Below are 67,835 nucleotides of genomic sequence, written 5' to 3'. Positions count from 1 at the left end.
AGACCTCAAGGGGAGAGGGCAGGGGGCACTGGGGCTGTGGGAGGGCCTGAGAAGGGGCCCCAGCCAGGAACCCTTCCTGCCCACACAGCCACACCCTCCCCTGTGCCCCCTGGGAGGACCTCAGGTCACCTGCCTGCCCCCCACCTTCTGGGTCTGTCCCCCACCCTCCTCACCCCAGCACCCTAGTGCTGGGTGCCGTTTTTCTTCCACAGCCTCCAGGACAGCCTCAGCCCTGCATGTCTCCGGGACCCCAGCCTGCCCCCCTGCTCACACTGGGGGGAGCCCCAGATCCCAGCAGAAGCACAGGCCCGGGCATGAAGGGAACGTGCCAGAGGTGCTGACTGGGGGTGCGCCCACCTTGCTCATGAGTTTCCCGGCTCCAGAAGCTGCAGATGGCCCCAGGGCTGGCCCTGGCACAAGGGGTCCCGTGGGGATGGCGGGCCCAGACTCAGTCTCCCTGGGATCCTCCCTGAGCGGGAAGGAGGAAGGGCTGACTCCCAATTTCCCAGATGCCGCCTCTCTGTGGACAGGATGGGGGACCCCTAGGCCAGTGGCTGTGGCTGGTGAAACTCTGCTCCTCGGTCCACCATGTGTGAGCCAGAGCTGAGCGTGGCGCTCCTGTGGTTTCTGTAACAATTTCTACACGCTGGGGCTCAGAGCAAGAGAAATCCACTCTCTCACAGGTTTGGAGCCAGAAGTCAGAGATGCCGGCAGGGCATGGCCACACTCCCTCCGGAGGCTCCGGGAGGGTCCTTCCTGCTCTTCCAGCTCCTGCGGGATCCGGGCGACCCTGGGTGTGTGGCCAGGTCCCTCCGATCCCCCCATCATTATGGGGCTCCTGCCAGCCTTCGCCCCTCTTCTAAGGACACCTGTCGTTGACTTAGAGTCTACTCTCATCCAGGATGATCTCATCCTAAGATTCTTCATTTAATGCCATCTGCAAAGACCCTTTCTCCAAATAAGATCCTCTTGGTAGCTCCTGGGATCAGGATGTGGATGTGCCTTCTTGGGGCCACCCCTGGACCCACCACAGTGCTGTCCATCCGCCGGCTCAGAAATAAATGGCAGGACTTGGGATCAGGAGCAGGACCAAGAAAGGGCCCCGGCCCAGCCCCTCTCTGGCCGGCCTTCCGCCTCTGGACAGCGTCCCACCTGGCCACTTGAGGGTCTGTCCCCAGAACAGCTAGGGATGTGGGCATGGACACAGGGAGGCCTGGAGGGGTAGGGGCCGGAGCCGGCACTGAGGCAGAGTCAAGACTCAGCCCAGAACCCCAGGAGCAGCCAGCCAGCAGGAAAGCAGGACCCCTCCCAGCTCCCTTTCGTGGGGACTGAAGGGCAACACCGGCAACCGCCTCCCCCTGCCCCCCAGCTGTCTCTCTCAGGTGGGCGACCCAGAGAGTCCCCTGTTATGGGACCCACGCTGCCCACACCATTCCACTCAGCTGCAACACCCTGAGGCACAGGACGCTTCTGCCTTGGTATTTTTTTCCGAGCACAGACTGAAGCCTGGGGAGGGGGTGTCTGCAAACAGCAGCTTCTCAGAAGCCAGCGCAGAGCTGGGGAGGCGCAGGGGGGACCTGGAGCACGGGGAGGCTGAGGCTGGTGTCAGGCTGGTTTCCCGGAAGCAGACTCGGACAAGAGGGCTCTGGTGAAGGCTTCCCAGGAAAATCTGCAGGGGCTGGGGGTGGGGTGCGGCTGGGTGGGCGCAGACAGGAAGCGAAGCAGGCCAGGCCAAGTGCAAAGGCCACGACAGGGACCCAGGAGCACTAGTGTCCCGGTCAGGGGACAACCATCCGGTGGCTGGTCAAGGCTACCCCCCCCGTGCATAGGCAGCCCCCCTCGGTGTTCAGAGGTCAGCCATGAGGGTCACGGTGGGCACACCAAGGCAGCAAGGACCCCTGGCTCAGTCAGTCCTCACTTACCTCCTCCCCCAAATGGGTTCTGGGTGCCTGCTTGTCATGGCACACGTGGCCTGATCCCAAAATAAAATATTTGGTTTCCAGGGCTGATGGCCTTGAAATGCAAATACTGCTTTTCTGTTTCCAACAAACAGTCACATTTGGGCCTCCCAGAGCCCTGTGCCGGCTCCTGGCCGAGACGCCTAGTGTCCACTGCCCCTCACGGGAGCCAGGCAGGGGCCACTTTTCCGACCCCCATGTCAATCCAGGAAGTGGGTGTGGGGCCCCCAGCTGTGTAACAGGTTAGGAAATGGAGGCTGGCTCTGACTTAGGAAGTCCATCTCAGGACCCGTAGGCTCTCAGGAGGCCCACCCCCAGCCTGGCCCACTGGATATACCGGCCCATCTCTGCAAGACTGTGGGCCAGATGGTCCCACCCCCGGACACCCCTCCCCACCGCTGCCCTGGGGTGTTGGGTGGAGTGCCTGTCCACACGTGGGCAGGCTGTGGGGACCTCAGCGCCACAGGGACGGGGGTGGGGGTGCTGTGGCTCAGAGCTGGGACACCACATGATTGGGCAGGTAGCAGCCTGGAGTGAGACCCCACCCCCCTCCTCTGGGGACCCGGAGGCCGACCCATTGCCCAAACCTAGCCAGAAGCCCTTGGAGGGCAGAGGTCAGCCTTGGGCAGCATGGGTGGTGAGGGGAGACCTGGGGGATGCGGAGGGCCACAGGGGCCCTCTGGAGCCTGCCAAGTGGCCTCTGGGTCCCCCGCATTGTCACATGGCCCATTCTCTGAAGCCCATGCTGGGGCGGTGTGTGCTCCGTTGTCTGCCCCCCTCTCCCCCCGCACCCCCCCCGGGGGGAAGCAGAGAGAGGACAGGTGTGTGGGGTCTGTTGCTGAGGACTGAAGCATGACAATGCAGGGCCCCACAGCCCCCCACCAGACCTGAGGTGCGGCCTGGACAGCCCCTCGACCGCTGCCTGCAGGGCACAAGCATCAGGAACGATCAGCCTCCTGTCCCATGGCCTGAGGGCACCAGGGGGCACATGTTCCCGACACAGTGGGGTTAAGACATCTGTGGCCAGCCTGCTTCCAGACAGGACCTCAGCAAAGAGCCCCCAGCCCCTAGTCAGAGCGGGGCTGCAGGGAGGGAGGGCCCAGGCCCTGGGCCAGAGGGGGCCGGAGGCGGTTAGGCATCCCAGGCTGGAGAGTGGGTGCAGAGGTGAAATGGGGCAAAGGGGTGAGCTCCGGCCCGGGGTGGGGAGGGCGCTCCTCTGTCTCGGGGCCCAGTACCAGCTCCGGCTGCGGGGTCACCTCCGGGTTTGATGGTGGAGGGAGCCTGGCCCTGGCTCTGACGAGATCTCTAACTGGGAGCATCACACCCGAGCGGGTAAGCCTCTGATCACACTTGGCGCGTCTGGGGGTACGCCACTGCTGGCCTAAAATCAGGTTGCCACCTCTCAGAGGAGCTGTCTCAGCCTCTGATCCAGGCCAGGCAGCCCTTGACCTTGACGGGGCCGGCTGCTCTGCTCTGGTTTCCCGGTCTGAGGACGGCCCAGAGGCCTGAGCACCAGGGGTCATTCCGGGCTCAGGCGGGCCGGACGCCCTCTTCCTCTTTTTGGGGTCGGGCGTCAGATGTTGAACATGGGGGGTCAATGCGCTCATGCCCCCCACCAGCCTAGGAGCCCATTCCACCCTGCAGCCTGGCCCAGGGGTGCTCGGGGGCACATCTGAGAGGCTGCGGTGGCCTCCACCCCCGTCCCCCCAAGACGGGCTGAGTTGGAGGTGCTGCACAGAGCAGGCGGCCTGCGTGGGCGTGGGGGCTGGGGCGCAGGCAGCCAGGTTGCCAGGCAACCGCGGTGACTCGGCGGCATCTGGGCTCTTGGGGGCCAGGAGCTCGGGGTTCCAACACTCACACTTTGCCGCTTGCGAAGGCACTGTCAGTGGATGGAGCAGGGGACGGTGTCCTTCGGTGTGGGTGGCAGAGTCCCTGCAGGGGGAGATGCGCGTCTTGGGCCCCCCGTTGTGCTCTCAGACACGGGCTGGGAAGCCCCATGATGACAGAGCGCCAGGTGCAGGGCCCTTCCCAGCACCTGGCCAGGTGAACCAGACGGCCCAGCCCCGCTCACTCGGGACCCTGCGGGCAACCGGGTTCTCCAGCACCTTCTGTGATCCCCATCCTCCCCAACCTGGGCCTCCCGCCAATCCGGTGCTCCCTGCTGACCCGCTGGGCAGTGAGGGGCCTGGGAGGAGGGTGAAGTCTGCTCGTGTGGGAGGGGGCTGACCGGTTGTGACCATATCCTTGACCACCCCACAACTGCCTCGGTCTCCCCACCTGTCACATGGGCCCAGACCCTCTGAGCAGGTTGGCCGTGCCTGATCTGCCCCCACTGAGTATCCCCCGGGCCCTGGGCTCGCTGTGCCCCACGCACACCGGGACCCCCGTCCCCTTCATTTCCACATCCTTGTGTAGACCAGGGCATCTCTGGTCTGAAGGTGCCCCTGAGGTAGGGGCTGAGCACCCGGGCACCCCCACCGAGGAGCAAGGCCAGCAGAGTGTCCTGGGGTCCTGGCACACAGTGTCTGGCCGAGCCACATCCAGACATCCAGGCCTTGGTCCCTCCGAGGCTGGCAGGCTCAGCGGAGTCCCCCTCATCGAGCCCGGGGGTTCCCAACACCCCCACCTGTGAAGTCACAGCCCCACACGAGCAGATGGACCAAGCGCTGCGTGGCCCTTAGGAGGTGGAGCTGCTGATTTGCACATGTGAGTCAGATAGATTAGGGATTTTCCCTTTATTGAGCATAAAATGCTTGCGTTAAGATTTCAAACAGGACACGTTCGCTCTGTCTGGTCCTGGGTGCTGGCGGCTGACGATACCCTTCCGAACTGGGGGTGTCTGTGCGGAGGAGGCCCCCACCAGCCCCCGCCCCGTCCAGGGCCGGGAGTGTCCGCTTGCCTGGCCCGCTGCCACTGGCTTCCCCAGCCCCTGCTGGCCTGCGTCTAGGCCAGGGGTGGGCTCTGCTGCCCATGTGCTGATGGGGAGCCCTCCCCCTCACCGGCCTCTGACTGAGGGGCTCTCAGCCCCTAGCACCAGCCTTCTGGGTAAACCTCGGGTTCTGTGGCTTTTATTCCCTCAGGACATTTAGTGAGCATGTCTGGGCACTTTCTACAGCCCCGGGGTGCAGTCTGGGCGCCCGGAGACTGTGCACCGCGGGGCCCTGGCCTTGTCAGGACCCGGAAAGAGCTAGTCAGGGGGCTGGTCAGCGAGGGGGCAGGAGCTGAGGCCCAGAGAGCCCAGGCTCTTGATCCTCGGCCCCTTCAGCCAGCAGCAGCCTGATCTGGCTCCCAAGGGTGAGTGCGGGGCTTGGCAAACCCTTTCCCCCAGCCCTGGGGCCTCTCTGGGAAGCCCCCTGCAGACCGTCCTACGCTCCCCTCCGGCAGGGGCTGGCGGCTGGGATGAGGCCTTTGTGGCCTAGGGCAGAAGATTCAGGAGTTTCCCTTTGGGCTGATGACTGGCCCTACTCACCCTGGAAATTATGGGCAAAGCGCTGCCCTGGGGACAAGCCCGTGCTTCTAGACCTGAATGGAGAAACAGAGGAAGGTGTCACTTGGCAGGCCCAATGTGGGGGCCACGCCCCCCCCCCCCCCCCCACTGCTGGCCCAGCAGCAGATGCCCCACGGAAGCCCCGGGGCCGTGAAACACTCTTGGCTCAATCAGTGCCTGCCCACCTTGCCCACCACCCTCTGTGGCTGTCACTGTTGACCCGGCAGTGAGGCCCTGCGACCCCTCCTCTCCTGGGCTCTCCAGTTGCCACAGGCACCTTGTGGGGGTCCTGAGGCCTCCGATGCCTCCAGGAGAGTCAGAGTAGGTGCAGAGACCATTGGTGGGGGCTGCAGGCCCATGGCATCCAGCTCCCCAGACCTCGTGACATGGGGGTCCTCCTGACCCCCAACTCTGTCCTTCCAGAGATGATATCCTGGGCCACTGGGTCTCCAGAACCTTCCAGAGTGTTGGGGCTGAGCTGGGGGTTGGGGCAGATGGTGGGGACTGAGGTGGCGGCTGACCTGGCAGTGGCCCTGCTAAACCCTTCCTCTCCCTATTGATCTGGGGACCATTGCTCGATGGCAAACCCCATCAGGTCCTCATGTACCATTAAAGAGTTTAAAAATAACAATTTATCATCCACTTCACTGGCGGGCCAAAGTTCAGGGCAGGTTGCTGTGCGCCTGGTTGTATAAAGGCGTCTGCCCCTTTGATGTGGGGCAGGGATATTGTAGATCGGGTCCCCCCCCCCCGGGGGTGGGGACTTTATCTCCCCAGGCAGCTTGGTCCCTCCTCACCCCCACTTCATGGGCATCCAGCACGCCCAGAAAGCAGGGCATGCCTGGGGGCGGGAGAAGAGACAAGGGCTTGGCCTCCGCCCCCTCACCCCCCCCACCCCCGTCCCCGGGCCTGGTGAGCAATTCTCCACCAAGATCCGGAGACCCGTCGTCATAGAAACAGGCCGCATTCCCAGAGTAAACCAGGGCCATCTGTGTCCCTCTCTGGCCAGGGCTGGGAGTGGGTAGGGACAGGCGGCCTCTCCCCGCCCAGATCTGTTAACAGGACAAATAGGGTCCTGTCCTGGCTTCCGTGCCCACAGGTGCTATAGCTTCCCATCAAGCTGGAATCAAATCCCACAGGCCCCCTGCTCTACTCTGTCCCCCTAACGCACTGCGTGGGGCCCGGGTCCTAGCTGGCCGGCAGACACCCCGGACCAGAGCCCATCCCAGCTTCAGGACCAGTGTGAGCCACAAACCAAGGGACCCCAGGAGCCACCAGAAGCCGGACAAGGCAGGAAGGATCCTTCCCTGGAGCCTCCAGAGGGACCATGGCCCCATGACACCTTGATGCAGAACTTGCGGCTTCCAGACTGGGAAAAAATAAATTTCTATGTCAAGCCATCCCGTTCCTGCTCCTTTGTTATGACAGCCCTTGCAAGCTAACGTGTCTTCTTAAATAATGGTTATCGTGGTAATCTTGAACACGGACAGCTAATACTTTATGTAGAATGTGAATAAATGCGTCTTTAAGTCTTTCACTGCTTTTATTAATTTGTAATATACAAAGGAAACTCTGTGGACTCAGGACAGCCCCACCCTCCCTCTGCACTTTTTCCAAGCAGACAGGCCCTCCTAGCTGCCCCCCAGGCCTACCCCTGGACCTCTGTGCCAGCCCTCGGGGCAGCAGGAGATGCTCCAGTGCTTGGCTGGGGTCTCAGTCTGTGACCGTGAGCTGGCCGGTCAGCTGGGTTGGGGTGGCCAGGGTTCTGCCAGCCCCAATGTACCTCACACCTGCTCACCTCCCCTGGCCGCTCTCAATCAGCCAGCTGTGGCCCCTCCAGGGCTCTGGCAATGGTCACAGCGTGGAGGAGGGACGCTGGCTCAGTGCAGGGGGGGCTGTAGCCTCTGGCCCCATGAGTCTTGTAGGTCTCTCTGCCTATCAGGCCCTTGTGCTCATGGGGCCACTTACTGTGGGAGACAGGTGTGGGCGGCCCTGGAGGCCCAGCTGAGGACAGCCCAGAGAGCTTCCTGGAGGAGGAGACCCCAGGGCCAAGTCCTGAGGATGGAGAGAATTGGAGGAAGAAGACGGTGTGGGAGGGAGAGCATCCTGGGCGGAGGGGCTGGAGACAGTGACCTGGGCCCTCTGGGCCCGCGAGGTCAGCCTGACCAGAGGAGGAGGCCAGGGAGCTGTGGGAGGTGGAAGCCGGAGCGGGGGGGGTTGGGGGGGAGCTCAGCAGGAAGGAGCTTTCAGTAAATATGAGCAAATGGTGTCTGTGAGCACGAGGCGGCCGCTCTCTCACAGAGGCAGGGTCCCCAGAGGGCCTCACTCTCCTCCAGGAAAGCAGGACTGGCAATAATGCGAAGTGCATTAGCTCGGCCGGAGGTCTGAGCCCACCCCACCGGCTGGCCAGCCCTGACCACCTTCGTGCGGGCAGCATGGCGGCCGGTCGATGGCTCACCGTTGGCTGTTCAGAGCTGCCCAGGGGCAGTGAGGGCAGGGAGTCCCTACTGGGGGGCTGCCGCCCCACGTGCCCCTCCCACAAAGACCCCAATCCTTAGGAACCAGCCAGCCCTGCAGGGGTCCCGGAGGGTGGACATTAGCTGGGTCCGAGGTCAAGCCAAGGGACTCCAGTGGGCAGATAGCAGGTCTGCAGTGGGTCTGTGGGGTCAGGGCCTGGCACCGGGACCTGGGTGCCCCCATGGCCCCTGCTCGCCCTCAGGGATGGTCCTGCAGAGGTCCTGGCGTGCAGAGGGCAGTGACAGAGCCCCTGCCTCTTGGGCCCTGTCCCTCTGGGGACCACGCTTGTGCCTGCACTGACCCTTGGAACTCCTCCAGCAGCCAGGCCAGGCAGAGGAGGGGGGTGTCCTTGGACTCTGAGACCCAGGAATCCAGGGGTCCCGGCCTCACCTTGGGCGGCCTGCCTGGCGGGGGGCATCCATGCCCAGGAGCTACGTCTACATCTGAGGCCACTGCAAACAGCAACACACAAATCAGGATTGGAGAAATGTGAATGGGAGATGACCTGGGGGCTGAGCTCCACCTCTGACCTCTGCGGTCAGGACTCCGGGCAGGGGTGGGGCTGGCAGGGCAGGAGGGCCCAGGCTGGGGTGAACGGGGAGGCCTGGTGGGCGGAGGGCCCCTGCCCTGTCCTCCCAGCACTTGGCCTGCTGCTCCTTCTCCTGGTGGAAACACCATGACTCCGGGCGGCCTGGGTTCCACCTGCTACGTGGCTCCGCGCTGTGTCCATCGCTCCCACGAGGACTGTCTGGGCTCAGTGCCCCTGTCCAGCCGATGTCTCTGCATCTATTTCCAGGGTATCTTCAGGCTAAGTGCTGGGCGGAGCCCGGCCCCCACAGTCCTGAGAGGGGCTGGAGCTCGGGGCTGTTTGCTTGTCTCTGGGGCCATGGGCACATGGTCTGGGCTCCTAGTGTTGCCATAGGCCTGCCGGCCCCTCAGATGCCCTTGGGATGCCCTTGGGCTGGCAGTTCTAGGGAACACCGTGTCCTCTTTCCTGCTGGCCGAACGTTATCTTAGAGAGAAGGTCTGTGAACAGAGCATCTCTTTCTCAGGACCTCCCGCAGGAAAGAGCCGATGCGCCCCTCCTGGGGCAGGCTTGTCCCACCTCAGCACTGCTAGCTCTCTGGGTGGATGATCCCTCGTGGTGGGGTGGTTCTGGGCACTGGAGACGGCTGGGCAGCACCCCTTCCCCCACCGCTGACAGCCAAAATGCCCCCAGACGTGGCTAATCGTCCCCTGGGGGCGATGTTGCCTCTGAGCAGAACCCTGCTGCAGAAGGTCAGGCTCCCAACCCCACCCCTGCCAGAAGAAGGGCCCGCCGCGGGGGTCCCCACAGCCCCTGACCCTCGCAGGCTGTGGGAGGGCCATGGACTTCTCCATCGAGCTCCCTAACGGGCCCCCGGGACCTGGGACTGAGAGGTCAGTGGTGGGGGGACAGGAACCGCTGGGCTTCCCATAGCCCTGCAGCCTGCCAGGCTGAGGGCTAGACACTCTTTCGTGGACACCCCGGCCAGGACACCACAGCTCCTGGTTTGCAGACAAGGCACAGAGAGGCCAGGGGTTTGCTGGAAGTCACACAGCACATGGGCAGAATGTGGGGCCTGCGGGGCGGCCTGACTTCAGGGCAGCTCCGCGCCCTTGACCACTAGCACCGCAGGGACAGGACGAGAGGGAGGGGCGGTCAGGAGCAGGGAGAATGGGAGAGAACACATTCCCTGCCATCCTCTGTGTCTGCCCTCCAAGTGACCCGCCTGGCTCTTATCTGGTGCCCACACACCCCTAATCGGCTCCATTACCCACAAAAGCATTTGCAGATGATGTTTCTGGAGGCTCTTAGCACCAGAAGCGGCTCAGAGCAGGGCTGCTCCCTCCTGACACCCCCCCCCCCCGGGCGGTCCAAGGTCACTGGGGCCACAACTGTCCTGGGGCTGCTGGAGACCTGGGGGTGCGGTGCAGAGCCTCCCCGACGGCCCCCCACATGGACGTCTGAGAGCACGCAGTCAGGGTCAACCAGGGAAGGTCCCAAAGCCCAGGGGCCCAGGGTTCCCCTGGGGATACTGTGCGTTGTGCCTTCTTGGAGGCCCTCTGCTGTCCCTAGGGCTGGGTCCCTGAGATCAGGGTGCATTCAGGCCACCCCCTAGCCCCTGTCACCTGCCTGGGGTCTGAGGGCCGGGAGATGCCCTGACCTGGCCAGGCCTTGGGTTGGCTGCTGGGGAGTGAAGTGAAATCCTGGCCTCTCCGTGACAGGGTCATGCGTGCATCCACCCCAACAGGGCCTGGGGTCCCGCCCACCCATCATCCTCACTCAGGCCCCTGGAGACAGGCAGCTGGGCCAGGTGGGGGGCTGGGGCGCCCCCTCTCCTGCCCACCCACAGCCCCAGCACCAGTGGCCTCACCACGTCAGCCTGTTCCTGGCCCTGCTTGGGCAGACACAAAAGCTCTCCTAAATCCTGTATTTAATTTTGTTCTCTGGGAAATTGTAGGAGGTTTTGGAGATAAAGCTGAGCTGATAAATCAGGGATTTGGCTGTTCTTGCAGAAACTCTTGGATGAGGGGTGAGTAGCGGGCCCGGGTTCCCCAGGTCAGCCGGGCCCTGCACAGGTACCCCCGCAGAGTGAATCACGGGGCCCCCACCAGCACACTAGGTCAGCAGGCTCCCCGGGGGTGACAGGTTGAAGGACACGGGGTGATGATGGTACGCATGGGGGGGCAGACCACAAGGGACACCCCCAGGTGCTGTTATAATGTGGGTCCATGCATCGCAAGAAGTTGGGGGGCTGAACCACATGGTAGAGTTTGCTGATGCTCTCAGCCAGCCCTGAACCCTCCTCCCAGAGCTGTGCCTCTGTAGATCCTTCCCCAAGGGTGTGGTGTCAGTCCCTGCCCTTGCGGACTGCTCTGCCTTGTGCCTCGGGTATGCCCCATTTAGCCAACACCCACCTTCTGCAACATTCTCCTTCAATCTCCCAAGCATGTTCTGGCCAGTGTGGTGTGGAGTAGGGTTATCACCTCCCTCATATGGGACACGATACCTCTTCTAATGTGACTCAGAGAGCATTGGGTTTGTTAGCCTTGAAACCCATGGTCTCAAAAACCCCCAGGGGTACGGAAGTTTCCGTCTGGTTTCCTCATTACTGTTGGGTTTGCCCTGGGCATTTCTTTCATTTCGTTAGCTGGTCTGAGTTCCTTTTATTCCCAGCGAAGGCTTATAAATGCCAGGATGCTCCTGTGTGCTCTGGACCACTGAAGGCAGACAGAGGAGACATGATAGTGGAGAGGCAATCAGGGCATACCTCCTTGAGGAGAGGTGAACTCGCAGGAAGTGGGGCTGAGGGCATTCCAGGGTGGGCCCAGGAGCGTACGATTGTGGGGAGGGTGGGTGTGAGAAGCCTGGATGACCTGGATCCTGGCTGGGCCTGAGTCAGTTGGGATGGGCCGGGTTTCCTCGTGGTAACAGAGGTCCGGTCACCTCGAGGGCTTCCCATAGCAAAGGTTTATTTCTTGTCTTGCCCCAGGTCCCCCATGGGCTGTCGCGGGCCCCATGACATCCTCATTCAGGGACGTGGTGTGTCACAGGTCCCCTGGCAGGGGCAGGGCAGAGGGAGAATCAGGACCAGCTCTTGAATGCTCTGTCCACGAGGGACTTGGGTCCCTTCCCCCATGTCATCCACCCGAGCGGGGACACAGCCTCACCTAGCTTTAGAGGGCCATTGGGAGCTCCCCTGTGCCTACAGCAGAGCAGAGGATGTGGGGCCACTTGGGGTCTGGCTCCAGCTCCCTGAGCACCAGGCTGGGTCCTCGGCCCCAGTGGAGGGGACAGGTGCCCCCCATCAGGTGCGTGGAGCCTGGGGTCCATCCGGGAACTTGGGGCCTGCAGGTTCCCCCCACTGGAGTTGAGCTCTGGCCTCAGCCCCTGGGGTCAATGAGGACAAGAAGCCTCACGGCCGCAGGAAACTCACTTTCTAGAAAGAAACCTGATGGAAAAATCTGCCTTGAAGCTCCTGATGGGAACATTCCGCTAAAACTGACTTTGGAGGCCAGTGAAGTGATGTGCTGTACTTCCCCACTGCTCCTGGGGAGGTTGGGCCCACGCTGGCCCCGGGGCTGGCCCTCGGCCCCCTCTCCCCTCAGCTCCTGAGCAGTGGCAGCCCCCCAACCCCCAGAAGGTGGGAATTAAACACAGGGAGGGTATTGCCCCCCACAGCTGCGCCCAGAGCAGCCCCGGCCTCAGAACCGGGAGAGGGTTCTGGAGTCTTCCAGACTCCAGGGACTTCCAGACTCAGGGACTGATTGGTCCCTGCTGTCTGACCTTGGGGTGACTTCACAGCTCCGTGTGTGTTTCCTCCTCTGTGCTTGGGGACCCAAAGCACCCCTAGAGTGAGCGTCCGACAGATGTAGGTAGGTGCCAAAGGAGGCTTGGAGTGGGGGGTTGGTTGGGCAAAGGCTGGGTGCCGGCTGGAGTGGGGAGTGCAGCTCTGGACCCCCACGGGCTCCATGATGAGTTCTACCTGCCAACATTCTCGGGGGACGTTGGTTGGAGCCCGAGGATGGGAGCCCCAGGTCTCAGCCCCTGTGTGCCCTGCAGAGGCCACGGTGGAGTGGGCTGAAGGGACAGAGCCCGCTGCCCCTCAGGTCCAGGAGACCGGACCAGGCACTGAGTGTGGACGGGCTGCAGAGCGTGGGCGCCCGGCCTCGAGGAGCCAGTGGGCCAGGTGCAGCTCCTCTCGGCTGTGTCTGCATGCAGGTGTGTTTAAGCAGAGCGAGGCAGGTATGCTGCACCTGAGGCTCGTCCCCTTCTCCCCCCAGCTGCTTGGACTCTCCCAGAAGCCGGTGGGCACATGCTTCACAGGAGCAAGGAACGTGTGTGTGCGGGACGGCTACAGGGGCCCAAGTCCCGCGGACATTGGCGGGAAAACACCTGGCAGGGATGGTGGCTGTTCTGTGAGCTGCCTGGAGTCCCCCGAACTGTCCCTGATGCCTCGGCCACTCCTCGGGGCCGGCAGATGGAATACAGCTGGGGGGGGCGCCCCCAGGACTTGCCTCTGACACAGACTGGAGGGAGCCCTCCCTTTCTTTGCGTGGCGTCCTTGGAGTGGGGAGCTCGAGCTCTCAGGCATCACGGACGGCCTGTCCTGTTCCAGGATTCTCCACCGCATCCTGACAAGTGATGGCTTGAACTCCTCCAAGGACGAGGAGCTCACTCCCTGTGGGAAGCAGAGCCTGTACTCATCACGGGGTAATTAGAGCCCCAGGCGGCTCTGTGCTCCACGTCTGAGGGAACGCTGTTTTGTGTTCACGTCTCAGGCACCATCCGTCTGTGTCCAGACACCAGATGCCCTGGGGCCATGGAGCCGAGTCTTGCCAGTGGCTCTCCTGCCCAGTCGTAGGTTATGTGGCCTCTTTCGTCTTTGTTCTGACTATAAATCCCACTGCTGTGTAGTTTGGAAACGTGATATTTCCCTTTCCTTTGAAAAATATCCCCTATTTGCCATCATGCTCTAGGGCCGGTGTGAAGGGACTGGGATGGCTTATGTCCCTCAAGGCCACCTGACAAAGTGCTTCTAGAAAGCTCACGGATTGGCCAGGCCACAGGACAGACACGTGCGGCTTCCCCCACAGCCCTCCCACGCTGGGCATCCAGTGCTCTGCTTTCCCCTGGGTAATAGGGTGTGGGCGGCAGCGCCGGGTCATTCGGGCCCCTCACCACATCGCCATGGTTTCAAAGTCCTGGGCTTCGGGAGTCTTCAACTGGTGAATGTACCCCAAAGAATTGAAAATGATTGTTCAAACAAAAACCTGTGTGCCCAAGGTCACAAGAGCTCTGTCCACGACAGCCAGAAGGTTGTCCTTGGAGGATGCACGGATAAGCAGGCCGCGGCGCGCTCACGCAGGGGAATACGACTCAGCCATGAGAAGGAGCGCAGCCCGACACCTGCTGCCCCGTGGACGTGCCTGCTGGTGGCAGGGGCCAAACCTTGTGTGATCTCAACTCTATGACACGGGCAGAACTGGCACATCCAGAGACGGAGCAGGGGTGACTGACGATGCGGACCATTTCCATTCGGGAGGCTGAGAAAGTTCTGGAACCAGAGACTGGGGATCAGTCTGTGTGCCGCTGCGTCCACATGGACTAACTGGCCTACCTGGCCCACACCTGGAGCCTCTCCCGGGCCGCCCGCGCCACGACGCCATCTGCCTCCACAGCTCGGGTCCACACCCTGCAGCTTCGCTGAGTCTTCTAAAAACCCCTTAACATGGACGTCTCCACATTCTGGATATTGTATCCATGTAGCCACGTCCTGGGAGCTGGTTCTGCAGGATAGAGGGCCCAGGGGGTGACGAAGGGTGAGGGGGCACAGTGGCCAGCTCCCAGCCCCCTGTGACCCCTCTCTGGGTGGACGCCCAGGACAGACTACAGACTGCGCTCGGGAGGACCTCTTGGGAACTGAGGCTGACCAAGAGCCTTCCAGTGAGAACGAGGTCAGGGGTCAGGCCACACTAGGAGCTGCACACACACGGTGTCACTCCATCCTCAAACACCCATGAGGGAGGGACCGCCCTTATCCCCAGCTCACACATGGGGAAACTGAGGCATGGTCCGTGCAGCCTCCAGTGCTGCGGTCTAGATCTGCCGTCCACGCCACAGACCACCAAAGCCTCGCTTGGCAGAGCCAGGCCACGGAGCAGGGGACATCTTGGGTGACTGGGCCATGATGTCTTCAGGTTGCCAGGGGCTGGGCCGAGCCCTCAGGGGGACACAGCTGCCCAGAGTGGAGGCCACACACAGTGCCAGCTTCAGGCTGGGAACCCAGTCAGTGAGTGGTGTCGTCCCTGGGTGCAGGGTGGACAGGGGAGCATCCGTGGTCCTGAGTGCCCACCTTCTGCCTGGGGGGGAAGCCCCCAGCCTCTGTCAGCCTCCCTCCTGCCAAGTGCAGGGACGGACATGGAGCCTGGACTGGCGGGCAGCCGCATTCCCCTCCAGCATGTCGGCCCCCACCCGCATCTCCTCGTCCCCTCCTGTCACGGGTAAGGGGATCTCCACAGGTCTCGGCCCCGTCCACACGCTGAGCTGCTGGACCAGGAGGAGGGAGTGTGCTCTTCCTCCCTCCTGCCCGGGATGGAGGGCAGCCCTCCTTCTTCCCTGGTGGCACCTTCTGGGACTGGGATGTGGGGCCCGCCAGGCTCAGGGCTGTCCAAGACCCTTCAGCTCCTCCGGTGATTAAAATGTTCCGCGGCCCCGGGAGACAGGTGGGGAAGCGCTAGGAGGCTGAACACTTCCTTGAGTTATGGCCCCTCAGGGTGGCTGGAGTCCGTGAAGCTGGGCAACCTCGGGGGGCACAGAGCAGGCCTGAGGAGGGCTGGGCTCCTTGCCAGGCCCACCCAGTCCTGGTGCCCGCAGGGGGCCTGGGAGACGGGCGTGGCATGGATCATACTCGTTCCGGACTGGCCCCCCCATCTGGGACCAGAGTTGCAGGCCTTCCATGAAGACTGGTGGAGCGCGGGTGTGCCTCCCCTGGGCTGCCCAGTGTCTGGGGCACCCTTCTGCAGAGCTGGGGTCAGGGGCTCTGCAGCCACCACCAGGCTGGCTGGAGGCCAGGTGCCCGTGGGATGCCTGCTGGGAGCCCGAGGTGAGGGGCCAGGTGCCCGCGGGATGCCTACTAGGAGCCGGAGGAGGGGTCAGGGCAGTGTCTGGCCGTCCTCCAGGCCCCGCCAGTCCCCCTCCCTGTGGGTGGCTTCCCAGAAATGCCAGGGCCTACAACCTTTCTGTGTCCTTCCTCCTGCTGTGGTCCTGGAGCTGAGGCTGAGTCGGCAGCCTTCCCCCACCCGCTGTGCCCGCCGTGACGCAGTGTCCCTCTGTGCAAAGAGAGAGTAGCAGCCTGGGGTCATGTACAGGTACAGGCCCCAGGGAACTCTTGGGGGGCATCGTTACTCTGTCATCCCCTCCCCTGCTTCCCCCTGCCTCAGCTCACTCTAGGGATCAGGGCCCCCAGCTACAGGCCCAGGCCAGGCTGCCCACAGGCGGGGTTCATGAGAGGGACCAACCCCAGAGGCAGAGGCATGTGAGGCGGTGTCCTCCAGAGCAGCCCTGGGAGGAAGGGAGCTCCCTGTCCCTGGGAACATGCAAGCACAGTCTGGAGGGAGTGTTGGGGGGCCTCAGGGCCTCCCTGACCCCATGGCAGGTCCCAAGCCACTGTCTGAACACGGCAGGGGAAAGGGCAGCGGGCGAGTACCTCAGTGTGTCCTGAGACTCAATTTTCTCATCCCAAATGCAATTTGGAAACAAATCCAATAAGCCTGCATATCGCTCAGCCTCTGCTTCAAACCCCAACACTGGCAATCGGCCTGACTGAGGATTCAAGCCCAGACACCCTGCAAGGCTGGGGGGCATGAAGGGGCCGGGGGGTGCTGGTCACTCTCAGCACTGGGCACCGGGCCAGCCATTTACCCACAGCAGCCCCATGCAGCGGACGGCGTAACCCACCTGCGCAGACGAAGAAGGTGCGGGACCACCTGCCCGGCCTCAGGGTAGACAAGGGCAGGGCCGGACTCCAACTCAGCCATCTTCCGTGGCATGTTCACCTCTGTCTCTAGACCACGGGCGGGGAGGCAGGGGATCTGCACTGTCCGGGGTGGGGGACCCAGCGCCCCTGACAGGCACCCAGGCAAGTCCTGTGGACCAGCCTTGCCATGGGGCCCGGTCATCCCGGAGTACCTGCCTCGGGGGCCATGTCCGGTCACGTCCCCAGGGTCTCCTGAGCGTGGCTCTGGCCCCGTGTTCAGCAAGCTCCCTGGGTCAGCAGTTTCTTGGGGGACACGCCCCAGGCAGCTCTGGGCTCGGGGAAAAGATGCTGTGTGGACAGGTGGGGCCAGTGGTCTCCCCTTTGGCCCCATTCTGAGTGGGCCCTGTGTGTCCAATGCCATCAGGAGATACAAAGCACAGAGAGGCCCCCCCTGACCTCTTGCCCTTGACAGGCTCAGGTTCAGTCTCCGTTGGGGAAATCTGGGGCGACTGTCCCTGAGGCCCACATTTATGAAGCACCTACTGTGTGCCAGGTGGTGGAGATGCTGGGCTTCATGGCCCCTGCCATCAGGGAACAGAGGTCAGGCCCCCAGGAGGGGGCACAGCCAGGCTGAGGCTGGTGTATCTGAGGTCTGGGGCTGGTGTGGCCCAAGTTGGACGGACAGTGGGGCGAGTGAAGGGGCAGGGGCTGTGGGATGGGGGGGCATGCATATCCGGCAGGTGGACTGTTGGGGGTTCCCATGGGGCTAGTGAGGGGTGGGGGGAAAGGGCACGAGGTCGCGGGGGGCAGGGGAGAGGCGGCAGGCGCGGAGGGAGGAGACACCCCCCGCCCAACCACGGCCGCTGTCCCGTCCCCTCCCCGGAACATTTTGCGGCCAATGCTGCCCTCTGCTGGTCATATTGGACACTGCCCCTGGCGTTTGCCTCGCTGACCAGGATGGGGCCGGGATGAGCTGTGCCCTGGGGACCAGGCGTACTTCCTGCTCCTGTGGCCTCGGCCGTGAGCCTGGACCTGCGTGGCCTTGGGGACACTGTCGGGATATGTGTCCACCTGTGTGGGGAAGATCTGGGTGTCTGGCTCCAAGGTATCCCCTGGAGGCTGAATTCAATCAACTCCCCATCAAAGCCAAGTCCACCCCCCTGCGTGTCGGGGGGACAACAGGGGACAACGGGACCTGGCTTCAGGCCACAGTCCCAGGTGCAATTCTGGGCAGACGTCACACGTGGGCCAGGATGGGTGGTGGGGGCCTGCCTGGCTCTTTAAGAGAGCTGCTAGGGGAGGGGGCCTGTTGCCCAGCAACAGGACGGCCTGTGTGTACCTGTCGCCAGGAGACCAGAAGTGTCCTGCTGGGCACAGAGTGGCCCGGAGCTGCCCTGCTGATCCTCCCTCATCCCTCGTCCCTCGCAGGGGAGTGGGTTTGGCTGGCAGCATGGCACAGACGGACGTGCTCCTGACCAAGCAGCCGGCCCCGCAGATGGTGCCAGCCTGCGAGCTGCCCCACAAGCTGTACGACGTGGCCCGGAACACAGCCTACACGTCCTCGGGCCTGGCCACCGCTGGCTTCCGCTCGGCCAGGTACCTGGTGGACGAGTGGTTCCAGAACTGCTATGCCCGCTACCACCAAGCCTTCGCCGACCGCGACCAGTCAGAGCGGCAGCGCCACGAGAGCCAGCAGCTGGTGGCTGCGACGGAGGCCCTGGCACAGCGCACGCAGGAGGACTCCACCAGGAAGGTGGGCGCACGCCTGCAGGACATGCACTGCTGGAAGTCGGAGCTGCAGCACGAGGTGAGCGAGCTGGGCACCGAGACTGACCTGCTGCTGGCCCAGAAGCAGCGGCTGGAGCGCACCCTGGATGCCACCGCTGTGCCCTTCTCCATCGCCACCGACAACCTGCAGTGCCGCGAGCGCCGCCAACACCCCGACCTCGTCCGTGACCACGTGGAGTTGGAGCTGCTGAAGGTGCGCAGCCCCTTCCACGCTAAGAGCCGCAGGCCTGGCTGCCCTCCCCCCTCTCCAGGGAGCGAGGCCTGCCCAGGGCCGAGGGTGGCGGGTTCACACGTGCACCCCCACGACGCGGGCTGACACCGGGTGGGTGCACGTGGGCGCAGGGAGCCCATGCCCCCCTGCACACACAGGAATACGCAGAGCATGTAACCCTTGGCGCGTGCAGATACTTGTAGAGCACACGCCCAGGTCTACACCCAGGCACAGAGACGCCGGCTCTGTTCGTAGTTTAGGGACCAACAAGGTGCTGGGGCAGCGGGGTCAGTGCTCAGGCCATCCAGGACGGAGGTGCCATCCCTGACCCCAGAAGGGTGCCTGTTCTGACCTTCCCGGAGCCTGGTCCTCACAGTGGACCCTGGTGTGAGGCTTAGCTCCTTGCAAGGTGGGCCCCAGCTTGGACCTGCTGGTTTGGGGACACCATGGCCTGGGGGCAGGTCCTAGTGTAGGGGTTTGAGCAGGTATGGGGGCTGGAGCTGGACCTCACATCAGCTCACCCCAATCCCATGTCCAGGGCCCCTGCAGTGCCCCCACCCCCATTATGGCTTATCCTGGGGTAAGGGTGACAGAATTCACACCTGGACGTGTGTTGGGGACATTTGCCTGAGGATGGGACACTCAGAGGCCACTGAGGCAGCAAGGGGTCTGGCCAGGTCCATCCACAAGCCCTGATGCCCCTCCACACGCACCCCAAGGATGGGGAGGGGCCTGATCTGAGTCCTGTAGGCAGCTGCCTGAGGTCTGGGATGCAGGCAGGGCCAGGGTCCTGGGTCCCTTGGGTCCTGGCACCTGCTGGGCAGCCCCTCAGGTCACCCTAGGTCATGCAGATTAAGCCTGACCCTGATCTCTTGAAGGCCTAGCACACCATTGCGCTCCCTTCCCTGATGCCTGTGGTGGAAATCCAGGCCCAGCCCAGTATTTAGGTGCGGATGGGTGAGGGTGGGATGGAGGCCATGGTCACATTACAAGGAGTCTCCCACTCCACGCTCAGTGGGACCATTCCTTGGGGCAGCCCCACAAGGATCAGGGAGTTGCCTAGGCCAGTCCCCTGCTCCAGGCACCTTTCAGAGCCTGGGGGGGATGGTGCTTACCTGTGAACTGCAGGGTGTGGGCATTCCTGGGAGATGCAGGGCACCCCTTGCACGCTCCAAGCTCAACCCAGGACCTTGAGTCCCTCCCCTCTCCCAGACCCCGACCCCCTCCTTGGTCCCCCACCACCTCACCCCCATACTCAGCTGCTCAACAACCTCCCAGAGCTCTGGCTGCAATGCCCCTGCCCTGAGCCAAGAAACTCCCCCCCCCCCACCACCAATGTGAAAACACCAATGGTCCAGGGACAGGGAGACAGACCCAGGGGACAGACCCTGACATACGTGGGTTTAGAGCCAGACGGAGGCCAAAATCCAAATGGGAGGAGGGGGACTGTGCCCAGAAAACAGAGCCATTGTAGAAAGACACACAGGGTCCCCCGTGAACGCTCAGTGGAGGAGAGAGGGCCTCTCTGAGCCCAAGGCCCCGAGGGGCAGGCCAGGAGGGCCCCTAGAGCCCAGGGGCTGCCGGGTGGGGGCCAGGTGAGCGGGAGCCGCCTCTGGTGACAGTCCCAGCATCTGGTAGAAGCCCCGGATAAAACCCCACGCTCTGATACACCAAACAGAATGTTCAAAAGCCCAGAACAAACCCAATGAGAAAGAGCTGGGCTCATCCCTTGTCTTCCAGGAAAGAGACGGGAGGTCAACAAGCTGGCTTTCCGGCCCGAGGTTACCCAGCCAGGGGTCAGGTGTTGGCCTGGGCATTTAAGGGGCTGACCATGGGCCCATACCAGCCTGGCCATCCTCAGATCCTCACCAGGGAGTGGGGTCTTCTCCCCCAGGAGGCCGAGCTTATCCGGAACATTCAGGAGCTCCTAAAAAGGACCATAATGCAGGCCGTGAACCAGATCCGGTGGGTCTCAGTGGTCCCACGCCCGCCCCTGTCTCCTCACCCCTTGGGCTGGCTCTGGGCAGGAAGCTGGGGTGAGCAGGCCTGGAGTCTCAGAGAGGTGGGGGCTTGTCCCAGGTCTCAGCCAGGAGTACAGAGCAGGTAGGGGCAACTGGTGGGGGTGCAGACTCCTGCATGGCCTGGGGCCCTGGGCGTTCTCCACTGAGAACCCAGGTCAGCTTTCCAGGGCAGGGAGCAGGTGCTCCTGGACGCTGTTGGCCAGGCAGAGCCTGGGTGGCCCGAGCACCCCCATATTGGGCAGATGAGGTGGCCTGGTTCTCAGTGGAGAATGCGGGGGTGTGCTTGCTCCTGGGGTGGCACCCAGTACCCCACCCCAAACGCAGACCTCGCCCACCCCAGGCTGAACCGTGAGCACAAGGAAACGTGTGAGGTGGACTGGTCTGACAAGGTGGAGGCCTACAACGTCGACCAGACCTGCGCCCTCTACCACAACCAGAGCACGGAGGTTCAGTTCTACCCGCACACGGCCAAGTTCGAGGAGAGGTGGGCCACCTCAGCCCCAGCCCCTCCCAGGGACCCTCCCCCAAACACCTGCCTCCACCCCTGCAACCTGCGCTCCTGCGCCCTCTGCTGGGGACCCTCCCCCAGGCCCCCGGCCCCTGACGCCCTCACACGGAAGGCCCTCGGTGCAGCTCTTCTGCTCCTAGGCTGAGCCGGCCAGCAGGACCCTGCAAGCGCCCAGCCCCGCACAGGTCACCAGGGCCTTGGGGACTGCGGAGGGAGGCAGGACCTGGGGGCTTACCTGCAGCTCCTCGAGCGGCTGGCAGGGGGCGCGCAGCCACCACACAACGCCGCGCAGCCTCGCGGGCGCAGGCGGCGCGAGGGGGGCACCGGGACGCAGGGTCCGGTGTGTGCGGGGGCCGCGGGGCCGCGCTGGGGGTGGTGATTTGTTCTGGGGCGCAGTGGTCTCGGGGAGCGGGGAGCGCGGGAGGGCCGGCTGGGCTGGAGCCGTTGGCGAGTGCCCCCACCGACCGCGGCGCCGGCCGGTCCCTGCCCGCAGCGCCTCCACGCCGGAGACGTGGGCCCGGTTCACCCAGGAAAACCTGTACCGCGCGGAGCGCGAGCGCCTGGCCTCGGTCAACCTGCGGGTGCTCATCGACTGCATCCTGCGGGACACGGCCGAGGACCTGCGGCTGCAGTGCGACGCTGTGAACCTGGCCTTCGGGCGCCGCTGTGAGGAGCTGGAGGACGCGTGCCACAAGCTGAAGAACCACCTGCACAAGGTGAAGCCCCGCCCCCACGTCCCGCCCCGGCCCCGCCCCGCCCCGCCCCCGCCTGCCCGGGCCCCGCCCTGGCCGGTCCCCACCCATGCCACCTACGGTCCCCTGCCCGGGCCAGCCCCTGGAGCTGAGCATCTATAACTACAGAGAGCGACCAAGCTCCTTGTGGCCCAGCCCCGCCCCTGGCTTGGTCACACCCTGGCCTGGTCCTGGCCCCACCTCTGTCCTGTCCATCCTGAGGGACCCCAGGCTCAAGGCGTCCACTCCTCCCTGGGCCTTCACTAAGCCAATGAAAAACCAGGTGACATTGGGGGTGCCTGTCAGGCATGAGAAAGAGGGAAGGTGGCAGGCGGTGGCCGGGCCTGGTAGGGCTCTGACCCCGGGCTCTCAGGGTGACTTTCGCTGCCACATCTCTTCGGTTCTTCACCAGGGTAGGGGGCCTGGTGACCAGCAGGGTGGAGTGGGGCGCTCAGGCCAAAGCTGTGGACATCAGGCTTTGCTGTCCCACCCCAGCCCTCTGGGTGCCCTTGGCAGGGCCAAGGTGGCTGTACACATCTTCCTGCCTCCATAAGTCCCCCCCAGTCCGTGGACCGGGCCGGCGAGGAGGACGGGTGGGGTGGGGGTCATGCCGGCACCCCCAGGGACTGTCCTGTGTGCAGACGCTGCGGGAGATCACGGACCAGGAGCACAATATTGCAGCGCTGAAGCAGGCCATTAAGGACAAGGAGGCGCCTCTGAAGGTGGCCCAGACCCGTCTGTATCAGCGCTCACACAGGCCCAACGTGGAGCTGTGCCGGGACGCTGCCCAGTTCAGGTGCCACCGTGGCTGTGGTTCCTGGGGCGGTCCTGAGCGGGACAGCTCACCACCCACCCTCCGTGCCTGTCCCCCCCACCCCCCGCCAGCTGGGCCTCCCTTGTCCTCTGGGCCCCATGAACACCCCACTCTCTGAAGCCTGCGGGCCTGTCACGGAGACACACGGGCTTGCATGTGGAGGTGTCCCCACGCCCCACCCCCACCCAGCACGACTAGACACAGATGTGCCTTTCGGGCACTACAGGGACAGCGTGGCACTTCCTGCTTCACCCTGTGCCGCACAATCATCCCTGCAAGGGATCTTGGGGTCTGAGAGGCTGAGCCCCCGAGGCCCCTGGCTGCCCTGCCCATACCACCTTGGGCACACCATCCAGACCCCCAACAGCACGAGTGGCCCCGGCCCTTGTTCAAAGCCGAAGTGGGATCGTGTCCCTGGTGTTTCTGACCTACCGAGTACCAGCTGCCCTTGTCAGCAGAATAGCACTGCCCGACAATTTTCCCCTCCTGCCCTCAGCACACCCTGGGGACTGGGGCCTTGTGCAGGGCCAGGGGTCTGTCCAGCCGGCCTCCAGGCCCCAGGAATAAAGGGAACCGGGAGCCTCAGTGCACCCCTGGCATTGCATAAAATTGCTGCATGGTGTCACTGCACTCAGCCTTGCAGAGTCCTGCCCACGCGGGCTTTCCCCTTGGGCCGGGGGGCCAGGGCGGCCAGGAGAAGTCCCAGTTCAGGCCCAGCGCCGTGGCCCTGCGGGCCCTCTACATGCCCTCCCCTACGTGCCGTAAGGCCTGTGTGGTGTCCTGGCCCAGCCCACTCTACGCGGCTGTCAGGTTTCCCTTTGGGAATTTTGGGTCCTCTTACGGCCCAGCAGCTTGGCCTGGACCCCTCACCAGGGCTCCTGGGCCTTGCCCATCCCAGCCCGGAGGCCCCAGCTCACACCTCCCTCCCTCCGCCCCACAGGTTGGTGAGCGAGGTGGAGGAGCTGAACATGTCCCTTGTGGCACTGAAGGAGAAGCTTCTAGAAGCGGAACAGTCTCTGCGCAACCTGGAGGACACACGCATGAACCTGGAGAAGGACCTGGCCGTCAAGACCAACAGCCTTGTCATCGACCGCCAGAAGTGTATGACCCACCGTGCCCGCTACCCCACCATCCTCCAGCTGGCTGGCTACCAGTGACCGGGGCTGGCACCATGGCACGTGCCCCTCAAATAAAGAACACGTTAGCTTTCTACCTGTCCGTGTGGTTCTGGGTGGAGTCCAGATGCTGCAGCCTGGGCAGGTGGGCTTTACCTACAGACCTGCCTGGCCAGGCCGGTGGGAGGTGGGGGCTCAGAGCCTTTGCCCGGGGCTGTCCCTGCTGCCTGGGGTGACCCTGGTTACCACCTGGAGAGGATTGTAGAGGCCCCTGCATTGCTCACCTCGGACCAGTGGCCTGGCCCCCCCAGGAGCTCTGAGCCCGTGGAGGTTCAGACAGGGGCCCTCTGCCCTCCTGAGCCGCCTGCAGGATCCTGCAGAGGAAGTGTCCCTTCCTGCCACCACAGAAGCACAGCACTTGTCACTCCAGCAATGACCAGAGCCCCAGCTTTTTCCTCCGTGTGCCCTGGACACTGTCCCTGTGCGGCTGGCCGGCTCTGCCCTGAGGTACTGGGCCCGGGGTTGCAGGCGTCCATGCAGTGCCCCAAAGCTCCTGCAGGGCGCCTTGCAGGGCCTGGGACAATGAGTGTGCAGAAGACCCATGGGGCCTCTCCCTGTCACCTCCACCTGGCCCTGGGTGGGCACCCAGGGGGACAGATGCCTGGGGACCCTGAGCTGGGGGGGCCCTCCACTCCTAGCCACCTTGGTCACCTCGGGTAGCCATTGTCCTGTCCAGCCTCTTCTCCACCAGTGGGTGAGTCAGACTGAGGTATGGTGGGTAGAGGGTTCCCTGTGCCCACCTGGCCACGCACCATCCCTCGCCCTGTGTCCAAAGCTCCGTGTCAGGGCTCCGTGCAAGGAGGCCCCTATCACTGTCCCCACCCCACCCTCGACAGAGAGCTCCCAGTCACTGTCTACCCGCCCAGAGCGGCTCATCAGCAGGACTCAGGGGGGGTGTCCATCCTGCCGCTGGGAGCTGTTAACTCTCTCTGTGTGCGCTCGGGCCACTCAGCCCCATCATAGCCAGGGAGGAGGCAGCGTCCCCTGTGCTGAGGGCCTTCTAGTCCAGTCCCCACCCCCGGTGGTGGTGGCTGGGATCTGAGGGGTGAGGTCAGGGCTGAGCACAGCTCATTGTCTCAGGTGGGCTGGGGGCCCCGGGCTGGGAGGGCACAGCACAGGCCCCGGGGGCTGCCGGCTGCGCGCTCATTGTCTGTGGTTGTCTCATGGCTGCCAGTGAACTGGAAAGTTTGTCCTCTTGTGGAGACAAATCACCAGGCCGTGGAGCTGAGGGACGGCTTCCTGGAATCCCGGCCGCCACCGCCTGGCCAGGCTCATGGGAAAGGTGAGGCCATGATGCAGCCCGGGGGTCTCCAGCAGCCTTGGACACCTTGACCCTGCTGGGCTCACGGTGGCGCAGCTGTGGACCTGGGGCCCTGAGGCCACTGGGGTCCTGGGGAAAGGGAGCAGGGTCACATCAGGCCACCAGAGCAGCAGGAGGGGTGCCACCCTGGGCCCGCACTTCAGTTTCCATCTGGGGAGGGGATCCCAGGGCGCTGGGGGGTGGGCTGGGGCGGGGCAAGTGGAGTGGGGGTGGGGGGAGGGGAATGTTCAGGGGCTGCAGTGTCGCCCCCTCCCCGCACCCCCTGCAAGCCCCTGATGCCCCAGAGCTGCCCCAGCACAGCTGGGTTACCCCTGGCTTCCTTGGATTTCCCTGTCTGTGGAGCCCTCCAGCCTGGCCCCACGGTCACTCTCATGGTGAGTGAGCGAGCCCGCATGGTGCCAGGTTCTGGAGCCCGTGTCCATGCCTCCCAGGACCCCCTGCGTGGCCCCCTTTGGTGAAGTCTGTGGTAATGGGCACCTGGCCTACTCTCTGGACCCCCATCTAGGACTGCTGCTGCGCTGAGGGCCGTGGGGGCATCTGGTCCCCCCTGCCCAGGCTCGAGTCAGCGGTCAGTGTGGTCTTCCTGGGCTGCAGCGGGCTGGAGACAGGGAGGGAGCCCAGCCCCCCTGCGGATGACACTGTGGCCCTCTGTGGGCCGCGACCCGTGGGGCCGTGACGCTCAGCCACGCTCCTGTTGTCACGGAGATGTGAGGCAGCGTGTCTAAGGAAGGCTATTTCTGTCCAGGTCCTCCCGCCACCTGCTGAGTCACCCTCAGCCCCTGCTGACCACCTGCACCCAAGCAAACACTCTGCAGCCGGGGACCCACCCACCCAGACCGCAGGGACCCCAGGGCCCCTTCCAGGCCCTTCACCCCACACCTGCCCCTCTTGAGGAGGCGCCTGCCACATACAGGGCAAATTTAGCTCACCGTCCCCTCCCCCAGGGAAGTACAGTGACTGCCCATCTCCAGTGGTGGGGGCAGCTCTGCTTGCTGGTGTCAGGGGAGGCGCAGGGCGAGGGACAATGGGGCCCTGCAGCGTGGCCAGAGTCTGCTAAGACCCCCAGTGGCTAGGCTCTTCCTGCTTCTGTCCACCACAGGGGACGCCCCCAGCCCCTCTGAGCCCATCGATGTCCATTTTACAGGTGGGTAAACTGAGGCTCGGACACAGGGAGCAGCAGAGCTCGGGCAGCAGAGCCATAGGGGTACTTCCAGAGAGGCCCCCCCCCCGACCTGCCCTGGGCCCACCAGCCCCCCCAGGGACACTGTGCTGGGAAGTAGGCGCTGCCTCATGCGCCGCCCCATCCCCCCACCCCGAGTGGCTCTGGTGAAGCCGCCTGGTCTCAGAGCCAAGGCTGCACCCGGCACGTGCTGACACGGTGTGGGGACCTGTGGGGCCGGTGAGTCAGGGCACAGGGCCTTGGGCTTCACCCCTCCTCCGTTGGTGCCCTCTGCAGATGGGGGGCAGTGAAGACAGCTGTTCTCAAAGGGGGCCGCCAGGCCATCTGCTGCGGTGTGAGCCGGGAGCTCCAGGGCTCGGCTCCAGCTGGTGCGGCCCTGCCTGCGGCCCTCACACCTCGTACCCCCTCAGCCTGGCCGGGGAAGCCCCCACAGGCGGGGCCGCTCCTGTCTCCCTCTCCTCTGTCCGGGACCCTCCCTGGTCATCGGTCCCCCAGGCCATGTCTGCTGCCTCCCCTGTAGGCTGCTGGCTTGGGTGGGGGGATGCTTACCAGGGAATCACATGTCCCCACATCCAGAGGCCAAAGCGCCGGGCCTGGTCCCCAGGCCCAGTGTCCAGCTGTGCAGACCCAGAGCAGGGACAAGGCCAGGCCCTGGTGTGGGCTCGGCTTCAGCCTGCAGTGGGTGCAGCCCCTTCCTGCACTCCTGGGGGGAGGAGGGCACTCACAGGGTCCACCCTTTATCTTCCGAAAGGCTGGGCTAAGGCCGAGGAACCCCCATGGGGCGGTCACGGCACATCTGCCCTGCTGGACACCGGAACCCTGGGATGGCACAGAGGGAGGTGGGGACAGACATTGGCCAGAGATGGGAGGGTGTCCCTGTCACCGGGTGGGCCTGGTGCAGGCATGGTAGCCCCGGCCTGTGCCCCCCACGTTGGCCTCCAGCCCCTCACCAGATTCCGCCCAGTCTTAGCTCCAGCCTGCCTCCCTGCCAAGTGTCTGCACCCCAGACGGAGGACAATGGCCAGTCCACAGAGCTGTCCCCCGACTCACCAGTCCCAGACACCCCAGGCCCCCAGACCCTCCAGACCCATGCCATTGCCCAGGGGCTGGCAGGAGGACCCTGGGGCCCCCATGGCAGGGCCGCGCGGCCCCTACAGCAGGTGCGGGCAGAGGGCAGGCGGGGGGGGGGGGGCGGGTGGCAAGGCCCCACGCGGTGCCGGCCCAGGAGCTCTAAAGCTGGCTCAAGCCTTGTTAGTCTTGGATAGTCCAGGGGAAGCCGTGGGTGCCTGGGGTGGGCATGAAAGGGCTCTTTCATGGGCCTTCAGGGCAGTGACGCCAGAGACAGCCAGGCAGGCAGTGGTGCCCAACTGTGTAATGGTAACAAGGGGCATGGGGGTGGGTAGGGCGTCCTCACAGGCACCCTGGGCAGGCTGGGTTTGGAGGGGGTCGTCTGTGCTCCCCTCCAGGCCTCAGAAGGAGGGAGGCTCCAGCCCAGACCATCTGCTGGGCAGGCCCAGGGGGCCACAATGCTGGAGACCCCAGGCACAGGCCTGCCCTTGGAGTGAGATCCCCCGGAGGGTTCTGTCAGGTCCCTCCATGGGAGGAATCCAAGGGTCCAGAGCAGCCAGGAGGGCAGGTCAGGGTCTACTGGGCTCCGGGGGGTGAGGTAGTAAACAGAAGGGATCTCCCCTCCAGGAAAGCTCAACCTGAGAGTGGGTCGCACCCCCACCATGGAAGAGGAAGAAACACGTCCTGGGCTGCAGTCCCTGAGGGCTTCCTGGAGGAAGGTCCTGTGTCTTTTCTCAGCAGGGCTGCATGACAGGGAAGAGAGAGGACCCCAAACTCACACTCCTGCCCTTATAGGAGATCTGCCCTGGCTGAGCGTCCCAGATGCATCCAGGGGAAGCACGGATGGGCCAGGTGTCAGGCAGGGTCTCCTGGGGGAGGGGAGGCAGAAGCAGGAGGCCCAGGCCTGGTGGGGATTAAAGACCATTTTTTCCACCCTGGGGAGCCTCCCAAGTTGCTTTCCCTCCTCTGGCAGCTCAGGGGGTACCACCCTCTGCCCAGCGAGGCAGCCGGGGAGAAACAGCCTCATGGAGGGTGCCACCCAACCTGGGCCCGGAGCCCAGTCTCCCGGCGCTGGGGCCCTGCCCTTCCCTGAAGCAGCCCAGCTGCCCCTCCCCGAGGGCTCTGCCGGCCACTGTTGGGTGGGGGTCTTGGGGAGCTGAATCAGAGCCCATCCCCCCATGACAGCTCCCCCTGAATCTGCCAGGTGTGGGGTCCCCAGCTGTGGGGGCTGCAGGCTGTTAGGGTACTTGCTACAGCCCTGAGCTAAGGCTGCAGGGAGGGGTGGGGAGGGGTGAGAAGGAGCCTGGAAACTCCGGCTGGGACAGTGTGGGGCTGCCTCGGTCTCCTTTGTGGGGGGCTCCGGAGGGGCAGGTGTGAGCTGTCCCCCGTGCTGGCCCCTGCAGTGCTGCATTGAGGAGGATTCGGAGGCCACATCCAGGTGAGAGTGTGCAGGGATCCATTAATGATGTCCGTCAGGGGCAGGCGCTGAGGATCCAGCAGGCCCACAGCCAGGCACCCTGTCCGGTGCCCAGCGAGGCCCCTCCCCACATGGGCAGGTCCCTGGCCTTACCTGTCATCTGCCACAGACAAGGGGGCACAGCCCAGGCAGCTGTGGGGCCTGGGGCCCCGTGGGGAACCGTCCTTCTGAGATGCTGACCCCTCCGGTTCCCCCACCAGGCTCTGGCACGGATGGCAGCCTCCGGCCTCCTGCTCCTCCTGGGGCTGCCTGTGGGGGCCTGGCCCGGCCTGGGGCTGCCCCGAAGGCCATGTGTGCAGTGCTGTTGCCCGCCTGGCCCCCGGCCGCCCCCGACACCTACACCCCCCGGAGCGCTGGGGAGCAGTGGGTGCCCCGCGTGCAGCCCGCCATCAACATCTCCATCCTCAAAGGTGAGTATCTGTGGAGAGGCAACCCCACGCCACCCCTGTTCCCACAAGGACACCCCTGCTGAGGGGGCAGGACAACCCCGACTGGGGCACCTGGGCCCCCGTGGGTGGGACACTAAGCACCTGCCTCGGGTCCCCGACAGCTGCGGAAAGGGGGAAGCGAGGCACCCTGGGCAGGGGGCTGTGGCAGAAGGGGGCCCAAGGCCCCTCCATCCTGCTCAGCCTCCCTGCGGCGGCCCCCCAGGCCCAGGCTCCAGGGAAGGCCGGAGGGAGGCCCGGGACCCCCTGGAAGAAGGCCAGCTCCAGGAGCCCTCGCCCAGGGAAACTGGGCCGTAGCCACGCTTTGTTGGACCTGCCAACTTCCCAGCCTCTTGTCCTGCACAACCCAGGGCATACCCCTCCTCTGGTCCCTCCTGACCGTCCCCACGTCCCCCGGTCACCACGCAGCAGGCGGCTCAGGCCCCAGAACAGACACAGCCTGGGGGCGTGGCTTCTCCTGGCCCCCATGACTCTGGACCCCACACCCTGACCCACGGCTCCCACTTGCCCCCCTGCAGGTGAGAAGGGCGAACCGGGGGTCAGAGGTCCCTCTGGTAGGAGCGGGAAGGAGGGTCCGCCGGGCTCCCTGTGTCAGTGTGTCTATGCGGCCTTCTCTGTGGCTGGCAGGAGGGCCTGCACAGTGCCCACCGCTTCCAGGCCGTGCCCTTCAACATAGAGCTGGTGAACCTGGACAGGGCCTTCCACCCAGCGTCCGGTCGCTTCCTGTGTGCCGTGCCCAGCGTCTACTTCCTGAGCCTCAACGTGCACACGTGGAACTACAAGGAGATGTACTTGCACATCATGTGCAGCGGGCGGGCTGCCGCCATGCCCTACACGCAGCCTGGCGAGTGCGGCGTCATGCAGACCCAGAGCCTGCTGCTGCCCCTGGCAGCCTGAGACACCATCTGGGTGCGCGTGTTCCAGCAGGAACGCGACAACGCCATCTACGGTGAGCACGGCGACCTCTGTATCACCTTCAGCGGCCACCTGGTCAAGCCGGCCGCAGAGCTCTAGCCCCCCACAAAGCGCAGCCCCCCATGGCTCGCCTGCCCTGGACGCCACCCCACGCGACCTCACCCTGGAAGCTGGGGAGCTGCGGCAGTTCAGCCTGCGGTGTTTGAGCACCAACTGTGTGCAGTGATTGAGCGTCAGCTGCATGCAGGCACTGAGTGGAGCGCCAGGGACGTGGCCAGAGCAAGACAGACTAGGGGCCACCCCGGTGGGGGGTGGACACAGATCGGATGTCCACACTGAGATGTTCGGGAGGGAGACCCATGGTCATTGGCATGCGGTGGGCCGTGGCGGGGCGGGCGGGGCAGCTCCCCGGCCACAGGTTTGCCCTCGGGGTGGAGACATCCGTTCTGCTTATAAATAGCTGAGCCTGGAGACGTCTGTGGCGCTCCTGCTGGCCGGATGCTGGGGAGGCAGGCAAGGCGGTCCCTGTAGACACTGCCGCTCAGAGCCAATTCCAGCAAGAAACATGCAGAACCCCAGGGGTGTACGAGGGCGGCCAAGGCGCTGAGACAGGATGGCGTCAAGCGGAGCGGGGGTGTGGTCCTGGGCCAGGGATGAGAGTCTCGTCCTTGGGGTGAACACAGGGCCCAGCATCCCCCGTCTGTCTGGATGGCAGAGGAAAATTGCACCTCGATGTGTGCCCCAGAGCCCGGGGGAGCCCCAGACACCCCAGTGTCACCACGTACTTAGATGTGGTGGAGACGGAGCCTCTCGCAGGCTTCACGCCTCCCCCTTGTAGGCAGGGGTGTAGCTGGAGGGTGGCCACATTCACTCCACAGCAGGGCTCCATCCACCCCCCGGGGCCACTGTGAGTCTGTTCCTTTCCTGGCTTGTGCACCCTGGCCTGGGCCTTCTGCCCAGCCCCTCCTGGGGCCCCATCACTACCGCCCCCTCCCTGGGCCTCCCCTGCATCTCCTCCTGCAGCTGCTCCCTCCTGAGCAAGGATCTTGGGGCAATGAGGCCACGGAGGCCGTGGCAAGAGCAGCTTGTCTGGTCTCGGTGAGCCCCACGAGCTGGATGAAGTCCCAGGCCGCGGTGAGAGGCAGCTAGAGCGGCAGGCAGGCTGCACTGGGGAGGAGATGTTGGAGCCTTCCAGAAGGATGGTCCAGAGGCCGCCGGCCAGGGTGTGGGAGGAGGCAGAGGTGGCTGCCGGAAGCCCCAGAGCCCTCTCCCCTGTGGGTGCACAGGGAGCAGCCCCCTACAGGCCTGGCCGGGGGCCTCATGGGTGCTATCAGCGCCAGATGTGGGGTTCCCTCAGTCCTCTCCACCCTGGGGGCCCCCCAAGAGCACCCAGGCCAGCCTGAGATAAATTCCCCATACATACCCGGTCCTGGCAGACCCCTGGGAAAGTGGTGCTGAACCTGGGGAAGGGGGGTCATGAGGGACCATTGTCCCAGACACACAGACAGGAGCTCCTCTTGTCCCAAGACAGAGGGCCATACCCTTGACGGGTGTAGAAACCGAGACCCCAGCAAGGGTGTATAGAACCCCCAAGTGTGTATGGTGCAGGGAGCTGGCGCTCCACGGGCTGGGCTATCCCCACCAAGTATGGCCCTGGACAGAGGAAGGGGGCCTCACTGGGAGGGGCTGCTGGGACCCCCTTTGTTGTCCATACGAGGCCTGGGGTATAGACCCCTGCTAGCAGCCCACCCTGTGGCCAGGTCCTGAAGTCTCTTGAGAAGTGGGCACGCCCCACGGGTAGTCTGGGTCCTGCTCTGCATGGGTCATGGGGCCCCAGGTATGAGACCCTCACACCTGCAGGTCCCACAGCCCATCCCAGCCAGTGGGGTGTCCCATGAGGAAGCTGAGACCCATGCGCGTGGGTTCCTGTCACTCCGACAGGGATCTGCACCCCAGGATGCAGAACACGCCAGCCCAAGCAGGCCCTGCTGGCTTCCATGGCAGGCGGCAGCTCAGGACACGGCGGGGGGGGGGGCAGGATGGGAGTCACAGGCTGGTGAAGCTGTGGCCCAATTACATGCAGGACGGGGGCAGAGAGGACTATGGGAAGCAGCGGCCCTGGGACCCCTGACCAGTGATGCCAAGCTGGGCGGGCTCTCAGACTGCACTGTGCCCTTTTACGGCTGCAACAGCTGAACACAGCCAGGGCGGCAGTAACAGGCAGGGAGCTCAGGAGCAGCCTCAGAGTGCTGGGTGGGGGTGGGGGGCAGAGAGGGCTCAGCGGCAGGGACCAAGCTGCCCATACAGGAAGGGGGCGGCTGTGAGAAGCCTGGAAGGAGTTGGCCTCCCTCCACCCTCCCTCCTGCAGGCGGGACCCCTGGGCCCAGCAGGCCAGATGGGCCAGAGGGCAGCCTCTCTCTTCCCGGCTTGCCATGTGGCCTCGACTCCACAGCCAGCAGCAGGTGGGTGACGAGAGCCTCGGTTGGGCCCCCAGAGCAGCCGAGTCCAAGAGGCCCGGGTCCAGGGTGGTCTGCTGACCCAGTGGCCACTCCTTCTAACCTTACAGCGTGAATCCAGCTATTGACGGAGCCCAGATAGGGCCGTGCTGGGACAGCGCTGCAGGGCCTCTGGGGATGGGCCCTCCTGCCAGGTGCTGACCCAGGAGGCCAGGGTGGGTCGGGCCAAGAACAGCATCTGATAGGCAGGTGCTGAGGCCAGGATGTGCTCTGAGAACCAGGGGTGGTATGGGGGGACATGCTCAGGGCCCTCAGCAAGGGGGCAGCCAGTGGACACTGCTGGTGGGTCCAGGACAAGATGTCAACATCTCCCCCAAAAACACACCCTCCAGGTTCATTTATTTTAAAAAAAGGAACAACTGAGACCCAGGGTCGAGTCACCATCTGCAAAGTGACCAGGCTGAGAGGTGCAGCTGAGTGCCCAGGTAGGAGGCCGCGGGCTGCCCTGACCGCCGGGGCAGCCAGAGAGAGAATGAGCCGACAGGAGCAGCAAGTATGAGGCACCAGCCACGTGACCCTGAGGGGGCTCCTGTCTGGAGCCAGTTACCTGTAGAAGTCTGTCAGTTCAGTGGATTCCAGTGAAACATCCCTTTAAAAAATCTAGGTGAAATTCATATAACATAAAATTGACCATTTTAAAGTGAACAGTTAACTGGCACATTTAGCACATTCACAGTGCAGTGCAACCACCACCTCCGTGCAGTTCCGGAACTTTCTCTCCCCCTAGAGAGACCCCAGCCCCTCTCCCAGCAACCCCTGATCTGCATTGTATCCCTGGATCTGCCTCTTCTGGGCCTTTCCTAGAAACGGAATCCCACACCACGTGGCTCTTTGCACGTGGCTCCTGTCTCTGAGCGTCATGTTCTCCGGCTGGGGCCACGCTGTAGCACGTGTCAGGGCTTCGTTCCCCTTGGTGGCTGACCACCCCCCACCATCCCGCTGTGTGGATGGACCACGGCGTGTCCGTGCCAGCGTTGGTGGGCTGTCATGGACTGTGCTATTATGAATGTTTGTGAACAAAACCCACTGTTTTAGTTTTGTAGACTAACGCTGGACACAACCTGGAAAAGTGAATAGACAGGATTCTAGAACATTCTGACCCAGCCTAGGAGACACTGGAGCAGAGCCTGAAGATACAGTAGTGAACACTGTGGCAGAGACCGAGGACACCCCGAGGACGAGAGTGGCCGGGGTGTCCACGAGGCAGGAGGCTGTGACACCTCCACGTGACGTGCATCCCATGTGCTAACGCACATTCCAGTGGAGTAAAAGTGTCACCAGCAAGACAGCCACTGAACACAAGTGGGACACACCCTCTCCACGGGGGCATGATCCACAACGGCCAAAACAGGGGAGGCACGGAAAAACGTGATCCATCCATACAATGGAATGTTACTCAAGACAGACCAACAGGGGTGGGCCACAGGGGTGGGCCACAGGGGTGGGCCCGGAGGGCATCGCGCTCGGGGAGATAAGCCTGTGGCAGGAAGACAAATAGGGCGGTATTCCGCTTCTCGAGGCCCCTCGAGCCGTCAGATCCCTGGAGACAGAAGGTGGATGGAGGTCACCTGGGGCGGGTGCGGGTGGGGAGTCAGCGATTCATGGGGACAGAGCTTCAGTTTGGGAAGGTGGAAAAGCTCTGTGGACGGACAGTGGTCGTGGTCCCACAACAATGGGAATGAGCTGTGCACCTAAAGACGGTGTATTTTACCACAGTTAAAAATATGTGAAAATATTTTGCGAGTCTGTGGATGGGGAAAGACTTCTCGATCTAAGGACCAAAATGGAAGCATTTCCCAAGTAGCCGAGCGACTGAGTCTAAAAATAGCAAATATCAAGCCTGAAACCCAAACACAAGACACATGGACACGTGAGACTGGAGGCGGGGGACGACTCCTCAGTGTGGGAAGGAGTGAGGACCATCCTGGCCCCGGGCAGGCTGCGTCCACACGCGTTCCTTTGCAAGCTGCCTGGTCACCACCATCATCTGCGCCCCTCAGGGGACCCAGGTGGACACCGCAGCTTGGTTGGGCCCCAGCAGGGTGGCCCCAGAGGACATGTGGACAGATCCTCCGTCCAGAGGGACAGGAGGCCACAGCAAGGTGTCAGAAGCAGGAGGCCCCAGGGAATAGCAGCCTCTCTCCTGTGACCCCCGTCCCCTATCCCACTGTGCCACCGGCCACGGGGCAGACCCCTGCCTGCCTCCAGGGATCCCTCGGTATGACTGCTGGGTGCTGAGTTAGGAGGGAGGGAGAAGACCCAGTAGCATAGGCTGGGTACCCCGTGGGCAGGGATTGAAGGCTCTGGAGGGTAACCCAGGGCAGCTCCCGGCATCCTGTCCAACCCAGGCCCGATGGACCCCCAGAACACGGATGTGGGTAGGGGGGTGCTGGGCATCTCCCGTTCCCCCACGGCCACTCCCCAGCTTTATCCTCACCCCTTATGGACCACATCGCAACCACCCAGACTGTGGCAATGGGGAGCCCAGCAGGGTACAGGAGGCATGGAGGAGAGGGGGTCAGGTCCAGGGCACTTCACTGTCCACCCCTGCAGAAGGTCGGTTTATTAAAGCCTTCTCAAACTACCTAGTGGAGTGGGCTGCCTGTTTCCCATGGACAGGCTGGGCCCGGGCAACGTCAGGGAAGAGAGAAGACACAGCGGGGTTGTTGAACTTGGACAGGACAGTGTGACGGGGCCCGGATGGCACCAGCCAACCTGGACAGGACAGGACAGTGTGCTTGGCTGCAGGGAGGGGAGGTGGAAGTGCCCAGGATGGGGACCTCCCCCCGCCAGCCAGGGTGAGAGAGAGGGTCCCAGGTATGATATCCGTGGTATGCAGATGCCCTGAGAAGTGACCACTGAAGACCCAATTCTCAACATCCGTCTCCCTGACACTCCCAAAGCACATCACAGCTCTCTGCCCCCACCCCCAGGTTCCTGTGGGAAGTCCTCCTTGGTGTCTATCCGTGCTCTGCCCATTCTCCTGCCTCAGGACACCTGAGGGGGTTGGGCCCTTCCTGGCCCCACCCAGGGCACCCCTACATCGATCCTGCTGCTAGGGACGGGCCTGGGAGGAGGTGTTGTCAGCCGGGGCCATGGTGGCCAGCCTCGGTTTCCCTCACTGTGGGGATACCTCTCCCACCCCCTGCCCTGCCCTGCCAGGCAAACAGACCCCTCCTGCCTCTGCCCTCCCAGCCCGGAGGCAGCCTCACCCTGGCCCTGCAGGCCGGATTTCCTGAGCAAGGTCACTCTGGGAGCCACTGGAGCCCGGCGGCCAATAAAACGCATCGATGCAGAGAGAGAGCCCATAAAGCAGGTCACCCCCGCTAGAGCTTATTTGCTCTGTGCCGCTCCCCCCCTCAGCTCGGGGCCTGGGGACTCAGGGCTTCCCGCAGCGTGGCGGCCCTGTGACCCCTGCAACTGTCCCCAGCCTGTGCCAGGTGTGGGAAGGCTGTGTCCCCTGGCCTCCTGAACCCACCCCCAGCTCCTGTCCCCCCACAGACTTTTGGGGGTGTCTGGGTCCTCTTGCCTCCTGTTCAGGGCCCCACTCTCACCCAAGGCTTTGGGGGCTGTCCACACTGGCCAAGCCTAGTTCCCAGCAACTACCCAGAGCCAGGGTCCCAGGGCTGACTGGGATCTCCAGGGACATCCCATGCACACATGCTCAGCACACACACTCAGACACACGCCCGTGCATACACACATGCACACTCACATGCACGCTCACACACGTACGCATGCACGCTCACACACGCATGCTCACACACGTGCACACATGCACATGCACGCTCACACATGCGCACGCTCACACACGTGCACACACGCTCACATATGCACGCACATGCTCACACCCTGCATGGCAGGATCCAGCCAGGCCTCTGCGGACGTCTGTAGCACATGCGCAGGTGCACACACATGTGAGCGCAGGCACTCTGGCCTGGCGTGGCCCTGGGGAGGCAGCTCACAATGTCAAATCAATTGGGAGAAATTGATTTGGGCAGAGATTTCCGAGCCATCTGCTCACTCCCCAAAGTCATTCTGAGTGGGTTCACTTTGCATCCCAATGCCAGCCCTAAGCAGCAGGCTGAATGGGCCTCAGTTTCTCCCAGGGCACCTTCCCTCCCTGGGATGCTGGCCCCTGGGTGGGGGAAGGGGTGGTCTGGTCACCAGCTAGGTTTCGTGGCCCCAGGTGTGGGGGAGCCGCCCCAGCCCCCAGGAACTCAGCAGTGGAGACAGCCAGCCCCCACACACCCAGGGACAGGGGCCCCTAACAAGCTTCCTGCTGCCCACGCCCAGGGGCCCAGAAGGATCAGATGCCCCCCTGCATCCTTTGAGGTCACATCCTGTTGCCACCTCCCAGAAAGCCCACCTGGCTGCACCGAAATGCTTGGCCCTTCTTTAGACCCTGCTTGTTTGCACTGTCGCTATTATCACCTGAGTGTCCCGGCTCCCACGCCCAGCGGGCGCTTGCCCACCCCCATCCCAGCCTCCTGTGACCCACGAGCCCTGATCTGCACCAGCTTCGATCGGCTCCAGGGACAATATTTGCTTTGGGAGAGAGTCAAACATTTATTCTCTAATTTATTCAGGAGATCAGGTTGTCAAACACAAGCGCCCTCGTTACGCTCTCATGTTTCCAGGCCTTGGCCTCTGTCCAGGGTCGGTGCAGGCCCAGGCTGTGCTGACCAGGCCTTTCCCCTGCCTGGCATGCACCTGCTCCCTGTCCCTTGCTGCGGGTTGGAGGTCTTGCTCCAGGCAGACCCACAGAGCGCGAGCCAGGGTGGCACCAGGCATGGCTGTCTAGACGAGGGGGGGAGGGGCACATAGGCTGAGTCAGCCCCCACATTCTGGTCCTTCTCCTTCCAGCCTTGGACAGAGGCCCAAGGCACATGGGACCCCAGCAAGTCTCGGGCCAGGGGCGGTGGGAGGGGTGGTGCTCCTGGGTGTGGCCGAGACCACTCTGGTCTGGGCACCGCAGAATTCCTCAGGGGCCCGGCATTTGCTGGCATTTGCTGGCATTTCCACCCACACAGTGCTCCCTCCGAGTGACTGCTGCTTGTGTTGGGAGCCGCTCCCCGCCGCCGCTATCATGGCAGGCCTCCTCGTCTGCTCTTGTCCCCCGCCCTCTCAGGCCAGAGCCCCTGACAAAGCAGATGGCTGTGGGTGCCCGCCCCTCCCCGGGACGGCCTCCCCACACCCTAGGGACCCAGGAGCCCGGAGGTCCGACTCTGCACCCCCAATTCAGCCACCTTGCTAGCTGCTCCCCCAACGCCCTCCCACCATGGAACCAACCGTGACTGTGGGCAGCCAGGGGCAGGGGGTGGGGCAGCAGGCAACCAACGTGACTGTGGGCAGCAGGCCGCGGGGGGAGCCTCCACGGCAACGGAGCTCTGCAGTCCCACACGTCCCCTCTGGGGTCCCAGCCTGCCCTTGCTGGTCTGCGGGCTGTGCACCGCTGTGCCCCCTTTATCTGCCACCCCCCAGAGTCAACAGTTGCAGGTGCTGGGGAGCCCAGTGCATCCAGGTGTCTTTAATTTCACAGACTCACACTTGACTCGGCCAGGTGATGCAGGGTTGATGTGAGGAGGCACGGGGGGCCGGAGGGCGGAGGCAAGCAGTCCCCAGCTCACACCGGTGGTCACTCCCTGGCCTGGCAGGCTGGCACAGGCCAGGGGCAGGATAAGAAGGTCAAGATGCCCCGAGCACTGCCCGGGACACCCAGCCTCTCCCACCCACTCCCTCGCATCCCTGAGCCTCACTGCAGGACCACCCACGGCCTTGCCCAGGACCGCTGGTCCTCACACCGTGTGGAGCATCCCGGCCATTGCAGGGGGCACCTCAGCAGGCGCCGGAATGTTGGGGGGAGGCTCCACCTGGCAGGGAATCCAGACGCCACCAGGAGCCCCCCACGCCTGCAGCCCTCACAGCCGGCTGGTCTGCATGAGCCCGTTGGCCTCGGGGCTGCGCACGGGCAGTGTGGCCTCCTGCGGCCGGCTGCTCTTGTCGGGCTGTGGCTCCGTGGCATCTGCGTCCTCGGCACCGTAGCCCTTGCGGAGGCACAGAACCTTCCGGAAGCTCTGACGGAAGTTGTCGGAGAGGAAGCCGTAGAGCACGGGGTTGGCACAGCTGTTGGCATAGGACAGGATGACCACGAAGAAGTAGGCACCGGCGGAGGCCGGCTCCTCGGGCAGGACAAAGGCCAGGTTGACGATGTTGACGATGAAGAAGGGCAGCCAGCAGCCCACGAACACCACCACCACCACCACCACCATGCGGGTCACCTTGCGCTCTGAGCGCCGCCGCGTGGCACCCACCCGCACGCCCGATGCCTTCACCTTGACCACAATGAGCAGGTAGCACAGACAGATGACCAGCAGCGGCCCAAAGAAGCCTAGCACAGACGTGTAGATGATGAACACGGCACCCCACAGGCCCACGGGCTCCGGCCAGCTGAGGTTGCAGGTGTTCCAGCCCTCCTGGATGTCTGCAAAGACCACCAGCGGCAGGGACATGAGCAGTGAGAAGGCCCAGACCGCGGCACTGGCCAGCTTGGCCACCCTGGGGCGGCGCCAGTGGGTGGAGCGGATGGGGTGCACGACGGCCAGGTAGCGGTCCACACTCATGACGGTCAGGCAGAAGATGCTGGTGAACTGGTTGATGCCGTCCAGCGTCATGACCAGGCGGCACAGGACGGGGCCGAAGGGCCAATAGGAGACGGCGTTCTGCGTGGCCAGGAAGGGCAGCCCCAGCATGAGCAGCACGTCGGCCACGGCCAGGTTGAGGATGTAGATGTTGGTGACCGTTTTCATCTTGGCGTGGCGCAGCACCACGTAGATGACCAGGGCATTGCCACCCAGCCCCACCGCGCACACCAGCAGGTACAGCACGGGCACCACCACCGCTCGGGCCCCCGGTGAGGGCGCCAGCCCTGCCAGCGTCCCGTTCCCACCGCCTGTGCCGGCGGCCACTGAGGACGTGTTCCAGCTGGCTAGCGTGGGGGCCGGGAACAGAGGCTCCATCGCGGCCACTGTGGGCCGGGCAGGGCGAGCGCGAGCACGACGCGTCCTCTCTGCAGAGAGAAGGGAGGGCAGCAGAGCGATTAACGGGCCACGGTGCTTCCTCCCCAGGGCCCCGCCTGCCCGGAGGCACGGGATTGCCCCACGGTGGGTAAACAGTATTACTCATGTCCAGCTCGGCCGGGAGTCACATTAAGCAAATTGTTTGGAAAACCAGCCCAGAGAGGAAGGAGCAGAGGGACAGCGCTGTGTCATCTGTTGGGACCCCGACGGCTTCCAGAGACCTGGCCGTCCCCACAGCCCCGTCTGCCCCAGGACAGCCCACCGTGCGGCCTCCGCCTCCCTCGTCTGCTTGGGCCTCAGGGGGCCTGGGGGTGGCCTCTCCACCCTGTCTCGCCAGCAGGGATGGAGGATGGTGCAGGACGGGTGCAGGGACAGGAAGGCCGGGACAGCAGCCGGGCGCGCCAAACCCCTCACGCCCAGCCAATGCCAGCTGGAGCTACAGTTACACCTGCCAAGCCCCGCTTTCCTGGGTGACCTCCTGGAGCCATCGGGACGGTGCCAGGCCTTCCGCACGACCGAGGAGCCAGACCTCAGGCTGCAGAGGCTCTGCCAGCGTCCACCAGGCTCTCAGCAACGCCGTCCCCTCGAGAGCCCCCGCAGAGCCCACAGACTGGCCAGAGGAGTCGGTTTCCCCAGTGCTGCCGCTGTGGCAGGATGTCTCTGGGCCAAGGAGATGATGTGGGAAACCTTCGGGGGCCGTCATCAGAGGGGCGAGGGATGCACTCCAGGTGTGCACCTCCACAGCCATGGACGGGTGCATCTCTTAAGGCCCAGGCAGAGGGCGTGGAGCGGGGACGGGCAGACGAGGTCCTCCACACATGCCATAAGCCAGCGAAAACACAGAACCCACGGCATAACCCCAGCCCGTGCCACCGACCAGGAGGAAGTGCTTGTGTGTGAGTGGGAGCCGGCCACTGGGATGGGGTGTGCATGGGGTTTTGTAGAGAAAGAGCAGAAAATGTTAACATCCTTGGTTCAAGGTCATGGGCACACATGTCTCCTTAGACAGTTTTTGTACTTCTCTGTATGTCTGAGGAGGTTCATAAAAACGATGATGCTCAAGAGAAGACAAGCATCTCCTTTGACGGGGGGAGAGGGGAGAGGGCACAGGTGCCTGCCGCCCCAGTGGGCCACATTGCACAGGGGGTGGGGGCCAGCAGGGAGCCCCAGCTCCCCTGGGGGCCCCAGCCAAGGCCACTCAGGGCCAGAGACCCCCCACCCCAGAGCCCTGCCAGGCTGGCCCGCAGTGCCCCCGGTTCCCATCAGAGCAGGGCATGCCCCCAGACTGGCAAGACAAGCCGGGGAGCCCAGAATAAAGCACAGTGACCATATCAGAAAGAAACCCTCAGCTTCCGCTGGGAAGACACACTTGAACCGCCAAGTTCACTCGGCTAACCGCCGCTAGGACGTGTGCCCCAGAAAATCAACGGTGGGGAGATGGGTCAGTGGATTCATTTCCAACGGAATAAAAGTAATAGGAGTCTACAAGTATGTTTAAGATCTATTTAAATAAATATGTGTAGGATCCTCAATAAGGCAGGGATAAAAATATTATGAAACAAATTTGGCTCCTGTCTAAGAAGTAAAATGAACAAGTGTATATTTTTGAAAGTTACAACTCTTGGGTGTGAAAAATCATTTGGACTTAAAAAAAAAAATCCACAAAAGTCAGAATCCGCTCAGGTCTGGATGTGGCTGAAGAGAGAATCGGGGAATGGGAGTGGGGCTGAGGGGACCCCCTGGGAGCACAGCAGGCTGACGAGGGGATATAGGCGGCGGCGGGTGCTGGATGCTGCTGGAGAGCACAGAGCGGCCCCAGGGACGAGCACAGATAAAACAGCGTCAGGGTCCACCCACAGAACATCAAGGATGCTGAGAAAATCCTACAGAATGGCGGGAGACCAGGCAGAAACCCAGGCAGAACTGGGAATAGGACAGCAGGAACCAGTGGTGTCCAGATGCCAAGCACCGGGGAGAAACGCTGTCATGCTGGGGTCCCCACCGGGAGGGGGCTCACCGGGAGGGGTAAGGAGAGGCTGCCCGTGTTGGGCTGGATTTGCTGCTCCTGGTGCTGAGCGCCCCAGTGTGACATGGTGACTAGAGGTGAGGTGAGGGACAGTAACTCAAACAGGGCAAGGTGTGATCTCCAGGGACAACTGCATTTCCAGACAAAGCCAGGGGTCCCTCAGTTGGAAGGGGTGTTTCTGGGTTTGGGGGGCCCACCCTTCCCTGGGTGCCCAGCTGGAAGGAGGGCCTTCTGGGGACCTTTAGGCAAGGGCCGGCCACAGGCTCGCTCCCACAGGTAGAGATCAGCCTGCTCGTCTCTGCCCCAGACCCCTGCTCACATTTTGGAAAAAAAAAAAAAACAAAAACTCAAGAAGGGACTGTCAGCTCACTCTGCGTGGGACCCCAGGGTGCTGGGTGGGGAAGAAGCAGCAGCCCCCCAAAGGTGTTCAGTTCACCCGTGGAGGGAGGGGCGACTCAGCTCAGATGCATCTCTGGTGCAGGGCCTGGGTCCCTGGCATGTGGCAGCTGAACATGAGTTTGACCCTAAAGAGGCTGCTCAGGGTTCCTCTGAGATCTGCTTCCAGGCGCTCTGCCAACCCCCCAAGCCCCCCAGTTCCTCAGACTGCACAGCGGTAAAGAACAAAATTAGGCCGCTATGGTGGCGCCTGCCTCTGGGAACATAATTCTACAGGAGCCATTATTTAGAAGCGGCAATCTTCTTAGTCACAGAAATTACACTCGTGGAAAATTGTCCCTGGGGCCCTTTCTCTCCCGGTGGGGGGTTTAGCGGAGGGGGGAGATGTGGAATCAGCCATGGGCCAGCACCGGGACTCTCCGACCCAGAGGTCCGCACTGACGCAGCCCAGGGAGCAGACCCCCTACCCCGCCCCACACCCTGGCCCACTTCTCTGAGCCCCAGCAGAGGTAAAGTCGTGGATGGCGTGAAATAAGCTCAGGTGAGCAAGCTGCTGCATGCAGTGCCTGCCACGCAGTGGGCGCCAAATAACGGCTCCCATCCCCCTGCCCCAGACAGCCCAGCGTCTCCTCCCTAGTGTCCGAAAAGGGGCTTGCCCTGCGCTCCAAGAAGGGTGCCGGAAGCTTCCAGGGGCTTGGGGTTGGGGATGGGGATGGGGCCTCAGTGCTGCATGCTGCCCAGCCTCTTCCAGACTGGCCCCCCCAGGAGGCCGGCAGGAGAGTGCCTGCCTCCTCCACCCAGGGTCAGCGACAGCCTGGAGTGGGCTCAGTGCCCCTGGGGTCCGCACCTCACCTGGGAGTCCCCCCACCTGAGTGGGGCAGGGGCAAACACTGGGTGAGGTGGGGGCCTGCCTCCCCCACGGAGAGCCGCGGGGCGGGGGGGGGGGGCGACTAAGATGGGCGCCGGCTGGCACGGTGCAGCAAAAGGAGGCTGGCCAGTGCAGCCCCCTCCTCAGTCCCAGCAGGGATTCCGCGCCCTGCAAGATGTTTCCAAGGCCATATTCCGCCTCCAGCACACTTTCTGGGAAATCTGGGTCATTTTACCAGGAACCCATGGAGGGTCATTTTGTTGATGCTATCAACCTCCATCCACTGTCCACTTGAGGCTCCCCAGTCCTTCCCCCCCCCCCCCAGGAAACTGTTCTCTGTAGAACGGCCTCACTCTCTGGCCTGCTGGGGCTCCTGGCCCTTCCTTAGGACCCCAGGTCAGCTTGCAGACCTGGGACAGTGTGCCAGGCAGGTGGGCAGGCGAGGGCGCCCCGGACCCGGGGTAGGGAGCCAGCGCACAGGCGAACTTTCAGGGCGTGCGCTCCCTTCTGCCTAAGGACTACGAGGACTCCAGAGCACTGTTGCCAAGCCCTGGACATGCGGGGGCTCCCTTCCCAGGACCCGGAGAAGTTGGGCCGGCTCTTCCTGCCTCGGTCCCACAGCTCGCCGCCCGCCTCCCCCTGGTGCGCCATGGCGGACCCCACCTCGGTTGGCCCGCGCCCCGGCCCCCGCGCGCACGCGCCCTCGGACCTGCTTCCCCGCGCGCCCCGCGCCTCCAGTTCCCTCTGCTTCCGCTTCCCACACCCACCCCCCAAGCCACAGTCTCCTAACGAACCCACCCCAGGCGCGCCTCCCACTCTCCGCCAGCCTGGGGCAAGCCCCGCGGCGGCGCGGGGGGCAGAGCGGCTGTCCCAGTCTCCCCGCTGCTTCGGCCCTGACCCCGGTGCACCGGGTCCAGCAAAGGTGAGGGAAGCCAGGGAGCGGGAGGGGCTGGAGCGACCGGGGAGAGCGGCGGGAAGGCAGGGGAGGCCCCCGGGGCGGCGTTAGGTGAGCCCCGGGGAAACGCAGGGAAAGCGCTGGGGACAGGGGAAGCCTCAGGCAGGGGCCGCGCGGCAGGACCTGGGACCAGGGCCGCGCGGGGCTTCGTGCAGGGTAGTGAGACACCGCCCGCCCCCCAGAGGATAACCGGGATCTGCGCGGGGTCCCGGCGAGAGCGGAGGGCAGGGGCGCGTGGCACTCACCCGGCGGCGGGAGCCAAGTGCCGGCGCTGCGCTCGCTCCGGCTCGGCTCTCCGGGCTCGGGGCGCCGGCTGGGAGGCGGGGCGAGCGCGGGGTGGGGGGCGGGGCGGGGCGGACAGTAGGCTCCCCGCGCCCCCCCCGCGGGTCTGTTCCCAGTCCTTCCCCGAAGCCCACGCACGTTCATCCGCAGCGCTTGCCCCATCCACTCCTAGAACAGCGGCACCCCTCTTCTGTCTGCCCTGGCCACAAACCTGAGCTTGGAGGGTCCTGCCTCCAGCAGGGCAGGAGGGGCCCCTGGTAGCGCCCTCCTGAAAGTCTAAGGATGGGGAAGTGGTCCTCCCTCGGGAGAAGCGCTGGAGGCCTACGTCTGACGGATGGAATGAACCGGGCCAGAGATAGCGGTCAGGACGATGGAGGGGCAGCAGATGGCCCCAGCTGGCTGAATGGTTTGGGGATTCCCAGGATGCTGTCTTCACTCTGTAGGGTCTCCCCTTCTCAGGGATCACAGTCACCTGATCAAAACACAGAGGCAGGGTCTCACACCTAGGGTCTGTTTTCATGCAGGCTCTATTTGGGGAGGCTGGGCTTCTCCCTGGAGCACACAGTACCCCCTCCCAGCCAGACTCAGACCCCATGCTCAGGAGGTGACCTCCCTCTGCCACCCCAGGCCATCTCCTGTGTCCTTCAGCTCCCTAAGGGGACCACACAGACCTCACCCCTGTAGATGCAAAGCCAGACACCCATCCAAGGAAACATGGAGCCCGGGAGAGGGACCCGTTCCCACAGGCTGCAGCCCTCGCCCACAGTCCCCACAGGCCCGTCCGCCCACTGTGGATCCCTGCTGGCCTTCCGATGGAGACATGGCTGCCCACACGGAGGCTGCTCTTTCCTGATGTCCTGCGGGAACCCATGGCCATGGGAGGTAATGTGGTCCTGGCCACTCAGTACTTGCCCAAAGCCTGCCCTGAAGCTGAGGTCCAGATGTCCCCCTGGGCCGGTGCGGGGGCCCCGTGGGTGGACGGGGGTGGCGAGCTAGAGCCGGGCTACATGTCCTGTGGGGCTCACCAGCTAGGAAGGGGACCACATGAGCACATGTGTGTGGCCTGTTGCAAACTCAGCAGCTTCGCACAAACCCTCTGGAATTGTTTCGGTCTTGGCATTCCCGGGTGCCCAGCCTGCCCTGGATGATGCAGAGGTCGCTGTGGACAAAACAGGCAAGGCCTATCCCACGAGCTCCCAGAGTGGCAAAGAGAGGTATTTAATGGGGGTGCTTTTAAATCATTATAAATACCGTGTGCAAAGAACGAGGGTGCAGAGGAAGAGACAGTGGTGGGGACAGGAAGGCTAGGGACAGCCTCTGTAAGGAGGGGCCTGACTCTAGTGAGTGAGGAACAGACTCAGACAGAGGGAACAGCAGATGCAAAGGCCCTGTGGCAGGAGTGAACTTGGCATGTTCATGTGGCTGTTCAGGTGATCAATGGGGCCAGTGTGGGAAAGGGGCCAAAATGTTAGGGCCAGGCCCCAGCAAGGGGTGTGATCTGATGCTGAGAATGACTAAAGGAAGGGCTTTGGGGGGGGGGTCTAAGCATGGTGGAGACCACTGGGTTCGTGACCTGGAGAACATACTCAGGGGCCACTCCAGCCCGAATGGTCAGCTCTGTCCTCCATGTGCATGGAGCTCAGGGATTCTCTGGGTCACAGCCCATGGAGGTCCGTGGCAGTGCCCTGGGGTAAGGTTGTGCTCCCCTTGGGGTCACCTGTAAGCCATGTCCTGTGAAACCTGGCTCCTAGAGCTCAAACCATCTTGCCCCATGCAGAGTCTATTCCCTGCACAGTCCCTGGGCCAGGGCCAGGCACCATGGTGGGTACAGGAGTTAGAGGCCAGGTCCCGGGCTCCTTCCCCAGAATCTGCCCCATGTAAGCCCTTTGCCTTTCCACCTTCTCTGGAGATACCTGGGCTCCCTTTGCCCAGCCTGCAGTAGCAGCTTCTCCAGGCAGATCCCCTGAGAACCCCTCCAAGGCCCCCCAAAACCCTCCATCTGCCTGACCCCTCCCTTCAGCCTCGTGGCTCACGTCTCAGCCATGGGCTGCATCCAGCTCCTGCCAGCCAGATCCCAAGTTCAAGAGGCCCCCAAAAGCTCTGAGGTTCCCCAAGCAGCTTCCTCGATCTCATTGTCCTGGGGGTGCAGGGTCCCGTGGGCGAGTCAGGGCCTGGCGCACAACAGAGATGCAGCCCTGTGGGTGGGCGGGTGCTTGGCGTCAGGCTGGGATGCCTCGGCAGCCCCCCACCTGGGTAGTCTCACCCAGGTGCTGCTGAGGGCTGCGATGAGAAAGAAAAAAGGGCCCCAGAGAGGTGGCCTGTCCACCTTCCTTCTCCCCTGTTGCCCATGCTCCTGGCATGCGTCCCCAGGAGGAGCAAGTGAGGGGACCGCTGGGTACACTCTGCAGAGGTCAGGCCCAGCACTGGCGAGAAGGGTGAGGATTAGTGGCAGCTAGGAGCCATGGCAACAGGGCAATGGCCCGATGGTCTCCCCAGGGACAGTCCCAGTGTCCCCCCTGCATGGGGACCCCCATCCTGGCTGTGGGCTCTGCCATGGCCTGTGATCCCCCTTGTGTAGGAGCCAAGGCTGCAGCCGCGGACACAGAGTCTGCCTCCCCTCCCCTCACAGCCGCGCTGGCCCCCGCCTGGGCCACCGGCCCTGAGGCTCCCTGTGATTATTCACCAGCCACGGAGGCTGACTCCAGTTCACCTGGAGATACCCTGGAGGCCCCTGTGTGTGTCCCCAGGAAAGTCCCTGGGCTGGGGCGGGCCCCGGGAGGCAGACGTGAGGTATTCTCTGTCCTCTGGCCAGGAGGGCCCTCTCTCCACCCCTTGGAGGCCATGCCGCCTCCACCACTGAATCTTTGTCCTAGCCGTATCCCTGCTCAGCACACCCCAGTTAATTAACCTGGCTACTCAAATGCCCCTTCCTCCAGGAAGAACCCCTGGCTCCTCCACCCAGGTTTTTTGTGGCTCTGTCGCCTGCTGCTCCCAGACCACATCCCCTTGGTGATGTCTGTCCTGGATGCAGAGGTTGTGAGTGTTGGTGATCGAGTCTCTGCCCCCCACCACCCTGCGGGCTCACGAGAGGCACCGGGCTTTCTGCAGGGGCTTGAGGTTGGCTGCCATTTCTGGCCACGGTCTCGGGCTTCAGTGGGCACCGTGTGACAAGGCACTTGGAATGCAGCTTCCCAGGCTACCCCAGCCTTCAGAAGGGGAGGCTTCACCCCGTGGGCACTTACTGGGCATCACACTGTGCCCGGCACCATCCAGGGGTGGGTACAGAGTGGGGAACAGAGACCCAGCCCCTGGTAAAGGGACAACAGCCTGGCTCGGCTCAGGGGAAGAGGAAGATGAGGTGTTTGGGTGGAAAGCACCCCAGAGACTTGGCATCTGGCGCTGGTGAGAACCCCCCGCGCCCCCTACCTGGCCCCACCCCCATCGAGATACTTCTTCCCTCCCAGGGGGCTGCACTGGCCAGGTGAGGCCTCGGGCCAGCCCTGCACCCTAATGGGCTCAGCTGGGGCCCCAGCCCCTGGTGGTAAGGAGTTGGAGCCTGTCGAGTCGGGACCAGCTGGGATTTGCTCTGCCACAGCCTCCCCAGACACTGCACAGTCACGGTGGGGCCCCATGCCCGAACCCCCTGATGGAGGGCATATGCCAGGGCCCGTGAGAGAAGGTGGCCAGACACCAGGTGGGCCCAGCTGCCCAGCACATGTGGAACCCGCTCCATCCTGTGGGCTGGAAGCAGGAGGCAGAGCCTTGCGCTTCTTCCTTAGACAGCGGGGAAACGGAGAGGGCAAGGGGCTTGGCTGGGCGCAGAGCAAAGGTGAGCTTGGGTCCGAGTCTCTGGACACAGCCTGGGGCTTGCTCAGGCCAGCCTGCTGTCCCTCGCGTGGAGGGCCTCTGCAGGGGCGAGGAGGGGCAGGACTTAGCCTGTCGTGCCATGCGTGTGGCTCCTGCAGACCCTGGGACCCGCCACGTCCTAGAGGCCAAGTCACTGAGAGCCCAGGCCTGGGCTCAGCTCTGGCAGAGCCTGGATTTCCTGGGAGCAGCTTCTCAGGATGACTCGGCAGCCCCACTCTTGCCAGAGACTCCCCATAAGGCAGGACTGGTTTCCCCCACCTCCCCACCGGCTGTGCTGAGCCCGTGGGCCGTGGGCTCAGCCTGGGCGGATGGGGGTGGGGGAGTGATGCTGCCATCTCCAGGGCCACCTGGCCTGGGTGCCGGACGCCGGATCCTGGGGCAGGGCCAAGCCTGGCACTGGGCACGGCTGTCAGCTCTGACTCAGTGGTGGGGTGTGAAGACGCGCCATGACAGGGAGGAGGAAGGGGGTGAGCTTCCAGAATTAGCCACGACATGAAGTGGGGACTATCACTGCCCCGCTTACCGACAGCAGCACGGATCCAGCAGAGACTAGCCAAGCGTCCGCCCCGAGCCAAGAGGTGCTCCGGGGGCTGGGGCTTCAGGAACAAACAGGCGAACACTGCTCTCCTGGACACACAGACAATGACCACCAGGCACCAGGAGAAGGTAGCAGAGCCAGCATCCAGCCCTGCCCGATGGCAAAGACCAGAGCCTGTCCTGCCGACTGGCCGAGGGGGTACAGGGAGATGGAGGGGGGTGACCTGACCTTGGAACCCAGGTGACAAGGAGAGGGATAGACGACACACCCCACTGGGGAAGAGGCCAAGAGGCAGCTGGCTCCAGAAGATTCCATGTGACCAGGCAGAACTGTGGCTCTCCCTCCCCACCCACAGGCTGCATAGAGCAGCCTGCTCTGGAGTTGGGGTGGGTCTCCGGGCCCCGAGGGGGTTTGGACAGGTGTCCACCTCCACCACCCTGAACTCCCGGGGGTCAGGGACAGGAAACACCCGAAGGAAATGGGCACAGGGCAAGTTCTAGGCCCAGGGAGGAGCTTGCCGGCAGGGCCTCTCTTCCAGGGGTCTGGGGGTAGCCCCCTGGGGATGACAGACCGAAGGCCGATGTTCAGCCAGCCACATGTGATAGGAGAACTCTGACCCGGAAGGTGCCCACACCAACTCAAACCACAGCCTCTGCACACAATGGTGCCGTCAGTCACCTCGGAGATGTGATGCTGTCCCCACTCTGCCAACCCCATGTGTCCCCAAACCCATCACGTGGGAGGCCTCAGCCACCCCGCCCTCATGAGAACGCATCTGCAGGTGCCCACTCTCCTCCCATGATGCTGCCCGCTCCCCAGCGCACCTTGGAGTCTCTGCCGGATGGACATGGACAGGGTGATGGGGGCTGGCTCCTCGGTGGGGCAGCTCTGAATGAACAGCCTCTTTGTTCCCCTGTGGGTCTAGAGCTGGTCAGGCAGAAGCCTGGACTGGCATCTGCAGTGGGGGCGCTCTGGTGGGGCTGGGCCCTGAGCCTGCGGGATCCCTGCGATCGGGGGCTGCACAGTGTCAGAGCTGAGCTGGGGCCCGGGGATGCTGCGTGTGCGGGTACATCCGGGTCAGAAGGGAAGTGCCCGGGGCACTGGGAGTGGAATGTTGGAGTAGAGACAGGGGGCTGGTCCTTCCTAATTTGATCTTTGAACCAGTGTTTTCTAAGTGACATCTGACAACACAGCGGTGCTGGGGGGCTGACCTGGGGCGTTCCCCTCGCCCCACGTGCGGGTGGCACCCTGATGCCCCTGGGCACACAGGTGTACTGGCGTCTGCCAGCACAAAGGGCCACCGACGGGGGTTCAACACAAGAGAGACGTGTGCTCTCGCTGTCCAGAGGCCAGAAGTCCGAAATCAGCAATCAGCAGGGCTGTGCTCCCCCAGGGCTCTTGGGCAGACTCCAGTCCTTGCTTCTCCCCGCTAAACCTGGGATGACTTCACCTGAAGACGCTTAATGACACCGGCCCAGGTGCTGTCTCCGAGTGAGGTCACATCCTGAGGTCCCAGCTGGACTTACACCTGTGGGGATACTTTCCCCCCACCCCACACGGTGAGCATGGGATGTGTGCGACGGAGTGAGCCCGGGCCCCCCCCACCCTCCGTGGGACGCGGGAAGCAGGTTGCGGTGCTCTGAGACACTGAGGGGCCGGGGACCCTGTGGCCTCCCTTCTCACTAGGGTGCCAGCCGCAGTGACCCGGTGACGCAGAGCAGAGGGAGATACAGCGCCTGCAGCCCCCGGGCCCTTCCTGCCCACGCAGGCCGGACCGGGCACGTGGGAGCCACGGGCTAACAACAGAACGCAGGTGCGTGGGGGGCGAGCCAGGTGATGTCGCTGACCAGGGCACGGCTCTTGCAGCCGCGTTTACAAGGATAGAGATGAATGGCACAATTTACACTAATAATTTAAACCTTTAATGTGTCCTGACTTAGAGCAGCATTAAGTAACCAAATGAAAACACCAGGACAGGGCTGCAGCTTGGCCGGAACCCAGCAAGACGTGGGCTCTGTGTCTGCAACGGCTGGCGTGGGCTGGCCAGCGTCTCCAGCGGGGATGACCCGGCCCTGCTCTGTCCCTGTCGCCATCCAGAGCCCCCTCCAGCGGCCTCCGCCCCTGCCCTGCCCCCGAGGACCCCGCGGAGGCGCTTCAGTAAGCGGGTGGCTGGCTGCCAGAACAGGAGCCACTCAGGAGACTGCCAGGGGGCCATGCTGGCCCTGGGTGGGGCAGGGAGAGGAGCACCTGCACCTCCTCACCCCCTCACCCTGCCCCGACACTGCCCCGGGGCGCACATTGCTGGTTTCCACAATATCCGGGTTTTGGCGTTGACACACATGAAGCCTGTTGGGAGTTGCTTGATTTCCCACCTGGGGCAAATCAAAAGGAGCATGCCGTCTTTGATTTGTCCACATCAGTCAACTTTTACATCCACAAAAAAGTTCATTTTGCTCATCGGATGCCAGCGGAACACTCTCTTTTCTAACATGTTCGAACTGAGTGACTCATCAGCGTACCTCGTCCATTTACATCTGGAAGTCACATGGCCCTCAGAGACAGAGTTCCTCAGCCGAGGAGTCATTAATCAGCACGAACACAGGACTGCACGCTGCTCTAGCTCAGGGGCCAAGTGTAGGGTCTGACGGTCGCAGGGACGGTGGTGGGGGCGCTGCACGCCCTCAGCTCCCCTCAGCCAGCTGGCCACGTCTCCAGCGGAGGAACGCAAATGCAGGCTCGTATGTGCCTTGTGTGTGGGGGCCGGGCAGGGGACAAGGTGAGGGACCAGCTCCTCAGCGCCCAGACAGCAGAGGTATGGGGCCAGGCCACCTGCACCCCACTAAGTGGGGGGCCCCTGAACTCCGGCCTGTGGCTGCCCTTTGAGAACACAGGCCCCGCAAAAAGCTCCTGATTTTCTCAGGAGAAAAGCTCTTTATGTGCACTGCAAGGTTCACACGTGCTGTCGGCAAGCTCCAGGGACAAACGCCCAGGGCCTGGGCCACGTGTAACCGCTGTGAGCCTCCCGGTGCGTCTGGGGCATCGCATTGTCCTTGCAGCTGCCCTTCCTCCGAGGCAGCCGGCCTGCAGGGGGTCCGGGCCAGTGGGCTGTGTCTCTGCGGGCACCTGCTCCCTGCCCAGCATCCCGGTCTCCTCAGGGATGCCCAGGGACAGGCGCAGCTGGGGGGCCCTGGCGGGGCCCTGAGCAGGACAGCGCTTCCATCTGTGAAGCAGAAATCATAAATGTCATGAGAACGAACAGCCATACCAGCCATGGTGGTGAGTTGTCTGCGTCCACCCGGGAGGCTCTGGTCTCCAGCTACTCTGTCCCACACTGCTGCAGGCATCACTGGGCTAACATGTCCAGCCAGGGGCTGTAGGTAAAGGAGAGGACGCTCCGTGCTGCGGGTGGGTCTCATCCGGCTGGTTGGGGGCCTTGAGAGCAGAACAGGCCTCCTGAAGAAGAAGGAATTCCCACCGCAAGAAAATACCGCATCAGATGCCGCCACGCGGGGATGCTGCCCTCAGGACTTGGGCTTACATCGCAGAGACCTAGGATCCCCACAGAGGCCCCAAGCATGTCCCCTCAGCTCCCCGCTCCAGGCTGCATGATGGGTGACTGGGGTCCAGAGCATAATGGGTGACCAGAGTCCAGGTTGCGTGATGGGTGACCGGGGTCCAGGCCACATGATGGATGACCGGGGTCCAGAGCATGATGGGTGACCAGGGTTCAGGCTGCGTGATGGGTGACTGGGGTCCAGAGCATGATGGGTGACCAGGGTCCAGGCCACGTGATGGATGACTGGGGTCCACAGCCTGGAGAGGACAGGAGAACATGGGGCCCTGGGAGCAGACACCATGCAGCCAGGAATTCCAGGAGGCCAGTGGAAGCTGCTCTGTGTCCCTGACAGGTCCATGCATGGAGGCTGCAAGCTCTCAGAGCCACTGATGTTCGGCTGATTCAGGAGGAGCCCGAGCTGAGCTGCTGGTGGCAGGAGATGGAGGGGGAAGCCCTGGGCTTCACTGTGAGATGCGTCAGGATGGGAGTCTTGGCCAGCCCGGTGGCAAGGGGGCTAGAGGGGCTCCCCTGGGTTACACCCCTGTGGTTGCTATAACCGAGGACTGCAAACCAGGGGGCGGTTTATTGTCTCGGTTCTGGAGAGTAAAAGTCTAAATCAAGGTGTCGGCAGGCTATGCCCCCTCTTGGGGGCTCCAGGGGAGGACCCTTGCTGCCTCACCCCTGTTTCTGGCCATCTCTGGCTTGTACCTGCTCCCCCTAGCCCCGACTTCCACCTCTGTCGCTACAGGGCCCCCTCCCTACGAGTCTGTGTCCAGGGCTCTCTTTTCCTCCAGGAGCACTGGTCACTGGGGCAGGGCCCACCCTGATCCAGGGAGACCCTGATGTACCCTGATAGCATCTGCAAAGACCTGACATGCTCTCAGTTACAGGGGAGGGGACTCAGACGTATCTTTTGGGGTATACACCCCCCAGCTTCTGCGTACCAGAGCCTCTGGCTGCAGTGGCTGCTGGGCTGGGCTGCTCATTGGCAAGCTCCTCCCTGGGGCTCAGAGCTGCTCCCTGCATCCACCTCTGCCAAGGGATCACGTGGGATGCTGGGGGTGGGGTGGGGGCATCAGCCCATCCCCCAGTGGAAATAAAGCCCCGGGGAGGGGCTATGCCCGCCACCCCCACCTGCCCGGCTGCTGGGCTCCCCAGGGAACTGCTTGGAGGGTGTCCCAAGAGGAGGGGGCACCCCTGAGATGCCCCCACTCCAAGGGCCAGACCAGCTTTGCTATCCACTCCACGAGAACCAAGCCCTGGGCTGGTGGTCGACAGTGACCGGGCATGGGGAAGCCTCCTCTGGGTGGCTGGGCAGCGTCCCCAGAGGCTGATCGACAGTCCATTCACACATTAGCTCTGTGAGCCCTTCAGTGGCTTTCTGGAGGCATGGAGGAGCTGCAGTCTCTAACTTCATTAGGAACGGCTAGACCAGAGGTGGCCTGAGCTCTGAGTCTGGCTGCCCACTGCCCACCCCACCCCCATCTGCCCGGGCTTTGGAACCCTCCCCCACCTTGGCACTCAGTCTGCACAGGGGTCTTGTCCATTGAGAAGGGGCCATGCCACCAGTGTCACCAGGCAAGGGTCACACCACAGTGCTGGGCATGCTTGTCTGAGACAGGGTGCTGAGGACCGGCTCTTCAAGGTCTACCTCATTCAGCTCTGCCCTGGGGTCTCAGGTCCTTCTCGACCTGCCTGTGGGGATTGTGGGGGTGGGAGGGACTGCTGGCCACAGTAACCAGCAACAAGAAGAACCAGTATTTACTCTGAGCCCCCAGCTCCACGCTGAGACTTTCATATCCATTATCCCATGAGGGAGGTGCCTGGACCATCTACAGGTGGTAGAGATGCTACAGGTGAGGAGACGGGCCTTAGAGGTGCACGGGCCTTGCCCACTGCCCCAGCTGATAAGCAACAGGCTTGAATTCTGACTGGGACGCTGAGGTCGATACCTGTACCAGAGTGCCACCGCTTCTCTCCCTGGGGGCTTGGCCTCGGGGCACCCCCAGCAGCTCCGTGAGTAGGGACAGGGAATACAGAGCCCACCCAGGTTCCAGCAAAGCCAGATGTGTCCACCCCAGAAGAAACGATCCCTGATGAAGATGAGCTCACACCGTGGGGGCACTTTAAGAACTAGAAATAATGACAGCAGAACACTCAGAAGAAATCATACAACCAGCACAAAACGATTAACAAGATAAACGTAGAAATCAAACCCACTGTAATAGCATGAACAAAGACCCAGATGTGAAAAACAACCAAATAGAACCTTTAGGATGAGAAGTACGGTTAACTGGCTTACACAATAGCATAGATGTGGGAGAGTTAAATGAGGGAGTTGAGAGGCCTGAGCAGATCACCCAGACAACACCTCACCACCCCCCGAAAAGCAGGTGAGAAGCAGAGGAGGAGGTGCAGAACAAAGAGTTTGCATGCTGAATGGAATATTAGCAATGAGCCGAGACCTAGACCCAACCAGGAGAGTGAGGGGCATCAGGAAATATGTGGTGGGAGCTCCTGAAATGCCCGTGCTGAGTGCTCACATCTGTGACCCTTAGGATAGCTACAGGTGTAAAGGCCCCAGCCCAGCATGGCCCCTCCCCAGCACCCCCTGATGGATGCGGGTGGCCGGGCAGGGTTTCTGGCTGGAGGAGTAGCCTGTAGTCTGAGGGGGCAGGTCTGGGAACCACCCTCCAGGGTCTGGCTGGACAGGGTAGGCAGAAGGGGGCATCCAGAGTCATCAGCCCACTTTCCTGGGGCTCAGCCTTGACCCCTTCACACCAGGCATTTGAGGGGAGGGTGTGGGCCCAGATGCAGGAGGGGGTTGCTCAGGTGTCCCTAGGAAATGTTCAAAACCATCAAAAACCTCCCCAGCCCTGCCTATGCTTCCATCAAACCGACATTGTGAGAACTGACTGAAAAGCAAATTAAGGCAATTAGCCAAGGACCAATTAGAAGCTCTTGACACGGCTGGGGGAGGGGCGGCACAGCCACAAGGGTCCAGCCCCCATCTCCACCTTGTCTCCCAATGCCTCTCTCAGTGGGGTCCTGAGGGTGTTCCCAGCCCATCAGCCCCTCCTCTGACACCCTCCCCTTGTGAGGGTCCTCTTTCTGGGACTCCCGTGTCCTCTACTGCATTCCTTCCATCTGTCCTGGCCTTGGGGGGGCAGAGGATGCTCCAGCCCTCCCCCTCCTCCCAACACCTCCCTCCCTGCCAGGACCCCCACCTGGGCACTGGGGGGAGCAGAAGGTACAGCAGCAGGGCACTCAGGACCCACCTCCCCTCCCCTGGGGTTTTTGGGAGCAGGCAGACCCCACTCTACCTTCCTTGAGGAGAACTGACCACCTACTGGCAGCCTGGGGTGCCAGAGCAAGGGTCTGAAGCCCACACCGCTGGTCCCCGGGCAGGGGCTGCCCCCCAACTGCCCCCGCTCCGCTGCCCTGGCCGCATCCCATCCCTCCCCTGCCAAGCCCTGACCCTGGGGGACACCTGGGAGGCGGGCACGCTCAGCCCCAGCCCGCTGATCTTGGAGTCAGCCGGCCTCTGGCACCATCTGCTGGTCACTGCAGGAGCCGGGCCTGCGGGCGGTGGAGGAACCAGGCGGCCCCCAGTCACACCGCCCCCACGGGGAGGGCGGGGCCGAGGGCGGAACCTCGACAGCTCAGGGTCGGGGTGGGGGCGTCCCGCCCGGTGGGGGGGTCCTGCCCGCTACCTCCCGCTCCGCCGGAAGCACAACCCAGTGTGTCGCGATCCTGCCCACTGACTCCAGCCCCGCCCACGGCCACGCCGCCATGCCCACGGCCTGGCAGCTCCTGTGTGGCCTCAGCTGCTGGCTCAACCTCTCTGAGCCTCAGTGTCCTCCTCAGCCACATCGGGTCACGGTCACCTGTCCACTCCGCCCCTACTTTCCAGGACAGCCCTGCCCTGATTCTGCCCCTGGGCCCAAGTCTGTCCCTCCCCAGACCTCCGAGAGCTTCCGCGTCCCTCCCCACCGCCCCCCACAGCGCCTCCCCCTTCCCCAAGCGGTCGGTGGACAAGCCCTTCCCTGGGGGGGTCAGTGCCATGGGCATCAGGAGCCCTGGCTGTAGGTGGTACGAACACACCAGGAGAGGAGGGGGACCTGGCAGAAGGTCTGCGTCCACTAGTCCACCGCCAGGCCCCAGCCCCTCCCGAAGGTGCTCCCATTTCTGCATGGGGCACAGCTGGGGCCTGTCACCTGGCGGAGGGCTGGGCCCACCTGACGACAGGAGGAGGGCTGCTAACGCCTGACAAGCTGCCCAAGGCCCAAGTGCTCCTAAGTCCTCTACCCTTCCCAGGCTTGCTTTCTGCCACTGAGACCCTCTTCTGGGGCCAGATTTGGGGACCCCAACCAGAGGAAGCCTCCTTTTTGTCCCCTTCTCCTCCTCAGCTCCCCCAACTGCCCCCACCAAGCACGTGCTCTGCCTGGGACTCTTGATAACTACCATAAGTGTCCCCTGAGGGACAGTGCAGTAACCCCTGTGATTCTGTGCTCTCAGTGGACCGCAGCACAGTGCTACCAGCCCCAGGCCCAGGCCCCCGGATCTCTGGGCCCCCAGCCGCAGAATCCCTCGGAACAAAGCAGGCACTTGCCACGGGGGGGCGCAAGCCGTTCACAAACGCTTTCACACACCGGGGCCACCATCTAGTCCGTTCTGAGATCTGAAGACTGGGGAGCGGGGGTGTCCTTTCTGCTTTCTGGCTAGGATTTCCCACGTCATCCAGATTGAGAACCTGGCGTTTCAGGCCAAGACCCGGGACTCAGAGGAGTTGGATTGCCATCCCTGCTCCAGTGGGGAGGGGTGGGGAACCACCTGGGGTGCAAGGCCCTCCTGGAGCCCCCAGCCCCGTCCACCCTCTGCTGGCTTTGCTGCCTGGGCGAGTGGCCAGCCTGGCTGCCCCACACCCTCCGGCAGCTGGCTGGCGACCCTCCCAGTGGCTGGTGGACTCTGCTTAGCCGGGCTGGCCACACCTGCCACAGCAGCTGGTTCAAAATCCCCAAATCCCAAAAACCGGCCGCTCGGCCCCATTTGGCCTGGCCAGGGAGTCCTTGGCCCCGACCACCAGCCTGTCCCTCACTGAACTGGCCATCCGGGACTGTGGCCAGGTAGGCAGGTGGACAACACCCAGCATCCCAGGATGCCAGGGGTTGCTGGCAGGCCAGACTGTGCAGACCCCGGGCCCTTGGGGGGATGGGCATGCCCCCACTGTTGGAGTGGGTCTGGAGGGTCTGCTGACTCACTCCTCAGCAGAGAGAGGAGTAGAGATGTTCATGCAAGAGTCTGACTGCCCAGTTGCCTCGGGTCTGAAGGAGGGGAGCTGGGGTGTTGACCTTCTGTGGTCAGGTGGCCACTGGGGAGGCTCTGGCCTGTGGTCATGGTGGGGACCCTCAAAACTCAGGCTGCAGGAAGCAAGACAGGAGTAAGTTCACAAGGCTGTGCAGTGAGTGCTCACTGCACTGATCCTTGCTTACTCAGAGCATTTGCTGAGCACCTGCGGGATGCCGGTGTGGCCCCAGCCAAGGGACCCCCAATGACCATGCCATGCCACACAGGGGCAGCCTCCTCCTGGACCCCTGACCTGCCTGGGCACTGACAACAACTGTGAGCATCCCCCACTTTGCCCAGGCACCCCCATCCCTGCAGTGCCCTTCCCTGAGGCCGCCCCGTCTCTGCCCTGCCCCCAGACCTGCCCCAGCGCTGCTCAGCCCCAGGACATGGGTCAGCCCATGTCAGCCTTGGGAAGGGGCTCGGGGGCAGCTGCTTGGAGTGGATGTGCACTGCCCCGGAGAGGGGTTTTTCCAGCACCAGGGGTGGGGTCAGCCATGGTGTCTGAGCAGATTCAGGCCCAGACATCATCGGGAGTAAACAGCTCCAAGGGGACAGCTTTCTGTGAGCCCTGGGGGTCGGGGGCAGCCCCAGGAACTGTGTCCATGCGGCCTCGCACCCAGGGGGAGTGCTGGTGTCACACGTTGGGGAGTGGGGGGCATGGGCAGGGTTCAGCCCTGTGCTCTCTCCCATGCTGGCCCTCCCCCTAGCTCCTTCTCCCTCCTTCCCTCTTCACCCCCTCAGCCCTCATCCCCCAAGCATCTGCAACCACTGTAACTGATCCCCCAGGCAGGGCGGCTTGGGCTCTGGGCTCTGGGCTCTCCTGGCCCTCTCGTCTCCGGCCCAGCTGTTGCTGGGGAGGCCGTGTCTGTCCTGGGGACCAACAGCTGCAGGCCCGGAAGCCTCCACCTACCCCGGAGCAGGTGTGCCCTCCATGGCCCAGCCCCGTCTGCCAAGGGCCAGTCCCAGGGGTCCAGGGACCCCTTGCCCTCCTCTGCTAGGCCCTGGGGGCCCTGGACTGCAATGGCATCAGGGGTCCTCAGGCCTGTGGCAGCAGGAGCCAGGGCCCCTTTGGCTAGCCTGTGGGCAAGCCCGCGGAGCACTCACGAGCAACGGAGCCAGGAAGGGCCTCTGCCTCCCGCCACACCCCACAACCCTTTGAGACCAGTGGTGCAAACCCAGACAGAGTACCTTGTTCAAGTTCTGCAGGGCAGGGAGTTCAGCTTCATCCAAGGAACATGGAGTAAGCGGACAGCAGCAAGTAGCCTGGGGAGCCCACCCCCCATGCAGACTCGGCTGCTCCCCTCCCTCCAGGCCTGGTACCGAGCATCCTCCCTGATCCATTAGCCTGTCTGCACCATCCATTCCGTTTTTCCTAGCCACAGCAGGAGAGGGTCCCTATGCTGTCGGGCCACTTGTGAACATTGATCAAGGGGGCCCCCTCCATTTTGGGGTGCCTCTGATGGGTGCTGGACTGTAAGAGAATGAACTCATGTTGTGAGCACAGCTTACACTGGCCCCAGGACCCTAGCACATGCCCTGTCCATCCCTGGACACAGCAGGAAACTGCTCAGTGGCTTCCTGGCCCTCGGGGCCTGATGCCCAGGTGGTGCCCAGCAGGCCTGCCTCTGAGCCCTCCACTGGCCATCCTGTGCCCCCGACGCTGGCATGTGGTGACCACAGTCTCGTCCTTGACACCAGCGAGTGCTGACCCAGCTCAGAGGGCCTTGGTGGTCCTCGAGCCTGAGTGGTGTCACCAGGCAGGGCTGGTGCTTCTCTGAGGGCTCAAACCTACACTGTTGACCAGATGGCTTATCCTGGGAGCAGAGACTCCTGCTAGGGGTGGCACTGCCATGGACATCTCGGGCTCCAAGGTCAGAGAATCACCTGCATTCTTCCAGCCAGGCCTGCTGGGGCTTCACTCGTTCAAGAGCCCATGCCTCCCTCCCAGCATCTCGCTTATGAGTGGGAAGGAGTTAACCTGCACCCCAACCAACCCCGGGGGTGGTGGCCCTCAGGGATGGGGGGCGGGTGGTGGACGGGAGCCACCGTCTCAGGATGGGCCTGGGGGCCCAGAGAGAAGGCTCTGTGGGGACATGCGGAGGGCTGGGCAGCATGGGCCCGGGGGGGTGAGCCCTGGTCAGCTTCACTCACCCCCCAGTGGGATAGGCTGACACGGAGCTGCCGGACACCGCTGACATCCAGCTCCCCACCGCACACGGGGCCCTGACAGGGCTGACCTTGAGGAACGGAGTGGGAGCTTTCAGGGGACTGCACGCAGCTGGGGGCAGCTGGGGCCTGAGGTGGACGCAGGGTCAGAGCAGGGCTTGTGGGAGGAGGGAAGACCCATCGTTCCTCCGGAGCAGGTCCAGACAGGGGGTCAGATTAGTGTACCTCTCAGGCTCCCATCGTTCCGCAAGAGCACGGGGCCCGATTAGTGATGTCTGCCCTGGGGCTGCGCTGAGTGATATCGTGGGGGCCGCGTTTGCCATCCTGGCTGAGAGGGAGCAAAAGATCGTCTCAAAGAGCACCCAGCCTGGGGCTGCTCGGGCTCAGAGCAAGGCTCCAGGCCACTTCTGGGAGCACTTCTTGCAGGTCAGACATGCCGACTGCGGTGGGCCACCCAGCAGCCCGGGTCTGGGACCTTGGGTCTCCAGCTGACTCCCTGGACTGCCTGGCACGCGGAGGAGGGGCCGGGCCTTCTGGCTGCCCCAGCCCGGTCCTCTCCTGACCGCCCACGACAGGAGGCCTGGGCCAGACGCGACAGGCAGACAGGGTCCGGCCCCTTCGGAGCCCCTGGCGTGTGCAACATCAGTCACTGTGTGCGGCACCCAATCCATCAGCCGCCCCTCCAGCCCAGGGCCCGGCCGTGAGGTGGCTAGCTGGCTTCAAACAGGTGATTTATCTGGGCTTTGCTTCTCCCCAGCATCTTCAAACAAACATCTGATGGTTTTATTTGGACGGAGCGTCTCTCCGCACGGTCTGGATTTCCCATCTCCGGGAACCCCTCACTTCGGAGAGGGACTGGGGTGGTGGATGTTTATGTTATCACTTTTCCCCCGCTCAGGAGTTTAATAATTCAGCAGCAGGTCTGAGGCAGCTCCGCACGGAGTCATTTCTTTCTCCAGATTTCATTCCTTTCCAGACCCCCGTGTGTACGCGCCCACTGGCCGCGGATCATGTTTTCCCTTGAAAGAAGTGGTTTTCCTATTAAGATCTTCATTTCAGCTAGATTGCTCTACCATCCGTCGTCTCGGACACAGCTGCCCAGGACCAGTGGCAGCTCCATGGGGCTTGACCGGCACCCGCGGCAGGTGGGCCCCCCACGCCTGACCCTCAGGTGCCCTGGCCAGACATGGGGGCGGGGCACTTTGGGCACAAAGCCCGGACCTCAAGTCGCCGCTTGGGCGTCTCACCTCGCAGAGGGCAGACCCTGAGAGTCTTGGCTCTGGGCCGGGCTGCACCCACCACGGTCCTCTAGAGAACAAGCACTGGGTCAGCCCTTACTGGGTGCTGCTGGCTCTGCTTCCCTCATCTCCAAATTGGGCGTTCAAGGCGCTCCCTTCGCAGAGAGCATGCCAGGCTTGGAGAGGCAACGTTTACGAACAAGCTCGGGGCATCCCTGACACCACACACGGTTCAGGCGGTTGCACCAATGCTCACTCTGCTCTCCACACCGAAATCCGACATAGATCGTCCCATTCCCTAGGCAGGGAGACTGAGGCCCAAGGAGGCAGAGCTCCTCCACCCCTGGGCTCGGCACTTGTGTGCCTTGGGCGGGCGGAGCCGGGCCTCAATGAAGCGGGAGGGGTTCAGGACGGACTGGGCTCGGAGCCACCTGCGCGGCCAGGTCTGTGGGCCACGCTGTTGGGGCAGCAAGGGCTGCAGGACCATTCCCCCTCCTGCCTGCGTCCCCCACCTGCAGGCCCCGCCCTGTCTTGTGACATCTCCACCAAAACTAGATCAAGTTCAGAGCAGTAGGGCTCTGGGCTCCCGGCCTTCTCAGGGAGGGCTCCTTAATTTAAACAACCCTGCGGTGACCGCGCTCCCTGGCCCCACCCAGCCCCCACCCCGGACAGAACCGAGCGGCCCGGGCCTGGCCTTACCTCCCACGGGGGTCCTGGCAGAGTGGAAGGCTGGGCTCAGGGGGTGTGGGGGCGGGAGGCGCAAGGGACCAGCTGAGGAGGGCGGGGGTGGGCCTGCCTCTCAGGTGCTGTCAGCTCTTCTAGAGGCTGGCGGCCAGCCGGCTGGGTTATCGGGGTGACAGGATGGGGCCCCATGGAGACAGCAGCGGCTGCATCCTGTCTCTGGCACCCCTGACGGCACCAGGCACCATGCTGCACGGTCGCAGGGTGGCGGCCCTGGGGAGGAGCCCTCAGGGGGCCGTGACCACCCCGGGACTCAGCGCTGCTGGGGGTGTGCTTCCTGACCCTGTGACCCCCATATCCAGGAAAGAACGCAGCCCTGAGGAGCCCAGTGCAAAATGAAATGTTCACAGATGATTAGGGACCCGAGTCCCCCAGTCACTGAGCACCAGGCTCTGTGTCAGATGAGGGCACATGTCCCCAGACCCAGGGGCTCTCTGGCCACTGGGGTTTGGGACCTGTGTCGGCAGCCCCCAGCCTGCCTCTGAGCACCCAGTCCGGCTGGGGAGGGGCTCCAGTGCGCGGCCCTCACCTCGCTCCACCCCTCAGCCCCTCACACCTGTGAGCGCAGCTGTGGACCCTGGGCAGGAGGAAATCCTCTGCTTTACCAAGGCCCCAGGGGATGCAGAGCTGCTTGGAACAGCTGGGAAGGGGCTGGCTGATGGGGCAGGGGGTGGTCCTGGGCAGCTCCCCTACTCAGGCCGGGCCAGGCCGGGAGCACTGTTACTGAAGTGGGAGGCAGGGCAGGGGCTACTCCCCAAAGACCCCCACCAGGGAACCCCTGAGTTCAGGGATCGCCCCCCATCCATCAAGGAGAGCTGGGTCGTGAGGTGTCCCCTAGGGGGGGCCACTGTCCTCACAGAGCTTCCCACCTGTGAGGAGCCAGGGCCCCGGCCACCCCATACCTCTGAGTTGGGGCAATCCCCCTGAGTGGCCACAAGGGCCCCCAGAGTAGGACCCAGGCCCATAATCTTCCCTTGCCAGGAAATGACCCTAGGAATTTGGGTTCACCCAGGGGCCAAGGGAAGAAGGGTGGGGCGGGAGGGGGCACTGTGGGGCCCTGAGCCCAGGGAGAGTTGTGGCCCCTTCTCCCAGCTGCCCCTGGAGTTGTCCTGGGGGACCGTGAGGCTGTGGTCAGGTGTGACCAGGAGACACTGGACAGCCCCCTCTCAGGGGGCGCTGTGGCCTTGGGGGTCAGACATGGGGGTTAGCGACCATGTGCAGGCTGAAGGAGAAGTATGCCCCACTCAGAGCCCCTTCCTGGCAGGCCCAGCTCAATGGAGGACCTCCATGGAGCCCCCCAAGCCACAGCATCTGCCTGCTCAGGACATGCTGTCTCTAGACTCCCAAGGAGGAGGGGCTGCTTGGTGGTCCTACAGTAGGTGGGGCAATACAGCCTGCAATGCTTGCTAGGCCGGAGTCGGTTGGTGAGGCTTCTTGGAGCTGCACATGGCCACAGCCACAGGCAGCCAAGGCTTGGTTCGCCTGGAGGAGGGAAGGGAATTGGGCTCACCCATCATGGGCCCTGAGCTCGTCCCCAGGGCTCCTCCCACTCCTAGGATCTGCTCAACATCCTGAAGTCCTCTGAGGCAAATAACAGAAATATCAGTCTCCCTGACTTCAGTGAAAAGCACAGGTTTCTGGATTGTGAAGTTGGATATGTCTTCAGGCATGGCTGGATCCAGGCACTCAGCTTTCCTGCCTGTTCCACTGCTCAGCTCAGCTTCTCTGTGCTTTCACTCTCCCAGGGAAGATGGCCTCCACACACTGAGCTTCAGGGACGAGAGTTCTCATCTCTCCTTGGTGTCAGGTTGGCTCTGTGGTCACATGCCTTATCCCATGGTTAGGAAGAGGACCCTGTGATAAACTCCCTTGCCCACCAAAGAGCCCAGATGGCCAGGGGCCTGTGTCCCCTCTGAGGACCTATGGGGTCTAAGCCTCCAAGAACCTCAGTGTTGAAAGGCTCTTTGCCTAAAGGAGCTGCCTGGTCTTTCTGAGTGACCACTGTGGGATGGTCAGCAGGACCCCAGGACAGCCACACCCCCACCCCCGGGTGTAGCAACACCACTCTGAGCCTCTGAACCCTGTGTCCTAGGCCAGATGCACCCAGGCCTCCCAATGGGGACACAGCCAGCCCCCCTCAGCTTGGTACCTGTGCCCAGAGTAGCACCCAGCAGGCTCTTTGGAGACCCCTTCCCTACAGAACATGTTCAGGACGTGTCCTGAGCAGCAGGACGATGCCTGGCGCGGCTCTCGCATCCACACCACACCTCTCGGCTGTCAGGAGCCTGAGGTCTGCGGAGCAGAGGGAAGCCAGGGATGGATGGCGGCCCGAGACACCCCAGGAAGGGGCCCTCGGCGTGGAGCTCTCCCCCTGGATACGCCCCACCCTCTCCTCAGTGGGGCGCTGGCACCCGAGCCATACGGGGCTAGGGGCACAGGGCCCGGCTTTGCTGTGGCCCAGGACGGGTGGGGCCTGCCTGTCCTGCTCCGTGCTGCCCGGCCTGGGCAGCCCCCCCACCACACAACGAGGCTCTGAGCCCGGGGTGGGCCGGGAGGCGCTGCCCGCTGGCTGCCCGCTCACAAGGGCCCCATTGTGTGGCTGCGGCTGTGGGCAGCAGGTGGCTGCCTGGTCCTGCACGGGGAGGCCCTGCGGCCAGCCGCGCGAGCGGAGGAGGGCACCGCGGGTACTGGCGGGGAGGGGGCACGGGTGGGCCGGGCTGGACCAGTGCACAGCACACACAGAGCGGGGCCTGCAGCATGAAGGCACCATTCTCCTGACCCCAACCCCTCCCACTTGGCCTGGACAGCATGTGGCGGGGCGGCCCTCACCCTGCTGCGGGTCCTGGGCCAGTGCCCAGTTGCACCCGGGACTTGGATGCTGACACTGCGGCCTGGGCAGTGCCTGGGGCTGCAGACGGTGGGCCGGCTCCAAGCAGAGCAGTCCTGGCAGCTTCCTGGAGGCGGCAAGAGGCAGAAGGGGCAGGACGTGGGCCCAGTATGAGAGGGAGGGCCCCCAGGAGCCAAGCAAGGCTGAGGGCGGCCCCTGGGCCAGAACAGGCCTGAGGTTCACACCCCCATTCGGCTTTGGATGGTGGTAACCCCTCTCTGTGCCTCAGTCTCTCCATCTGCAGAAGGGACGGAGCACCCAAACTGCCCCAGAGTGGTTCAGGGCCTGGCACCAGCTAACCCATGGGCAGGCTGGTCTGGGGTCAGGGCCCTGGCAGGACTAACAAGCCCTTCCTCTTGGAGCACAACCAGAAAGACTTCCTGCGCCCTCGGGCCCCTCCCCTCAGTCCCCCAGGCCTCGCTGAGATGCCCCCTCCCCAACCAGCAGGGGGTGGGGGCTCAGGAGGGCCTTGGGTGGCCCCCTCCATGGCCCCTGCCTCCACGCGCAGCCCTGCTCCCACCACTAGGCTTCTCATACAGGGCAGTGAGCCGGCGCCCAGCTGCCCAGGGCTGGACGCTGGGCTGGCCGCTCCAACGAAGGCGCGAGGCTGGGGCTTGGCTGCCTGCCAGGCTCCCGCGCCCCTGCGCCAGCAGGGAGCACATGTGGGGGTGACACTGGCCTCCAGCCCCCAGTGGTGGTATCAGGACGGCTGCAGCCAGGCTGACAGTCAGGCAGGCCTCCGGCAACCTGCGGCCGGGCCAGTTCCAGCACGGCTCCCCGGCCAGACCGGGGGTCCAGGGTCAGGTTGCCCTCCAGACCCGGCCTGTGTACAGACCAGCTGGCAGGTGGCCCACCCTCCAGAGTCCCTGGGGCCTCCTGGCTGCAGTGGGTGCCGTTGTTGCTGCAAACAAGGGGTTCGAGCAAACGCTGTTTCCTGTATGGGACATGACAGAGGCGAGAGGCAGGAATAGTCAGCCCCAACTGCAGGATCTGACTCAAAATAAAACCTGGCCAGGGGCCTGGTCTCCCCTGGGGCTGCAGGGGCAGGGATGGGAACTCACGGCTGCCTGCGGCCCAGCCCCTGCCGTGGACACAAACCCACCTGTCCGTGCCAGCTCTGCACAGTGGCCTTGGGAAGCTGACCAGAACCCATACGGCCCCATTTCACAGACGAGAACCCAAGGCCCAGACCCGCCTGTGTCTCAGGGCAGAACTGCAGGGTCGGTGTGGGATGGCCTGTCCTCAGCGAAGTCCCACTTGGGCCTCCTCCTGAGGAGGACAGTCCCGGGGACTCCTGTGCCTGCCCCCCCGAGCTGCCTAAGCGGGGCTGACTCTGTGCAGAGCACCCCTCGCCCGCCAGCCCAGAAAGGCACCAAACTGGCTCTGAAGGCAAACCCCTTGGTGCCTTTCCCTTCCCGGCCTCTCAGCCGGGTCTCCCGCTGGCTCCGCCGGCCCCTAGGCCTGGGCCTGGCCAAGGGGGCCCCCCTGGGGCTAGCAGCCCGGAAGGACTCTGCGCACAATGCCAGCCTGTTGGGCTGACTGGCGCACTCAGGGAAACCAGGGTGTCAGGGAGAGAGGTCCCAGGCAATGGAGAGAGCCCAGCTGGGTGTGGGACGGCGTGGACGCCGCAGGGCCATGGGAAGAGCACATTTATTCACTGACACTGGGGCCAGGCTCCCGAGCCGGCTGAGGGCTGCCCACTCAGGGCCTGGCCCGCAGAGCCGCTGCCTCTGCACAGCCCAGCCCAACCTCCCACGGCCCTGGCCGGGGCCCTGCAGGCCTCACTCCTGCCAGGCATCCTTCCTTCCTCCTCGCCTTGCTTGCCCAGCCCTGCCTGCCCCATGGGCACCAGCTCCGGGCTGCCTCCTCCAGGAAGCCTGCCTGAGACTACCCTCTCTTCCCTGTGGCCAGTCTAGCAGGCAGTGAGAGTCCAAGGAAGGGCAGTGGACCCTGGAGCCGCAGCATCCCTCCGTCCCCCCCCTCGGCTGCCCAGACTCTAGGAAGGGGCATCTTCAACATGCTCCCACCACGTGTGTCCCCATCCTTGGGGTGCCCAGGCCAGGGTGTGAGCATTGTCTCTGGTGCTGGCTGGCAGATGGAGCCCCCATGTGATGAGTGTCGCCACGGGAGACCCTGCTGGGCTCCTGCCTCTGAGGGGCAACCGGGACCCCCCATGGTCAGGCCCCAACCGCCATTCCTGGCCCCACCTTTCTCGGCGCCAGCAGGCTGGCCAGGGGCGTGCGGGGAGGGCGAAGAGAAGGGTGGGCGGGGGGATGGGGCGGGGGCTCCCCACCCACTGTTGCCTGGATGTGGCACAAATCAATTCTCCCCCAATTTCTTCCTGGGCCAATCTGGAGACAGATCAGACAGGGAATTCCACAGCCGGCGGAGCGGAGCCAGGCCTAATGCTGAGCAAACCCGCTCCCCCACCGCCATCCCCCCCCCCCCCCCCAGAGCCAGAATCACAGCCAGAGCCCAATTACCCGCGCTCCCGTCACACCCTGCGGCTCCGCGAGGACCAGGGGGGACAGCCTGACGCCCCCCGAGGCCCAAGGGTGCCCCACCCTGCCCGGACCACAGCTTGGGGGCTGGCAGCCCACTGCCCTGTCCTCGGCACAGGCAGAAGCTGGACCCCCAGGCAGGGCCTCACTGTCCAGTGGGCGGGTGCGCAGACAGTGGCCCAGAGCCAGCCCCGAGCTGCCCTGGGGGCTGGCTCTGGGGCCACAGAGGTGCCGTGTCATCTTCAGCTCCCAGTGCCTGGGGTGCATCTGTCCAGACACTGTGAGCCCCTGGACACAGGGGCTTCATGCTGCACAGTGACCGCAGCTCTGGGTAAAGGGAAGACATGGGGCTTGGCTTTTGAGTGAGAGGTTTAGGCAGATGTGCTCGGGGCCAGACGGCAGTCTCAGAAAGCCCCTCATCATGTTGGGGTGCACATGCAGGGGGGTGGGCTGGGGTCCAACCGTGGGGACAGGGCTCAGGTGTTAGGGTTTTACTGGACAGCTGAAGGAGGGGGGCACCAGAGGCGTCGGGAAGGGACAGGCCTCCTGGGGAGGCTGCGGGAAGGACCCCCAGACTTGGGTCAGTGAAATCCTGGGGCAGGAGATCCACCTTTCTCTCACCTGGGGTTTTACCACCATGAAGAAGGAGCTCTGGGGTCATTGCAGCCACACCTGGAATGTTACCTGGTGAGCAGGATGGCACAGCAAACTTGCTGCCCTCCCAGATCTTCTGCTCCATGGAGTCAACGCTT

General features: G+C 63.7%; 3 protein-coding genes across 5 annotated transcripts; 2 read left to right on the top strand and 1 right to left on the bottom strand.

Annotated features, from left to right (window-relative positions):
• Nucleotides 1–17,813: 17,813 nt before the first annotated feature.
• TEKT4 (tektin 4) lies at nucleotides 17,814–23,748 on the top strand. Its single transcript, XM_027612601.2, has 6 exons — nucleotides 17,814–18,444; nucleotides 20,357–20,427; nucleotides 20,824–20,967; nucleotides 21,485–21,707; nucleotides 22,364–22,518; nucleotides 23,477–23,748. Exons 1-6 carry the CDS (start codon nucleotides 17,914–17,916, stop codon nucleotides 23,691–23,693), a joined length of 1,341 nt encoding a protein of 446 aa, XP_027468402.1. The 5' UTR covers nucleotides 17,814–17,913; the 3' UTR covers nucleotides 23,694–23,748.
• A 201-nt stretch (nucleotides 23,749–23,949) lies between these two features.
• On the top strand, nucleotides 23,950–34,192 carry C1QTNF8 (C1q and TNF related 8). 3 transcript variants are annotated; one of them, XR_003523161.2, is made up of 5 exons: nucleotides 23,950–24,158; nucleotides 24,886–24,993; nucleotides 28,958–29,167; nucleotides 29,831–30,152; nucleotides 33,670–34,192. XR_003523161.2 is itself a non-coding variant. In XM_027612438.2 (5 exons), exons 2-5 carry the CDS (start codon nucleotides 24,985–24,987, stop codon nucleotides 33,680–33,682), a joined length of 663 nt encoding a protein of 220 aa, XP_027468239.1. In that variant the 5' UTR covers nucleotides 23,950–24,158; nucleotides 24,886–24,984; the 3' UTR covers nucleotides 33,683–34,192. The 3 variants fall into 3 exon arrangements, 2 of the variants coding, with proteins under 2 accessions (XP_027468239.1, XP_027468240.1); XM_027612438.2 differs by having other exon boundaries at nucleotides 29,722–30,152; XM_027612439.2 differs by lacking the exon at nucleotides 33,670–34,192 and having other exon boundaries at nucleotides 29,831–30,724.
• Nucleotides 34,193–37,253: 3,061 nt separating this feature from the next.
• SSTR5 (somatostatin receptor 5) lies at nucleotides 37,254–44,244 on the bottom strand. Its single transcript, XM_027612437.2, has 2 exons — nucleotides 44,204–44,244; nucleotides 37,254–39,703 (listed from the first exon to the last, which is right to left on the bottom strand). Exon 2 carries the CDS (start codon nucleotides 39,651–39,653, stop codon nucleotides 38,556–38,558), a length of 1,098 nt encoding a protein of 365 aa, XP_027468238.1. The 5' UTR covers nucleotides 39,654–39,703; nucleotides 44,204–44,244; the 3' UTR covers nucleotides 37,254–38,555.
• Nucleotides 44,245–67,835: the final 23,591 nt, after the last annotated feature.

Source organism: Zalophus californianus, chromosome 10 (genome assembly GCF_009762305.2).
Source record: "Zalophus californianus isolate mZalCal1 chromosome 10, mZalCal1.pri.v2, whole genome shotgun sequence".
Taxonomy (NCBI): domain Eukaryota; kingdom Metazoa; phylum Chordata; class Mammalia; order Carnivora; family Otariidae; genus Zalophus; species Zalophus californianus.
This window is presented reverse-complemented; position numbering and strand designations above follow the sequence as displayed.

What these genes read in the sequence shown, in the direction of transcription:
- SSTR5 (XM_027612437.2), bottom strand. Translation starts at nt 39,653, where the DNA reads ATGGAGCCTCTGTTCCCGGCCCCCACGCTAGCCAGCTGGAACACGTCC.
- TEKT4 (XM_027612601.2), top strand. Translation starts at nt 17,914, where the DNA reads ATGGCACAGACGGACGTGCTCCTGACCAAGCAGCCGGCCCCGCAGATG. An exon ending in TGGAGTTGGAGCTGCTGAAG is followed by an intron (nt 18,445 to 20,356) that starts GTGCGCAGCCCC and finishes CTTCTCCCCCAG; the next exon opens with GAGGCCGAGCTTATCCGGAA. An exon ending in TGAAGAACCACCTGCACAAG is followed by an intron (nt 21,708 to 22,363) that starts GTGAAGCCCCGC and finishes TCCTGTGTGCAG; the next exon opens with ACGCTGCGGGAGATCACGGA.
- C1QTNF8 (XM_027612438.2), top strand. An exon ending in CAACATCTCCATCCTCAAAG is followed by an intron (nt 29,168 to 29,721) that starts GTGAGTATCTGT and finishes GCCCCCCTGCAG; the next exon opens with GTGAGAAGGGCGAACCGGGG.